The 61,136-nt window shown below is 39.2% G+C and overlaps 1 protein-coding gene across 1 annotated transcript; it reads right to left on the reverse strand.

The window, feature by feature from the left end:
- Positions 1 to 46,006: 46,006 nt before the first annotated feature.
- Positions 46,007 to 60,654, reverse strand: LOC125384366 (glutamate receptor ionotropic, kainate 3-like). The gene is made up of 7 exons (XM_048403392.1): positions 60,612 to 60,654; positions 57,343 to 57,477; positions 56,662 to 56,801; positions 50,393 to 50,717; positions 49,668 to 49,888; positions 48,646 to 48,893; positions 46,007 to 46,238 (listed from the first exon to the last, which is right to left on the reverse strand). The coding sequence occupies exons 1-7, from the start codon at positions 60,652 to 60,654 to the stop codon at positions 46,007 to 46,009; spliced, it is 1,344 nt and encodes a 447-aa protein (XP_048259349.1).
- Positions 60,655 to 61,136: the final 482 nt, after the last annotated feature.

Below are 61,136 nucleotides of genomic sequence, written 5' to 3' on the forward strand. Positions count from 1 at the left end.
GAACCAAGATGTGTCTGTCAACCAGCACCCAATCAACTCACAATCTTTGTGATAATGGAGAGTCCAAAATCATGTCTACATTTTTACACACATTTTGTGTGCGACTCTTATCCCAGAATACATTACATAGGTTTCATCATTTGGGATATTACATTCAAAATTGCAACTGCAATGGTGGATCTATTTATGAATATCCAGTGGCCCTCGATAGATCACCAATGGGACGGGTTGGATTGCCACGTATGACATCAGGAGCCATAGACACCGCAACAGCTGGCACATGCACTACACCGGTTCGCCAAGGTGCTATACTATTGTTTTGTCCATAGAAAGAAGATGCGAGACAGTACTTGACGATCATGGTGAACACACGTGATATCGAGTTCTCAATACCTTGATCATTGTCATTTTTCCGTACAGTTTCTTAGTATTGGTCACATGTCCACAGTGCAGAAAATGTGTGTAAAATCCCACATAAAACATCTGCTTGTGTGTTTCTTATCTTGAGGACTGTCAACACCGTTTATCATTGTTTAACTGCTGCAACAAAATTAGTTTCCAAAATTCTAGGCTAGGACATCACTCTCCTGTGGAAAATACAAACGTCAACGCCAGAGAATGACCAGTCTCGATTATCCGCGGAAACAGATTCCAGAATAGAAATAGCGGTAAAAAATTATATGTATAAATCATTGAAAATCAGTGATGACACCAGGTTTTCGCGAAAGTTATGATTTGAACCACTGTATATTTTGCAATCGCATTACAGCTGTTGGACAGTTTGCTTTTGTCAATCTGAAACTTTATTAATAGATTTAAAATATGAAAATGAAGAGTTTGACTGACCTCTTACATTACTAGTTTAGGTGTGTAATCAGTTTAAGAGATTGACTAGTTGACCATTATTCAGATCAGCAGATCATTGATATATCTTAAGATTAAGTTAACGTCTTGGCTAAGTTTTGATTTTTGTCAATCGAGTAGAACCTCTGACTCGTATGCATATAGCAACAGATCAGCAAGAAGGGGGAGGGGGCACAATTGTAACTCATATCGGTGACTACTTCTTACCTAAATGTCCTATCCCCAATTCTACAGACATGTAGATGTTCTCTACGAGGAGGCCCAGTATTTCATGTACTGTTTTCGCAGTAAACTTCAGATGGCATTTGCTTTCAAATTTGACAAATTGTCATGAACATTCAAAGATAGAGATGCAGCTATATCTATGGCCACCTCGATCAGTGACAAATACCCCACAGGGTTGTCCTGTGTGTACTAAGTTGAAAAATGAAATGCTTTGACACAAATTAAACTTGGTTCTTTTTCGAGATGGCAAAAATTCAAACAATTCATTTGAGTTTTTGAGAATACACGTGGTATTATTTCCACTTGACTTAAATACTTTCTGTAAAAATAATGACAACCCTTCCTTGATACTATTAAGGATTTTGCTTAATCTTTGAGACAAGTATTTGGTTGTACATTTGCAGGAATATGCAGGGTTTACATTAACGTTAATTGCCCTTCCATGACCGTACAATCAATGTCTCCACTTAAATTGCCATGATGGCTGTGCCATCAATAACATAATTTGAGTGTGTATCTAACGCCTGATCAGTCAAACTGATTTGATCTGATGGTATTATATCAAGATTTCAAATTTTGGCTTCTATCACACAAATTCTGTATGGTTCGGTTTGATTGTTCACGTGTTCTCAGTATATGAAGGTTGTCATGACAACTCAGTTGCAAAATTGCTTCTACGAGGAGACTCAGTGACCTGAATGAGTGCATACCATCGTATACAGGCGGTTTGGGACTCTCCCATGATGATACTTAAAAGAACGGCGTTAAACCCAATTAACTCGCAAAGTTCCTCAAAATGATTAATTCAACAAAATGACTAGCTGTGGTTTAACAACATGTGGTCAGTGTTAAATCGCTACATGTTATACCTAAAGACCCAGGATTTAAAATGGCTAGTATTTATTATATTTGTGATATATTGTCGAAATCACAGTCCTTTGTGACATATCGTTGTCTTGTGTAAGTGTTCTCGTCACAATATGGCTAAGATACTGACGATGATACGTTAAGTTTGACTCAGTCACTAACTCGTTTAAAGGTACTTCCTACCAGATACTGGCCTTAGATAGTGAGCACACAGATATGAATGAATACCTGAATGGTCAACTCGCTCATAGTCCCCTCTGTCAACATCCTACTGATTAGCAGTCTAGATCTCTCCAAATGGCACGCTACTTCCCCTTTTAATGCCATATATTTACATTTAGTACTAACTGCTAAATGACTTTATCGCGCGTATCCAAACCATTGGCTAATTACGCCCGTAACCCAATCATCCCTTGTAACTCAATCACACCCGGGTCACCATCCTGCACCGTGCCCGGGGCAATAATCCCGCGCAAGCATCATCCCGCCTTTGTTATAGTCCATCATTCGCGCACCGTCTCTCAAGTACACACGTGTTTCGCTGTATCTAATCGCTTGCCACGTATATGGGCCCGGCGGCGGAAGTCGTCTTGTCAAGCGGTAGCTGACAGTTGGGTCAGCGGCGGTAGTCGCACAATGGTTTTGCTAATGGGGCCAGGCAGTGGGATCTGCTTTGGCCGGCTACCTGGGGCCGGGCAGCGGTAGTCTGACTTAGGCCAGAAGCGGTAGCTGCTTTTGGCAGCGTGGTAGTTGCCAAGCAATTGTAGCATTTAAATATGCTACCGTTGGGGCCGGACAGCGGTAGCAGTCTCAGGCCAGCAGCGCTAGCTGCGAATCGCCGTTGGCCACGCTAGTGGCCATGGCAAAGGTAGCATTTTGGTATACACAACTAGCAGCTTAGTAGCCCACACACACCCTCGGCCATTTAACCCAATCTCATCTTATGTTTTTATTATAGGCACGGGCATCCACGGCTCGGTGGCCCGTGCCTCTCCTTGGCATATCGCGGGATAATACCCATGATAGTAAGTCCCAAGTATACCACCTAATAGCCCCTTAACATACACGGATTTTCCCTACGAGTCCTTACGGATCGCCAACTCGTAGTCAATCGCAAGCATCCGTAAATAACTCGCTGGTATCCGTAAATAACTCGTCACTACTCGCAACAACTCGCACACACTCTTAAGGATCCGTGGAAGGAGAGGCAAATTTACGATTGTCCACGGATTGATTGTTTCGTAAATAACTCGTAAGTATCGTAAACCGCTCGCAACAACACGTAACCATCCGTAAACTGCTCGCAAGAATCCGTAAATGACACCTAACAAATATTTTACGATTTGTTACGATTTGTTTAGGATTTGTTTACGGATTATTTACGGATTATTTACGGATTATTTACGGATTATTACGAGTGCTTACGTGTTGTTTACGATTTCATGCGGGTCGTATTACGATGGCTTTACGGATTGTTACGAGTAAATATTACGAGCACTTTACGTGTAGTAACGAGTTCTTTACGAATAGATACGTATACTTTACGTAGTCTTACGTATTGTTTACGATTTGGGAAAAGGTATAAAAGCTGCAAAATCGAACACTTCATTTTCAGTTGTTATTAAGAAGTCATAGAAGTCACATTTCTGCATATCTGCTCTACAATATCCACAAGCATGGCTCCAAAGAAGGGGGCAGTCAACAAGAAGTCTCCTGCTCTTCGAAAATCTCCGCGGAAAAAGAGGACACGCTCGCCTTCCCCTGGACCACCACCGCAGCTGGACCCTGTTGATGTAGAAGATACTGAAGACACTGAGATTGTCTCTCTGGATGTCAGTTGTCGAATGATGATACATTGAGATTTGCAGGATTTATATATTTGTTGACAAAAATCGTAAGGGCTCGTAAATACTAATTCGTAACTATTCGTAACAACACATAAACAGGTCGTAACTAACACGAAAAAGCTTCGATGAATAGTAACATTCCGTAATATACTCGTAACAATCCGTAAAAAGCTCGTGAAATGCCGGTAAGTTGCTCGTAGTTATCCGTGACAACTCGTAACAAATCGTCGAATTTTGCCATAAATACATCGTAATAACTCGTAATAATCCGTATTAAACCGTAAATAGCTCGTAATAACTCGTAACAACTCTTAAATCGGTCGTAAAAGTGGCCAAATCGTAAGGATCCGTGAATTTGTGCGATCCGTAAGGACTCGTAAGAAAAATCCGTGTACGTGAAGGGGGCATAAGAGCCGCAAGTCTGCCTGACTTTGTCGATAATGTTTAATCGTACGTAGATGACGTGTGACATTGGTCATAACATCAACCACAGTTTTGTCTGGATAATTTACAGACCGCCATGATATAGCTGCATTGTTGCTGACTGATATGAAAACAGCAAACACACACGTGCGCGCGCAAGCAGATACACTCAGAAAGCGAACTGATGAGGATTCTTTACACGGTCGTTGACGAAATATTGACGAAACTGAGTTCTAGTTTTAGAAGCTTCGCCGTTTCATAACCTTATTTCGTGTTAATAAGCAGGAACCTATGGGACATTTCCGTATGTGTATTGACACCGGTCAATGTATTTGCTATTTGATTGGATCAGTGGAAGTTAATATTTATTTATTATGTTCAGATCGAACTATCAACGACAAGCGCTTAATACAGTATCGTTTTTCAATGTGTTGGATGTGTGTTTTCATTGATTTATGTTCCTTTATTATTTCGTTTCATTGGACATTCATGGGAAGCTTCCACGTTTAATCACACGCATGCAAACACCGAAGCCTCACTTATATTTGTTTGTTAACAATTACTTACTCATTGTAGAACGTCTTTTTCATTTCTAGATCTACGGATAAAGATTCAAAGTGACAAACATAACACCCAAGAAAGCTTGACAAGCACATCTTCACCGTTACAATAGTCAACGTCCCCTTTATGTCCAGCAATATGCCAGCAGCTCCACTCTTTCGTGTCAACATTCCAACTTTGAGGTACAATCGAGCACGACAACAAATTAAGAGCGTCATACGTATCTTGTCCAAACGTAGACATGTGAAGTGCAAATTATAATGAATGACAACGGGTGCAAACGTTCAAATCCAAATTACAGAACAACTGCACATTTCAATCATTTATTTGAAAAATCTGGTGAACATTCTCAGCACCCTCTGGTTGCCTTTATTTACCTTGTGAACTTTCGACAGAATTGCTTGATTGGTGGAATGAGGAAAAGTTACACTTTGAGAATGCTGTCACCAACAGTTTATTTTATTTTATGGACAGCTCTCTTGGGTCACCTATATGCTTCATCGGTGGTACCATCAGCGAAGGACATGCTCAGTTGTTACTTTACAATCCGTGGATGTAGGTTATATTTAATGCGTGAACTTGTCGCTTCCGTTTTGGCTTCAGCTCTGTTCCCCTCCATGTGACAGATATAAAGTATGACACCAAGGCACTGACTTTAGATGACAAGTGAGTGAGTTAGTGAGTATGGTTTTACGCCGCTTTTAGCAATATTCCAGCAATATCACGGCGCTTTAACCACTAGGCTACCCGACCGCCCCTTTAAATGACAAGACCCAAGTGAGTTAATGATATGAAGCATTGTCTATCCGTCGCGTGACCTGCTCAATAATTATTATTAGTCAGTATATTCTTTGTACCTTTGTTTGTTTGTAGTTTAACGCCACACTGAGCAATATTCCAGCTACATGACGATGGTCTGTAAATATTCGAGTCTGGAGCAGACAACCCAGTGATTGACATTATGAGCATCGATCTACGCAATTGGGATACGATGACATGCATGAACCAAGTCATTGAGCCTGACCCCACGATCCCGTTTGTCGCCTCTCACGACAAGCATTTGGTTGATGAAGACCAATTCTAACCCGGAATCTTCACGGGGCTTCTTTGTACCGAATGAATGGATGAACATTGAACTATTAAGGGGAATTTAGCTTGTATATTGTTCATTGCATTGAAATCAAGTGTTTCTCTTATGGTCGGTAAATATGGGTAAAAATTCAAACTTGTTAAAAATGTTAAAAATGTGTTCTCTGAAGCATACGTCACAGAGCTAACAGCTGAGAGACGAATAAAAGCACACCGAGCTTGTTATTCTGTGTAATAAGTAATTATAATAAAAGCCTTTCCACGGCCACGGGAAATTTCGGCTAACAGCATATATCATGAGCATGTGTTTATGAATCACGATCAAATAGTGATGAATCCAGGTGTTCGCGAAAAGGTGAGCGTATCCTGCCCCACTGGTAGCACCCGTCACATACACACGCTAAGGCAAGGCAATCAATGTTCTTAGAAACATCTTGGGATGGTGTTACATCTGTGGATGATTGTTGTATCTGGAGTTGATTGTTACACCTGGGGATGATTGTTGTATCTGGGGTTGATGGTTATATCTGGGGATGTTGTTACATCTGTGAATGATTGTTGTATCTGGGGATGATGGTTATATCTGGGGATGATGGGTATATCTGGGGATGATGGTTATATCTGGGGATGATGGTTATATCTGGGGATGTTGTTACAAATGTGGATGATTGTTGTATCTGGGGTTGATGGTTATATCTGGGGATGTTGTTACATCTGTGAATGATTGTTGTATCTGGGGATGATGGTTATATCTGGGGATGATGGGTATATCTGGGGATGATGGTTATATCTGGGGATGATGGTTATATCTGGGGATGTTGTTACAAATGTGGATGGTTGTTGTATCTGGGGATGATGGTGATATATGGGGATGTTGTAACATCTGTGGATGGTTGTTGTATCTGGGGATGTTGTTACATCTATGGATAGTTGATGTATCTGGGGATGATGGTGATATATGGGGATGTTGTTACATCTGTGAATGATTGTTGTATCTGGGGATGATGGTTATATCTGGGGATGATGGGTATATCTGGGGATGATGGTTATATCTGGGGATGATGGTTATATCTGGGGATGTTGTTACAAATGTGGATGGTTGTTGTATCTGGGGTTGATGGTTATATCTGGGGATGTTGTTACATCTGTGAATGATTGTTGTATCTGGGGATGATGGTTATATCTGGGGATGATGGGTATATCTGGGGATGATGGTTATATCTGGGGATGATGGTTATATCTGGGGATGTTGTTACAAATGTGGATGATTGTTGTATCTGGGGTTGATGGTTATATCTGGGGATGTTGTTACATCTGTGAATGATTGTTGTATCTGGGGATGATGGTTATATCTGGGGATGATGGGTATATCTGGGGATGATGGTTATATCTGGGGATGATGGTTATATCTGGGGATGTTGTTACAAATGTGGATGGTTGTTGTATCTGGGGTTGATGGTTATATCTGGGGATGTTGTTACATCTGTGAATGATTGTTGTATCTGGGGATGATGGTTATATCTGGGGATGATGGGTATATCTGGGGATGATGGTTATATCTGGGGATGATGGTTATATCTGGGGATGTTGTTACAAATGTGGATGGTTGTTGTATCTGGGGATGATGGTGATATATGGGGATGTTGTTACATCTATGAATGATTGTTGTATCTGGGGATGATGGGTATATCTGGGGATGATGGTTATATCTGGGGATGATGGTTATATCTGGGGATGTTGTTACATCTATGGATAGTTGATGTATCTGGGGATGATGGTGATATATGGGGATGTTGTTACATCTATGGATAGTTGATGTATCTGGGGATGATGGTGATATATGGGGATGTTGTTACATCTATGAATGATTGTTGTATCTGGGGATGATGGGTATATCTGGGGATGATGGTTATATCTGGGGATGATGGTTATATCTGGGGATGTTGTTACAAATGTGGATGGTTGTTGTATCTGGGGATGATGGTGATATATGGGGATGTTGTTACATCTATGAATGATTGTTGTATCTGGGGATGATGGGTATATCTGGGGATGATGGTTATATCTGGGGATGATGGTTATATCTGGGGATGTTGTTACATCTATGGATAGTTGATGTATCTGGGGATGATGGTGATATATGGGGATGTTGTAACATCTGTGGATGGTTGTTGTATCTGGGGATGTTGTTACATCTATGGATAGTTGATGTATCTGGGGATGATGGTGATATATGGGGATGTTGTTACATCTATGGATAGTTGATGTATCTGGGGATGATGGTGATATATGGAGATGTTGTTACATCTGTGGATGGTTGTTGTATCTGGGGATGATGGTGATATATGGGGATGTTGTAACATCTGTGGATGATGGTTATATATGGGGATGGTACAGAAATACTGTCCGAAACGTCATGGAACTTGAAACTTATCAGAAAGTAAAGGATGACCTGGAGTTTAAACGTATATATACGTGTACATAGTTGGTATTGTGAAACATACAGTGTCAGCTCCTCGGTCTCGCCTTGGCAGGGTCACCAAAACTCTGCATGAGTCGTAAAAAATCGCATTTGAGGGCACTATTTTAAATCTACCCAGTGTTCATAATTCAGTGGGTGCACTGTGACAAGTCAAACACAATGTCTGTGGTTCTTCCACGGTTGTCTGGAAGGGATGTGAAGATAGGCTTGGTCTATTTATTTTTCGTTACTTCGATCCATAATAAAATATCTTTAATCATTATAAACGTTTTTCCATATAAAAAAGATCATATTACACTTAAAAGAACGACCCATTTCTAAATATATATATTTTTTATCCGGTTTGACGCTTTGAAATAGAAATAAATCTTGCTGGTCAGCGTACATAAGGTTAGTGCTGGGTCGCAAGATTTCAAATGAACGATATTTTTGTTTCAACGTGGACCAGCTTTTTATAAAGCTGTAAGATCATAGTAATGACAATGGTGGTTCGTTATTGCTTTTTTTTCCCTGAGTTACTGCTGGGTCAGAAACCTCTGGCCTCGAGTAGCCATAGTCTAACCTTGTCATATTAATTAAATAAAATGTCAGTGCAAGAGAATAACCTCGATGTGTGTTACCATAAACTCGATGTGTGATGTCATATCTTGTGTGTTACCATGACCTGAATAATCTCGATGTGCATTTCCAAACCCTGTTCCTCTTCCTGAGATAACACAGACTCAGGTCGGGATGCTGTTCCCTCAAGCTTGTTTTGCCGCTTGTGCGATCGATCAGGTGGAAGAAGGTACACAGGTTCCTGATGAGTTTTCAATTGACACTCCCTGTCCAACAAGTGTTTCATAGGTAGTATTGTAAGCCTCAGAAGACAGTCGTCTATAATCAGACGATTCCCATGCTTGATGGCCACTTGAGCGAGAAAATAGATATGTAGGCCAATCTACTTGAACTAAGATCTATCAACATATAAGGTGGGTTGTAAATGAAAGTACATATTGGCTATCATCCGCCATTCTTTCATTTGAGACCGCCTCCCTGATCTAGTGGTAGAGCGTCCGCCCGGGGTTCAATCCCCGGCCGCGCCATACCGGAAGACGTTAAAAGATGGTACTTGTTGTTACCCTGTCTGGCGCTCGGCATTAAGGGGCTAAAACAAGGACTGGTCGGCTCGGAGTCAGTAAACTGTGTCTGAGTGGGGTGTTCATGTTAAACTGCGGCATGGTATCTCAGTGGGCTAGCACCATAAATCGGCAACAGTCCGGACTAGCACAAGCAGCCACACACACACACACACACACACACACACACACACACACACACACACACACACACACACACATGTGCATGCACGTCGCTACATAAGTGCAATAATCTGGAACGCGACGTTAAACCCCATTTCACCTCACCTCTTTCATATGAACTAAAATTTCATATTGCCTGGAATGTGTCATGAGAGATGACTCCACATCCCTTTTATAGTTTAATTTCAACGAGCCCATCACGTATTTTGACAAATACAGCAGACAATGGTTTGTTGGCGATTTATACAATGTATTAATAGGCATTTAATAGGTTTATACTTTCGAATTAGTGTAGCTGCATATTGTGTGCGTGTTTTTAAAAATAAAATGTCAATGCTAGGAAACAACCATACTTGATTATCCGCCGAAACAGATTCCATGAAACTGTAACTAAATCCGGGGAACTTGACTCGTAGCATTTTGTCAACTTCTTTGCTTACAATCGGGCTGCTGATGACGTCATTCCACGCAATGTATCGCGAAAATTACAGCAGGAACATTTGTCTATTCCAACAAGTTGTTACGCGTCGTTCCCAAATTGAAAGTGAAATGTGTACGTTAAAGAATTTAGTGTGAAACCAACAAACAACCAACAAATATTTACAGATCAATACAAACTACTGCACAGCAAATACAATGGCAGTTCACAATAGAGTGATAGTACAATATTCAATGGCAATCAATATATAATATGATGGCAGTGGTCAGTATCAAACAAAAATACAGTGATAATAATACATATTCACCCAACGGTGACAGTGGCCAAGCTTCCGAGATGTTCTAGGCAGGGAATCGAGGATGATGAGCGATCCTCAGATGAAAGCGGGTTCAAAGCAATGAAAGTGCGTGAGAGATATGTAAACACGGTCTTGTCCCCTTATTTAGTCTAACCAGATAGTGAAAAGTTCTGTACAGTGCCCTCGCCAGTAAAGCAGCACAAGAACATAACAGAAATTTCCAGACCTAAAGTTTACACACCACACTAGCATCCAAAAATCTAGCAATCTAAACACAATTAAAAAATCTAGCAATCTAAACACAATTCAATGAGCGTCTTCAGAATCTCAATAGAAACAACGTGACACAGTAACAATCATTGTTAGACAATAAAAAAACACTTCAATGTGCTGACAAGATATTTACATACCAGTGAATCCAGCACGTCTACTTTAATATCAATAACAATTTTATTTCCCTTAATTCTCTATTATTGACAATAACAATCTTCGTCAGTTATTCAAACATGGACGGAAATATCGTTAGCAGCCTCGTATCAATTGGGATCATACCTGTAAAATCATTATGATGATGTCGAAGCAAATGCCAATAAGTGAGCCAAAAAGACGAAGAACCTGTTGAATGTCTTTCAGAGTGGATTAAGTCAGTGCCTGTGTAATTGGTGGAATGCACAAACTGAAACAGAGGAAACAGAAATGGAACAAACCTATTCTGTCCCAGCCAGCTGTCATCCTATGTGTGGCTGCCCCTACATGAAGATGTTGTAGTTGTTCCCACTGACAAGGCCTCAAACTACATAACCAAAGTATGTAAGCATCACTACACTAATTGTCATAGCAAAGAAGTTGGTATTAGTGATATATCAAATAATGTTGTTGTTGTTGTTGTTGGTTTGTTGTTTAACGCCGCACTCAGCAATATTCCAGCTATATGACGGCGGTCTGTAAATAATCGAGTCTGGACCAGACGACCCAGAGATTGATATCATGAGCATCGATCCACGCAATTGGATCAACCAAGTCAGCGAGCCTGACCACCCGATCCCGTTAGTCGCCTTTTACGACAAGCATAGTGACCTTTAACGGCAAGCATGGGTTTCTGAAGACCTATTCTACCCCGGAATCTTCACGGGTCTATCAAATAATGCCACATAATGCCACGAGTATGTTAACTGAGGAAGAAATTTGCCCCAACCATGCATCAGTACTATCAACTTTTGACTAGACTCCAAAACCTGGAGACATGTCCATTCTTTTATTTGAACTGGATATATTGCTGGGTCCAGCAAATGTACCACAAAATCCCTGCTTCAAAGATTAACCACAATCCTTAATACAACCAAACAAGAAAATTCTTTATATTCACAGAAAGTATTTAAGACAAGTGGGTTAACACAATGTGGAATTTTTTTTCTTTGTACCCCACTATGTAACATGACAAACTTGAGGAAAATCTTCATTCCTTGATCCATCGGGCTTTTGTTACGAAACGCGGTGACAAGTTCAGGAAAATTTGTCAGAAATAAAAGCAAATGACGTTTACTGAGTAAACAATATGTGAAATGAAATGCTGGACTTCCTCACTGATAACATCTATGTATGATTTTTTGGGGGTAAGACATGTAAGCAAAAAGTAGCCAACCCCATGACCACTAATTGCGCTTCTCTTCTTGCTGTTCTGTTTCTTTATGCACATGAATCGGAATTTCTGCTCGGATTGGCAAAGTCAAAACATCAATTTGGCCAAGAAGTTCCAGGTATATCGATGATCTGATATCTTTCAATAACGATCAAATAGCCAATTCCCTTCCACTGATTTACCCACCTGAACTAGAATTTAACGAGTGTGAGTGAGAACACTTCATCTGTTGCATAAAGATTCAGCGTGACAAAACACTCCCCACAAGACTGTATGAAAAGAGGGATGACTTTTACTTTCTAATAGGCAACTTTCCCTTTATTTCGAGCAATATTCAAGCAGCTCCAGCCTTTGGTGTCTACATTTCACAATGTTTGAGCGTCATACAACTCTTGCTCAGAAGTTTTAGGTCAAGGTTATGACATCCAAGGACTCACTAAAGCTTTCAAAAAGTTTTATTGTAGACATAACGTAGAGAACATTTCAAATTTGACGCATCAGTGACAAAAAATATGTCCGATGCAATTCCCTAGTTTGACTTGTACCATATGTTCCCGTGTTTGGTCAGGTGATTGATTGATTTGTCTCTGCATGTGTTTGTGACACGGCGGAGCAGGATACGCTCGCCTTTTCGCGAAAGCCTGGTATTTTCATGTGAACAATTGACTTGCCTTTGCATGCATTTGTGATGGTGCCCCGGTGGAGCAGGATACGTTCAACCTTTTCGCGAACACCTGGTATCATCCCTATTTGATCGTGATTCATATACACATGCTCATGATAGAATCGACTACTATAGTTGCGGCTACTAATACTAGACAGAAGTGGTTCAAAGAAAATACTTGCAACCAGGTATTTCAGTGAGATTGATGACGGTGCTGGTGCTAGTTTTACCATGAAGCTATACATGAAACTGCTGTTGAACCTTGTTGCAAGTTCACACAACGAAAACGTGACGATCACTTCCTCAAGATGTTGATATAGGTATGTAGCGCTGGGAGTAATTGGATTGAACTCACTTACAAATGATTTTTTGTGAATAGACCTTCAGCAGGTTTGGCAGCGTATATAGGATTGAACTGTATAATAGAGGCATACATCTCCTCTACTTCGATTTAGATAGTGTCATTGATCGGATGACCAAGTGGAACATCTTCTCACAAATGTAACGAGAACACAACCGACAAGAAGTTGTTTGCTCCAGTCTTTCCGGAGACTACATTAACAATGTATGTGATAGAGGGAATGTCCCTTGTGCTAACGTTCATGTCCACGATCTACCATACAGGTACGTTCACGTGTCACTTATGCTTTTCATTGTTGGATGATAAAATATTCTATATATCAGTTCACCTTTTTTAAATTATAGCAAAGTTCCAATTATTGAAAGTGTTTAGCATTTACATTATTTTATTTCTGAAATAACAAGCTCACAGAGATTATACAGGACCTGTAGCATCCCAATGGAAAAATCATTTAAATGTGATCTATGTATCTGTTTTTCTTGAAAATGAAAATCATATATAACATTACTTTTTGGGTCTAGATGGTTATGCTTTTTAAATGTCAGTTTGCATAAGCATCAGCTGCACCTAATGTTTGCCACTCTTGGTGATGTTACAGGGGACTAGGCTTATTTGTCCTTTGATCAAAAACTGGTGCTGCTGCAATATTATTTATTTTGAAGGAGGAATAATCGATACTGGTGGATGTTCAAACGGCGTTACGCAGGCGCGTTCAGGACCCACGACATTCATCGCAGAAATAATCAGATCTCTTCGATGGACGTCAGTGGTTATTTTGTTTGACACCTCATCAGGTATGAATCTCTTTTTAATTTTCAAATCTTGAAAAGGTCACCACGTAGCGTTAAAGGGATATTCCACTGATAACAGTGCGACCTAGCATCTTATTCGCAACACTTCGTGCTGGTACACACGGTATCATAAAACAATTGCAGCTCGTCATTTATTTGCCCCAAATGCCGTACGAGAGCGAAAGGTCGCGAGATAACAACGAATGCAACACACCACAAAAATATATATAATGAGAATACGTTTATGCTATACTATCGATTTAATTATTGTCACACATACCGTCTTCAGCGGATTTGTTTGTTTGTTGTTTAACGCCGCACTCACAATATTCCAACTACATGGCGGCGCTCAGTAAATAATCGAGTTTGGACCAGACAATCCAGTGATTGACATCATGAGCATCGATCCAGGCAATTGGGATAGGATTACACGCATCTACCAAGTCAGCGAGTCTGACCACCCGATCCCGTTAGTCGCCTCTTACGACCAGTATAGTCGTCTTTTACGGCAAGTTGCTGGTCTTCAGTGGAAAATTGTTGTACAAAGGTCATCCCTGATAATGGTGACTTCAAAACAAGTGATTAAATAAGAATCCCATTAAAACGTTCCTTTGAATTTTTTATGCTTTGTGATGAGCATAGCAAAACAGTCTAGCAAAGCAGTGCTCATTGGGATTCTCTCATCACAAATGGGTGCACACAGATACATGTAGATCCGAACCTTTCAATAAACTCTCAAGTGTATATCTAGTATGAGACTATCTATAGCCACAAATGTCACTTAATATCTACGTGAGGAAAACCACGCATGAACGCTAACTCTATCATAGCTCCACGCTCTCTCTAATGGTGTCTGGAGTGTTTTTGGTGTAGGGATGACTACACATTTCACAATCCCTTCCTTAACAGCATGGTGTGCTTTATTTGTCATATAAATTGTCAGTGCAAAGGAATAACCAGTCCAGATCACCTGCCGAAACAAAATCTGTGCAAAATGAGAATAGTTGCTTTTTATACATATGGTTCGTGTACCTTTTTAACGTTTATTCAATAATTTTTATTTTGAGTCCTTCAAGAACAGGTGAGACGTCACAATAATTTCATATGGACAAATCATTTTCGCGATGAGGATGTAGATACAGACAAATGACTGTTACGTTATGGAGTAGCATTGTGATGTTGTGATGTTCAATTTGTTTACGCCGATGAATCACCGTTCAGCTGTTCTTTGTGATGACATATGTTTCTGGGTTTTTTTCACTACAAACATTGATACAATGATAAATATAGTTTTTCGTCTCTACTGTGTTGTAATTCTTTCACGAACACCCGAAGCGTAGAATAAAAAATGACGTTGGCACCATTCAGTCGTCAACATATCAAACATTCATCAAATACAAGGGCAATGAACAGAATGTTCAAGTGTGGTATCGTAATAAGTGATGAACATAAATCTGAAATGCCCACCATCATTTACTTTCAGAACCTACAGCATCCTCCCTGCACAGTGTGATGGCGTCCGAGGCACCTTCCTGTCAAGCAGTGTTGTTCAATATTGACATTACAGATATGAACAAACTCCTTAAAACAGTTCACTCGCTCATGTTTCCCTCTGTCAACGTCGTATTGCTGTGCAGTCCACGGAGATCCAATTTCGTCCTTCAAATGGTAAGTTTTTATCCTATGATATAAGGGGGATCAGCTGGCTCAGTCGTCGGAGGCGCCGCAATTCGCTGTGCAGAGTTGCGTACCTTAGGCACGCCTGTGATTGTGGGCTCCAATCCCGGTACGCCTCGACTATGTTTCTGGGTTTGTCCGCACCATACCCGTGCTCTTTGGTTTCACCTAAGTGGTAAACGTCGGAGACCTGTATCACTTCGGCTTTCCTACCACACTAAGCTGACATGCAGTGATATTACTGGAAAACTGTTAAAAAGCGGCTGTAAACCCAACTCACACACTCCTGTATTATCTACTCTTTCTAGAACTTTCTTTCTCGTACACAATATTTCCTTAATTTGTTTCAGTTAAAGCAACGTTTGTTTCAGTTAAAGCAACGTTTGTGTCTGTTACTCTCAGGTTCAAACACTAAGTTTGAAGGTAGCGCAAACTTCAAAACAAATAAGTTATAGGCTACTATTGTTTTTAGAAGACATCTATATATGTACTACTTTCCTTTTTTTATACCACAGTAGTCCTTCTAGTTCGTTTCAGTAAGAGCAATCTTTCAGGATTGTTCCCCAAGTTCAACGCACAGACGATCGGGCTAAACGAAACACAGAAGTCTGTGGCTTTACTTAATGGTCTACTATTTACGTCAACAATTAACCTCAAGTACAATTAACGAGCTGAAGAACAACATTAATAACATAATGCCATCTTTCTCTTCAGGCAAATGCTTATGACCGCACGTCAAACAGAACAAGTGACTACAGACACCTCTCAAAGTGGATAGTCCATGCCGAGATAAGTTCACTGCAAAACATCGCAATAAAGGCTCTGGAGTTAGAAAATGTCCTTGTTGTATCACCGCAGTTGATAAAGGCAAGTACATTGGATTGATAAAAGATGCATTTGTACAATGTGTTTGCTTTTGTATACTTGCCGTAAAAGGCGACTAACGGGATCGGGTGGTCAGGCTCGCTGACTTGGTTGATACAGGTCATCGATCCCAATTGCGTGGATGGATGCTCATGATGTCATTCACTGGATTGTCTGGTCCAGACTCGATTTTTTTACAGACCGCCGTCATATAGCTGGAATATTGCTGAGTGCGGCGTTAAACAACAAGCAAACAAACAAAACAAACAGCTTTTGTATATCGCTTTTCTCACATCATTGGTCGCCAGGGGCATTTAGAAACAAGTTAATTTCAAATGCCCACAGCGGCTTGCATATTGACATATACTTACAATGACGAGTTTCTTGTAATAATCTTGAAACTAGAAACCCCTGGCGTTGTTTGTTTTGTTTGTTTGTTATAAGAATTAGGGCAGTGGTAATGTACTTAAACTGATTTAGTTGCCGTAAATATATGTTTTGGTGATTATCTGGTTCTCCAAGATACCCCAAAACACACACACACACACACACACACACACACACACACACACACACACACAGAGCCTCGCTATCCCATTTGCCTGTTTGTTCAATTATTCAGGGCTGCTAGCATCAATATAACACTGCCGATCGCTGGGTTACTTGTAATAATCTTGAACCTCGAAACCCCTAGCTTTAACAGAAGGGACTAAGACTTTTATAAGTGATCACGACCTATTGTGTAAGGCCTTTGGATGAAAAGACAAATATTGCGACTGATGCCCATATTGTCAAGGATAATAAAAAAGATCTACAGTTGTTGAAAATAGTTTGATAGGGATTCATAATTTCGCCTTTTACGCCCAATTGAATCTGTTTCGAAATTGGTTATTGTTGACGTTTTATGTTTACCCCTGTAGACCTTGGGAATAACGACCATGATAACATTTATTCCACCAGGAGACAGAAGACATGTCGGTTTTCACCTTGCAAGGAACAGGAATGGCAAGAAGATTTGAACAAATTACTTCATTTGCGATGACAGATATCTTCCCAAACATGAAGTACGGCTATAACAACCGAACACTCCTGGTTGCAGCATTGAAGAAGGTGAACATCCTTGTGTTTAGAATTGTTGAATGTTTACCTTTGAATATTGTGACGTTGTAGGAGTGTGAAATCCTTCCCGATTTTTATTGAACATAATCAATCTTCATATATTTATAATCCTCTAATACTTTAGATGAATCTTGTCAAAACCGAAATTAAGGTAGCTTTGAGCTGTAATGTTCTGTTCACAGGATCGGGTGGTCAGGCTCGCTGACTTGGTTTATTCATGTCATCGTAACCCATATGCGTGGATCGATGTTCATGACATCAATCACGCGATTGTCTGGTCCAGACTCGATTATTTACAGACGGCCGTCATATAGCTGGAATATTGCTGAGTGGGGCGTTAAACATCAAACAAACAAACAAACAAACACCCATCACCAATGTAAATGTTTTAATGTTTTGGCAAGACCTAGATGATGAGCAGGGAAATGTTGATGTACTTTTGGGTTTCCGTGTTCTTACCCTGCCAGGTATTAGCCGGATAAAAATCGGAAATATTCTGAATACCTTACTGTTACGAAATACACACTGAGTTCAGTTATTGTAACATTATCAACAGACTAACAATCCTTGCCTTCAGAATATTAACTAACATATATTCCTAAAAATAATCATGATCCATAACTTATTCGGTCAGTTTACATTACTCTAGACATACGCTGTTGTATTCGGTGCTGTAATACATAATATGTATCCATTTTGTTTTGGAAGTGGAAATGACCACTTGTATTTTATCATGTAATATCTTCGTATATTTCTCCTCATAAATGATAACATGTTACAATAACCAGTACCTGCATTTTAACTTTTGCATGAATTGTTATTGTTTTTCATATCAATGCAACACTCAAAGAATACAAGCATGTACGATGTGTCAATGAAGTTACTTCATGCCATGGCTCAACGTTTGAACTTCAGGTGCGTGTTGCCCTTTACAATGCGTCATCATAAAATGTATTGTTTTAAAAAGGCTTCTGTAGTTTTAATGTGTTACATTCCGTCAAGGTGAGTTGTTTGTTGTCATTAATGTTGCTCTACTACGATTATTGGTAAGAATACCATTACTAAAAAATATTTTAAGATGCATACAGTAGACGTGTACTTGCTTGAGAGTTCATTAATGTGTTCTGTATGTCAGCCGTATAGTGACCAGATTATTGGGTAAGTTTCCAAAGTAGACACATTTTATGGATAACAACTTCTTCAATATATTATCATAGCGACGTTTCGGTATGGATCCTTATACCCTTCGAATTCAGTCTAGACAACGGACCGTGGTAGAGCGTCCGCCTTGGGATGGGAAGGTCTGAGGCTCGATCCCCGTCCGCGTAATACAAAAGACGTTAAAAGATAGTACTTGTTGTTATCCTGCCTGGCGCTCATCATTAAGGGGCTAAAACAAGGACTGTATACTTTGTCTGAGTGGGGTATTCATGTTAAACTGCGGATGGAATATCAGTGGGCTATGAAATCGGTATTAGTCCGGACTAGGACAAACACACATACACACACACACACACACACACACACACACACACACACACACACACACACACACACACACACACCTGCATGCATGTCGCTATGTAAGTGCAATAATCTTGTACGCGACGTTGAACCCAATTTCAACTCACCTTCACAACGGCATAAGGGTCCATACCGAAACGTCGCTATACTATTTTAAAGAAGTTGTTATCCACAATACGTGTCTACATTTTCATCCGTCAACTTCTAAGAAATGCCTATCAAATAACAGTTTAAGTCGTTGTTTAGCGCCTCACTGAGCACTATTCAAGCCATATGACGGTAGCCTGTAAATACTCGTGCCTCTTACGACCAGCATAGGTTGCACAGCATCGATCCTAAACCGGAATCCACACGGGTCTTGATAGCTTAATTAAAACAACATAACATGTTTTAATCTGAGATATGTGATATTAGGGATACATTTTTAGCTTTCAGTTCATTGAACCAGCAGATAAACAATGGGGTGTTACAGTCAACGGAACATGGAATGGCATGGTAAAACAGTTAAAAGACAGGGTACGTATGATGATTTATGTATGTTGAAAAAGATAGAATAAAATAATCCTGCAAGGTAATACAGACAACATATTAGATCTTCCAGGAACATTAAGTAGAAACGTTTTTTATTTTTCTTCATGTTTGATGTGGTCTGAAAACAGCAGTAGTTGGTGTCATAATTAATTTTCTGACTAACTTTGTTAAATTAGTATGATGTAGATTATACGGAATGACATTCCTGAAGCCTGTTTGTTTCGTAATGATGATACCAAGGTGTCTGACGGCTCATGGTGTTTTCGTGTCAAAATTAGGATTAAAGTACAAAACCAAAGCTCTTTTTTAAGATGAGTTGAAAAGGGGTCCAATGAGTCAAGTGAAACGTTCTCAAACCTTCTGGTGATAAAGTGTGTTCCACTTTCATTTTCAACAAAGGTTTCTGCAATTATTGCAAGTTGTGTTTGGGTAAATATTATCATGTGAAATAAAATGGAATTTTGTTAAATAAAAAAATGTCATTCATTGAATGATTCTATGTCACTTAAGATGAATGATATCCCCCATCTAACATCTTCGCGTTTGATTTGGAGTTGAGTATGCAAGGGCCATCGATATGTATTTGATTTACCCCAATGTTTATCAATTTCAAATGTCTTGTAGTTTTCCATCTGCGAAAGTTTCTTAGAAACACTTACGTTTTAGGCAAATTGTGTGAAAGGCGGGTGCTACCGGTAGAGCAGGGCATGCTTACTCATTTACCCTTGTCAATTTCAGTGAGTCGTTCATATGATTTTCCACACTATTTTGCGTTTACTCCCAAATGAAATCTGTTTCTCTGGCCTTGATGTTTTTTTATATTAACTTTAGGAAACGTGAACGTTTATTTAGTTCATAAATTGAAAGTAGACTTTTTTAAAATTTCAAAACGTTAGAACATACATACTAGATATCATTATACAAGTCTTATGAGGATTATTCTTACGTAATACTTATCAACAATATCATATGCATAGTTTGCGAACGTTATACGTGTGCATAAATTTACTGAACGGTTTGAAGCTACAATACCATGTGATTTCCAAGATTTGAAATGTTCTAAAATTACAGCCGTTTCAAACGTTTCGAAGTTTAGAAAGAATTAATTTTCTTCCAGTGTTGGATCTAGTAACAGCGTACGTTGCTTTGCCAAAATATCTCAATGACCATGAGAGTGGGTGTTGTTTTTTGCAACACTCAGCAAATATTACAGTTACTTTATTTAATGATGTCCGGTATGCACTCAGGGTACATCCTAACCCCCTAACCTCACAATTATAGTCCAAAACAGGTTTAGGTTGTTGCATGTTTGCTCATGTGTTCAGCATGTAATAAATATTCGTATTGGTTCCCTAACTTTAACCAATGTCGCATGAATGAAGGAATACTTTTTCTTTTGCCAGGATGTGGATATGGCTGCGATGTATTTGTCAATATCTAAATCAAGAGCAACTGTGATGGAATACCTACTGCCCGCATTTATTACCTCCTCTATAGATGTGCTGTACAGGAAAGAGGATCTCGACGATAGCATGTGGCTTTTGCTACTTCAGCCTTTTAAACCAACGGTATTTTTGATGTTCCTGGTAGCTGTAATAGCTGCTCTTCTACTTTTTGGAGTTATCGAACTCCACGAAAGACATTACATGGAAAAACAGAAAACCCAAAGGAAAGCAGCAATCTTTCTGGATATATTTTGTTTCATTCTGGGATCATCTCTAAGACAAGGTACTATATTTTATAAAAATAATCTCTCACTTTATTTACTGGTGATGCAACATAGTGGTCAAAATGTTCAATAATGACCCGTGAAGATCCGGGGTAGAATAGGTCTTCACCAACCCATGTTTCCTGTATAAAGGACTATGCCTGCCGTAAGAGGCGACTAACGGGATCGGGTCGTCAGGTTCGCTGACTTGGTTGATACATGTCGTCGTATCCAAATTGTGTGCTGATGATGTCAATTACTGGATTGCCTGGTCCAGACTCGATTATTTACAGGCCGCCGTCATATAGCTACAAATATTGCTGAGTGCGGCGTTAAACAACAAACAACAAATAATGCAGTGTTTGAATGATAACAGTTTATGTATATGGGCATTATATAAAACATCTTTTCAATCAGATTTTGCAAAAGACTCTTCTTGATTTTACTTCTTCGGGCGATATCATTCAAGATGTTAATCTTGAGCATTTAGAGCTCTAATTTCCTTTTTTTTTCTTTGCTATAGTTATGAATTGTAAATGAACCATATATTTTAGTTACATATGATTCATCGAACTTCTAATGAAATTGAATGGAACTCATTGTATAAGGGATAAAATATTTTTGGTTTAACAATGACACTGCTTTGATTTCATCCGAAATTACCCCACACGTTGTTTTTTCTTCTTCTTTTTCATTTAAATACAGGCGGCAGTATTCACAAATTCACCTGTGGATCTAGCAAAGTGCTTTTAAGTTTCTGGTGGATGTTTGTCATTGTAATCACATCTGTCTACACTGCAAAACTCGTTGCCTTCCTTTCTGTGAAGATGTCCAAAGAACCACCATTCTCAAACTTACTAGAGCTCTCTGAAAGTCTGGACTACGGTATGGGCTTTGTTCCAGAAGGCCACATTCGAGAATATTTCAAGGTAGACAACCAGCCGTGTGTTGGCATTATTTGGTAATGGGAATACAAGAGTGGTTTTGACAAACTGTGCCATTATTTAGCGTATTGATTACCGCTTCTAAAATTCAGTCTATATTCGGATATGTTTAGATATTTCATTACATTGACATAACCATAACAGAAAAAATAATTTGTTCAGTGAATGTTTCAGTTACGGTGATTTGAAATTATACTAAATCCTTTCTTATAAAGGAAAATGCACATACACTTCCTGAAGCTAAGTCTAAGTCTAAAGCTAAGGTGTATTCTTATTAATATGCATATCTATTCGACCGAAATTATATACTATATGGTATGTTTCCTATGAGTGAACAGATTGTATTGAGGAGGTACACATTTTTATGTTTCAGATTTGCAGGTGCTTTTGAATATTAAAAGCCAAGGAATTTCAAAGATTTCTCGCTTGAATGATCCTCAATATCAAATTTACCTTTAAATATATTCAGAACCACATTGACTCGTTTTCGGCTTAGTTCTCACAATTTAGAAATTGAACGTGGACTACATTATAATATTCCTCGTGAATTTAGAAAATGTAAAGTTTGTAACTTAAACCATATCGAAAATGAATATCACTTTTTGTTAATTTGTCCACCTTATAGCCATCTTAGGCAAAGCTACATAAAATCTACATTTTACATCTTTCTAAATATTCTGAAGTTTAATACACTACTGTCATCGCAAGACCCTATTATCAATATGAATACAGCAAAGTACTTGTTTTATTCCAATGCTGTAAGAACACAAATACTCCAACATGTATAATGTTATGTTAAAACTGCTTTTGTTAAAAAACAAAAAATTGTGTATTATATCTGATACTGTTTGCACCTTAATTGTATTTCGTCTGTACAAAAAGGCCCGTGGCCTACACGTACTGAATAAAGTGAAGAAGAAGTATCACCTTTACATCTGATAGCACGTATCTAACCACATAGTTCTTAGTCATGAGACCAACTTCGTATCGCAATAGTTTTTGACGTCATGAATTGTTAGGTCTAACGCTGTTTTGAACAATATTTAAGTTATACCCAGAGTGACGGTCGTGTATTACTTACCACTTACCACATAAGCATAGCTATGGTGCTGACAAAGCAAGAATCACGATCGTTGTTCATCTATGATTCAAACCCAAGATCATACGATTTTGCCCAAGGGACGCAACACTGTACAGAAAATCGTGGTTAATAGGCCATCCATGACGTCATCATAACAGTGGATCACCGTATATGCTTTCATGACGACTGAACTACCTGCGATCCAGAATGTACAAAGTATTCAACTAAAATGAAGTTGTTGTGATCGATAACAAGACCCATTATCTATTCCAAACAATAACCTTGTCGCATTGCCAAATACCACGTATTTCAAAGGAACGATAAGATTTAGTCCATGGGTACTTATATAAAATAATCTCGTTATCGTACATAAATAACATGCTGTATTGTCTATAAAATTTTAGTTTTGTCAAGTTCAAATCTGGTTTTGATATTTGCTCTTTTAATGCTTCGGAATTCAGCGGAAGAGTTATTTGGCCTTGCCTAAACTATGCCAACTTGTTTATTTGCGAGTCTGGTAAGAGGGAAAAGAAAAAGAAAGTTCCTTGTAATCTTGTCCTTAATATCATGGCCTTATCAAGCAAATCTCCCATGTAACACCGTTCTATAACCAACCAATCCTCGACACACATTCCCATCGTTGTAGGATTAAGTATTTAGACTAATTAGTTTACATTTCCACCGTTGTAGGATTAAGTATTTAGACTAATTAGTTTACATTTCCACCGTTGTAGGATTAAGTATTTAGACTAATTAGTGTGAGGGAATGATATGGATACAGACCTGTTTCCAATCAGAAACATGTTTGGAGACACAGTTTTGCGGGTTTGTGAGGGTTACTTGATAGAAGCAGGTAACAACGTGTCCCAGCATTAACTTCTCTGTGTCATCAGTAGGGCATTTTTCATGAATCTCATACATCAACACAAACTGCTGGGCACAGCTGTGATTAAACTGAATTGTTCACATATGGAAATTCTTAGTAATGACAAAGGTATTTTTACACATTCATTTGAATGACAAACAATAGTATTACTTCATCAACCTCTTATGCTCGTCTATGTCTTCAAAGCTCAGAAATGTCAATGTCCTGACACACTGTGATATAAATGAAATGCAGTTGAAAACAACATTAGTCCTCACGTTTATGACAAGGGGTGACTGTAATTTTACATGAAATTCAATATAATGTGTCCCCATTGTGATCCAGCAAAATAATCTTTCTTCAGGTGAAGATTTACAGTAAATGCTTGTTAATTTCAGAATTCCAAGATGAATGGCATGCCTCAAGTATGGAAAAGAGTTACTGACCTAAACAGGACTGATCCACGAGTTTTCCTCGTTGATTATCCCTACCATTTAAGGGAAGTTAAAAAGGGAAAATACGCAGTCATCTTGTTTGACTTTCATTCTGACATCTATAAAGCCAATGATTGTAAACTGACCACGCTTGGAGAGAAGTTGTTGTTTGACCAGATGGCCTTCGGACTTCCTAAAGCCTCACCTCTAAAGCCTGAGTTTGAACCTGTGTATGTGTCTTCAGCTATTTGGGGCGGTGGGGTAGCCTAGTTGTTAAAGAGTTCACTCGTCGCGCTATGATGATTGACTGATTCAACTAAAACTTGACATGTTGTTTGGGTTAACTGCCAAATCAGTACCGCAAATCTCAAAATCCGACAGAGAACAAACTATTTTAATTGTGTTGGCTATTATTCATCTGGAGCGTTGTAGGAGCTCTTGGAGAGGTACATCTCGTTATTGACTTCACTTAAAAACACCAATTGGCACTGTCGATAGTGGGGCATGTAATCAATGTTACCAATTTGATATTTTAATTTTAATTTTGTATACAGCATGCATCACTAAGTACACTAAGTGCATAATTACATAACTCGGTTACATTTTTGCACGTGCTCTGTACCCAACAAAGACTTTAAATACGTCAGCAAATGCGGCAGTTTTCCAGCTTTATCAAGACCAGGAATTCCAGTCACTGACAGTGTGAATTCGGACCATGATGGCATTACAATGATCTATTCAACGAAATAATGTCATTAGTCTGTTCTGTAAAAGGCTGTTTTATTTGTTATGGTAAATGTTGTATTGGATTCAAACATGGAATTTTTTTTGCTTTTACGTTCTGACTAGGATGCAGATGATGGTCGCTTCCGGACTGACACAAAGATGGATACGTGAAAGCAGAGGGGTGATCGACGGATCTGGATGTGGTTCCGTGCAGCCGACGAAGTCATTAACTCTGGAGGAAGTTGGCAGTGGCGTGGCTGCAAGTGTGGCACTGGCATTTCTTACACTACTTTTAGAGTGTTTCTATTATCGCCTCATCAGATCAAAGAATATCAATGAACGCTAGCGTAATGTCGTTGCCTTTCCGGATGGAGTAATTGTATCGGCACAGACTTACAAGCGACTGATTGAGGGAGTTGATGACGGAGTTGGTGACAATATCGGAGTTGTAGCACTCATGCCTGTAACTCTAAAATACTTTAAACAGTAAATAGTATAAACGGATATCCCCGTCGCCTCTTGTCATGATACATGTTGTCGACTTTTATTATGACAAATATGGGATACTGTGGACCAACGTTTCGCAGGAGAACCAATAAGACAAAACTGCCTTTGTATTGAAATGTACCTCAGTAAAAGAACACTATATTGCACATGTCACATGATTAATACCTGTTTGACTGTTTACTCTCTACATCAGTGAATTACTGAATCAACAGAACGATTCTTTTTATGGATTTGATTTTCCATGTCCCTGCAGATGACAACTTTATTGAGCAGCAGTTCCATGGAAACTGCAGAAATAACTACATGTCATTGAAACATATGCAAAACGATCGCAGTTGACATACAATGGAAGCACAAGTGCATTTGGATGTGCGAGAAGGCTAACAGCCTCTTCAAACCAATGTCAAGGTGAAATAGAATGCCTAGTAAATATAGTGATATTGTGTTGTAATAACTGTACATATTATATATGTTGTAATTTTCATATTATGGAGGAAATAAAGACTATGTATCTGAAGAAACAACGATTTATGGTGGTTATTTCTATGTTTTGTTTGTTTGTTACGTATAGCCGTATTCAGCAATATTCCTGCTGTATGACGGTGGTCTGTAAATAGTCAAGTCTGGACTAGACAATAATTGAAATCATGATTATCGGTCTTCTTAGGGTAAGTAATCCCGTACAAAGAGAACATGTACTCACTGTCCTCGGACCCCGATCCTAGGTAATAACCAACAACCAACCCTAATGAATCAATTACAGGTTCTAGGAATCAATAACAGTATCCAACAAAGCCAATCTCATTAAAATCAGATCTTAGTTCTCGCCAACGCGAAGCAAAGATCTGAGGACATCCATTAGGGGTCACGTCAGAACGACCTTTCATCCGACCAATCAGCGCATAGCTTACCAGATTATGAAAGTGACGGTCAGAATGTGATTTCTAATCATGCAACCTCGACAACTTTAACTCCGAACGATAGTTACGGGTTTTTAACGACTGAATCCATACAATCTAGACTATCTATAAGCCATTCCAGAATTGTCATTTGTTCAGGTTTCAAATTTGTAATCGAGAATTTGTCAAAATATGTTTCGAAGCGTAGTCGCCAATTTGAAATTAGTGCCGTAAAGCACGAGAAAGCTGCCTTCTGATTGGTCATTCCATTGGTCGGTCAAAGTTCGCGCAAGGTCGGTCTGGCCCATAATAGGATGTCCTCAGATCTTTGTTTAGCGGTAGCGAGAACTAAGACCTGATTTTAATGAGATTGAGGAAAACAGCTAAGTACACTGCCGATGAATGTACCTGCCTTCCGTATTATATTACTATTTTAAAGGGGAACATACTTCCTGGAAATGAAACTATAGAATAAAAGTGACTCCGCAATCGCTTCCATAAGAACATAAGTTTCAAAGCAAACATATATAATTTCGATATTATATTAAATCGTGGTATGTTCAAATGAGCATGAAACACATTATATATTGCACGATTTTCATTAGTATCTGAATAAACTGTTAACTGGTGACCAGGAAAATGTTTTAGGGGCAGAGCTTGTACAATCCCAGTATGGAAGGGGTTTTGTAGCTTATATTTGCATCCAGACATGGGTTTGATAGTAGATATAGTCTAGGTCATGCGAAAGCACTTTCATCTCAATATGAATATTAACCGCATCGGGTTCATCTTGTCATGCCATCAAACCTGATTTGGGTATCTATTTGTCATTTCTGCAAGTTGAACTAGACGAAAGCCGTGTACTATCCATTTGTTCTCGTCATCACCAACTTTTTCTAAATAATTATACTAAGTTCAGAGGGCATACAAGGTATAACGTGTCACGTCTGCAAATTGAATTACATGTTTCTTAAAGATATTTCTCACGATAATTCAATTGGAGTTTCAACCTTACGTATTATATTCTATATATGTGACATATCTACCTTTGGAAGATTCACGAAATCAATTCATATCTGGCTTCATTACCTACGAGGGTAAACATATCGGGGTTTCATAAAATGTGCCCTTGGGTCATATCAGGTAACGAAACAACAGTGTATTGTTTCCGTCATCCGGACGGCATTGTTGACGTCATTTGAATCTTATTGTGGCGTGAGATCGGTATGACGTCACACTAAAAACTACGTCACAGCTGTTGACAAATTGTGGTTCCGCTGCTGTTGGGTCTTGCTGTCCTGATAGGTAGACACTAAAATGAGTCTCTGTATGAAGACATCTTCTTCGGTGATATATAGAACAATATATTCGTGTTTAAGTCATACTATGTTTACGACACTCTCGCTCGGGAAATACCTGAATTAAGACACTCGTGTAGTAAACATAGTAATAACCTCATATAATATCCTCTATATATATTTTTCGGAAACCTGTTTGAATCATATGACCTTGTCCATACCTATTTAGTTGGCTATGGCCATTCCATTGTGCCACTGTTACTGCCAGTCTATGAACCACTGGGTTAAACTATACCTGCCTACTATCCGGTAAACTTATAAACTTATGCACTCCGTTATGTTATATGGTATTTAAATTTTGCACTTTTACGGACACTTCGTATTGAAAAGAACGCGTTATTTGCAATAAGTCAATAAGTTTCACGAATATCCTGTTTAGTATGGGAACATATCCTTGACCGAATTCAGAACCATAATTAGATCGGAGGTGTCGATAAATTGACAGAACACACTTTGATGTCTTATTTGGTCATCATGGTGTTGGTATTGATGTCCTAATTATTTTAGTTTACACACGTTTGATCAATGTAAAACCGATCAACATGATTGTACAACGGGCAAGTAGCGCACCTGCAAATAGCCCTTTCATATGTTTAAACATTACGGATGTTCCATGCTAAACTGAATTCAGTTTCGATCAATAAGAGAACTGAACCTCCGTTCCTACTTCATTAGGTGATTTTACACTCTGTCAAACAACATGGAAGCCAAAGTTCTGAATCACTCATTGTCGAACATTGGTCATTCAGTGCTCATATCACTCATTGTCTTGAACAGCATCTGCACAACAGGTACGTTCAGAAAACATCTTAATTTCTTTGCTCACAGTTTGATAATATAAAAAATTGTTCATTACAACCAAAATAGTTAATATTTAATAATGTTATTGCATGTTGAGCGCTGTCTACCAATTATCTACGTGAAATGAGGTAATGTGTATTTTACATATTATAGGTACATTTCTTATTTTACTATGTCTATCACGGCAATTGTCTTTACATGTGTTCACTTTGAAGTGGTTTTTTTTTTTTTTAAATCGGTTATGTTCGTTCATGGAATATGGATAATGCGACCTTCAGTCACGCTACCCGTGAAGATCCGGGGTAGAATAGATCTTCAGCAACCCATGATTTCTGTAACAGGCGACTATGCTTGTCGTAAGAGGCGACTAAAGGGATCGGGTGGTCAGGCTTGCTGACTTGGTTGATGCATATCATCGTATTGCAATTGTGTGGAACGATGTTCATGATGTCAGTCACTCGATTATTTACAGACCGCCGTCATATAGCTGGAATATTGCTGAGTACGGCGTTAAACCACAAACCAACCAACCAATCTTAGGCACGCGACAGGTATAACCGATCGCGATCACTACCCTCGACGAAGGCTCGCATAATATAAATCTTATTCCTAATATATGAAATTTACGATACGGAAACACATGTGTGTATCAATTTCGTCGTCATATCATGCCATTCGAAATGTAATTGACGTGTAAGACGTTTAAGATTTCATGTTTCTTGAGTATATTTCAAACGATACAAAATTTGGATTATCAGAGGCACGCATAATGTAGCTTTTGTCTCTAACATATGATATTTACCATGCGGAAAAGACAAGGGTGTTATTTTAAAAATGTTTAAGAAGTATTTGCACTCAAAGAAGTAACTTTAGAAACCGCGTGAATGTTTGCGTGAACATTTATCATATACATGTAGTCACAAATTATTTGCAGCAATTGTTTTCTACAAAAAACACCCACACATAGGGAAACCCTATCTAAACCTATCATTTGTCAATGATGTAGAGATTGAGCAGATTTTGTATCGCTGTATTGGGCTTAAAAGTAGTTCCTGCTTGATGACCTCATTTGCATATTTATCAGATTGTGATACCAAATTTATTGGATTAGTTATCGCATCAATTATGCTGTCCATTACAAGATAAACATGTATAATCAAATTACACGAGTGTGCTCTTGACCATGATTTATAATGGTAGTGCACTTCCCACCCAAGTAGCATCAGTCTTGATCGGATATAAAAGGCAGTCATTAGTTGGCCCGAGGTGAGATGAGGTGAAATGGGGTTTAACGTCGCGTCCAAGATTGTTGCACTTATAGCGCGACGTGTGCGTGCGTGCGTGCGTGCGTGCGTGCGTGCGTGCGTGCGAGTAGTCCGGACTGATGCCGATTTTATAGTGCTAGCTCACTGAGATACCATCCCGCAGTTTAACATGAGTACCCCACTCAGACACAGTATACAGAGACCGAACCGACCAGTCCTAGTTTTAGCCCCTTAATGCCGAGTGCCAGACAGGGTAACAACAAGTGCCTTCTTTTAACGTCTTTTTGTATGACGCGACCTGCGATCGAGCCCCGGACGTTCCGCTCTTCACGCGTACGCTCTTCCACGAAACCACGGAGGCGGTCCAAGTTGGCCCGAAAATGTATGATTGTGTTCTATCTGGCGTGAATATTTAACAAAAGCTAAGTTATGCGGGTATTCCCAAATATCATTTGCCTTTGACATGATAGTCAAGGTGAACAGCACATTCGACCTTAAACATGTGTTTCCTATCATCACAATAAGCCAGATAATAGATGGAGCACAACTGATAGTTAAAATGATGTTAGACCACTGCCCCCGAAAATATTCAATTTGTCATGCGAAGCAGAACTTCACGACTTCTCTCGCTTACTTTAATCGGACTATCTAAAGATCACATCACATGTCTGTGCAACACAGATTTTATACGCGGTGTCCTATCGGAATATGAATTTATCATATAGTGTGTGTTGTCGATGCGATAATCCAATCCGACAAGCTTGGTATCACGATGCAATGTCTGCTTACCAAGAAATTATTGGCTAACGTCCCCAATAAGCTTAGATAGGTGTTCCCCAATGTGTGGGTGCTTCTGTGAACACACGTGGCTGCAACTTGTTATCACCATGTGATAAATGGGGCTGTTCACTCGAATACTGTATTCATACGTGATTTCCAAAGTTACTTCATTGCGTTGACATACATTTTAAACATTTGCTTCGTGAACACTTGGTTTCATCACTGATTTTCAGTGGTCCATTCATATTAATTTCACTGCTATTTTGCCCTTTGGACCAAATTTTAGTCTGTTTCGGTGGATAATCTAGACTGGTTATTCTCTTGCATTGGCAATTTAAGTTTATAATATGATAAGGAGATGATTAACCTCGTGTGTTTCCGCATCGTAAATATCATATATAAAATGTATTGTATATGCATTTGTATTCCTAATATTTGAGATGCGGAAACAATCGACTAATGATCTCTATGTACTGCACATGGTATCGAAAATGGCGATATCTAATTATACAAGGACTTCCAGCTGTGACTGATGTTTGCCTGATCAGCTGGCAGCAATATTTTCAGCTTAAGATCTTTGAGTTAATGCTGCTGCTCTAAAGACAAAAGTTCTATTATTACGTTCCTTCATTTTGCTAAAATAAGACATTTAAGATGGTTCAGTAGGTTTCAGGAGATCACTGTCACTGTCAACTAGTATAGTTAGTGAGTTTTAATGACCAAAATATTAAAAAGAAGTAAGAGTGTGATATTGTGAAGAACACAGTTGGAATTGTCAGTTCAAGAACAACAATAAAGCCATTTCCAATTTTGTTTCGTTAATGTAGAAGGAAGAATCCTTGATCTTGATGCATTTGCCAAAACGTTTCCACTTGCACTCTCAAGGCGCACCACATTCATCGCTGAGTTAGCTAGATCCTTCAACTGGACGTCAGTCGGCATCCTGCATGACACAGCGTCAGGTAGCATTCGTAGATATCATTCTGGCATCTTGATGTTTCTAAAGCTATCCATGGGGCATCATTACGTTGTGTCAATATAATTGTGGTGTCGGTACGTTCTGTAGGTATCATTTCGGCGTCATAATCTTCTGAAGTTATGCATAGTTAGATGGTCACTTAAAGTTCAAACAAAGACGTATTTTACTCATTTGTAGTTATACTATTGAACTAAACCACGTCTTAAGTAAAGTCAGTCATTTGAATATTATTTGTTTCTTATGTTTCTAAGTTTCTTCCACCTTTAAACATTGGATAAATGCTTTTGATCGATCTGATTTGCAATGCGAGTTCTGCAACAATTGGTTTGTATAACCATCGGTGATGTTGTAAACCACAAACTCTACAACCCCGCCGAATTATACTTACAGAACCTATGGTATCATCCTTGCATGAAGATATAACACAGAAGACACCTTCCACTAAAATTCTTGATTTCAATATTGACATTAAAAATGTGGGAGAAATCCTGAGAACAACACACCGCGTCATGTTTCCATTTATCAACATTGTACTGATGTGCGTCTCTTTAAACAGTCAATCTATCCTGGAAATGGTGAGTATTTGAAATATATCGTACTGCTTCCTTATCCTGTTCATGTGTGCTAAGATAGCACTTAAAATAGAAAATATTAATGTCACCCCCATTCATCATCAAGCTTGCCCATTTTGGTTAGATTTATGTAAAACACATTCGTCTACTTCATAATGTCTCAGCTATCAGGATTTATTGTTCAAACACTCAGTTCAGAACACTTGTATTGACAATATTAAAATTGTATGACCGTCACTTACTCTTCAGGCAAATGACTATGACAGCGTTTCTAACAGAACAAGTGACTTCAGACACCTCTCCAAGTGGATAGTCCTTATCGACAGGAGTTCACGGATATTGCAGGATATCAAGCATTTAGCTCTGGATTTGGAAAATGTCCTATTTATAACAATACCTTTACATTTTGACGAGGTAAGTACATTGACGCCACACAAGACAGTACTTGTTTGATCAGGAAATGACAGAATAAGACGGATGGCAATGGTGAAAATATCAAATATGCTCTTAGCGTTAGCTCATATATTCTGAAGCATACATTCATTGTAGTCATTTTCATTTCATTTTTTATCATAATCGGGTGTATTACTAGTGTCGATGTAGTCGAATTAACGCTGTCAGCATATAATGCCGCACACAGCGATATTCCAGCTTAGTATCCAACGTTGTGAGTGAGTGAGTAATAATCCAGCACTATCGCCGTGGGGAACACCAGAAATTGACTTCACACATTGTACCCATGTGGGGAATCGAACCCCGGTCTTCAGCGTGACGAGCGAACGCTTTAACCACTATGCTACCCCACAGCCCCAGTATTCAAAGTAACAAGTGTGAGTTAGTGAATGTTTTATTGCATCGCAGTCACTTATATTCATGTCATGCCTGTAAATAATCCAGTTTGGAATTAACTCAACTGAGAATGTTATAGTATAACCTCAAATACCTTCTATGTCAGGACACCGAGAGCGTGAATGTTTTCACTTTGCATGGGACTGGAACAGCAGGTACACTGGCCCGAGTGACGTCATTTGATTTAAAAGATGTCTTCCCAAATGTGAAATACGGCTACAACAACAGACAACTCCTGGTTTCGACCATGAAGAGGGTGAATATCTTGACTTTGTTATCATCGTAAACAGCCTGGACTCGGAACATTGTCATATTTCCCAGTTGATTTCCCATAATGAATCAAAAACAGTAGGCTCAAACCAACCATATAGGCTGCATTTCTTTAAATGATATGTAGTTTTTGTGAGTAAATTAGTAAATGCATATGGACGTCCTGTGACGGCGATTCCCTGGTGTATTCACTCACCCATGGTTTGAAAACTTAAGGGATACACAGGCAATGTGTTAGTGTCACTTAGATATGTATACATTAATTTATTTTTAAAAAGTGAATTATACGGGTCTAATCTAATGATAACTTTCAGCCTGACGTTTCAGTTGGCTCTCTCGTCATATTCTCTGGTTTTATCGCCTTTGACATTTACAAATATTCGTTGTAAACGTACGTATATTTACCTCGACTGTTGTTTTTTCTCAATCCGCAATACCAAATGAAGACGAGCTTGTATCACATTTCAATGGATATACTGGATGCAATGGCTTATCATTTGAATTTCAGGTACGTCATGTTTAGAATCCATTTCTCATATTTCAATAACAGTAACAGAGAAGTCTTTGAGAGACATTTAGAAGTTGGAAGAACATGACTACATGAAACTTTTAATGGATTGCAACCTCTTGAAATCAGTTGTAAATCATTTAATATTGAAAGTGCTATCCATAAAAAAAGTGTCATGTAATCCTGTGTTACTGTTCAGATGACAATTTTATGGATAGCAACTTCTTGAAATCAGGTGTAAAACTATTGACATCACGTGTAAATAATTTAATATGGAAGTTGATATCCATAAAAAGTGTCATGTAAAAGGTAACACAGGATTAGCTTTATTGTAGACAGAATCAATCAATGGTTTATCAGCTATTTCTAATGATTATGGAAATAGATTTGCCGCTTTTACCTGGCAGAAAGTTCAGAAACAAGCAAATCAATCATGCACTCATCATTAATTTGACAAGACTGATTTACTCAGCAGTAGAATTATGTCAGTGCATTTGACAAGACTGATTTACTTAGCAGTAGAATTATGTCAGTGCATTTGACAAGACTGGAATTGCAATAGTAGTAAAATAGTGCAATCTGTATAAATAATTTAATATTACCTCAGACTATGAATACCCCAGAAGCTAAACGACTGAAAGTGGTATAAATGATAGGAGCAATGGGTGTCCCTATAAGGATAATATTCAACGTGCTCCGAATATTTTTCAGCCTATATTTTTTTTAGCTTTCAGATCATAGAACCACCGGATAAAGAATGGGGTTTTAACAAAAATGGGACATGGACTGGTATGGTGAAACAGTTACAAGAAAGGGTAATGTTAAGTTCATATGTGAGAGAGTTTGTGAGAGAAACAAGAGATTGAAACAAGATTTCGGGGTAGAATAGGTCTTCCGCAATCCATTCTTGCCGTAAAAGCCGACTATGCTTGTTGAAAGAGACGACTAACTGAGTGTGGTGTTAACCAACAAACAAACAAACAAAGCATAACCTGATGATATAATGTAGACATCATTGATATCACCCTATTTCGACCTGTGGGGAGACCTTTTTCCGTGTATGGTTGCATATCTATCCACACCATGCATTCTCAAGTTTGATAAAGGTATACTTATTCGGTCGCTCCCTGGTGGTGCATTCCGGGTCAGAATATTTCCCCAGCACATCATGTTTGTCATTAAGAGTCAACTACAATGGGAATCGGACTCCTATGACTTGTCTGACTTGCATGGGTCTTGCGAATGTCGTTGCTAACTGAAAACACATGTAAAATGTTTTTCTAGGTTCGAAGGAGTTTGATTGTGATTCGTCACTACATGCAGACAGTATATGGTATTTATAATACAACCAACTTATATGTTAATCTTTCCAGGAGGTGGATTTGGTTGCGGTTGCTTTGACAATGTCTGATGACAGGGCAGCTGTACTGGACTACCTGTTGCCCCCATTTATAACAACATATATCGATGTGCTTTACAGGAAAGGGGATGTCGAAGATTAAAGTTGGTTCATGCTACTAGAACCTTTTCAGCCAAGGGTATTACTGATGTTAGCAGTATGCATAACAGTTGTGCTACTCCTTTATGGAGTTTTAGAACTGCACCAAAGACATTCTGGAGGCACAAGGAAGACGAAGGCAACTCCCTTGTGGTTTATTGTGGGATCAATTCTAAAACAAGGTACTGTCATAACTGGCTTATTTGTAGAATACGTATCTATGCTATTGTTCCAGTTTCTACTGAATTTGAACTGTGAAGCCACTCCCAAACATTAATGAACGTTGCTCATATATCAAACAAGCATTTGAATTGAACCTTTTCATATGTAATTGTTGGACTTTGTAAGATTAACCGAAAGTTATAGAATCGTAACCATAAGAAATTGCGTGATTACGACTATATGTGTTTATGGATCAATATGAAATAGTGAAACACACTCTATTAGCAGTTTACAAAATTATGAACTAATATCTTCTCACAATAATGGAATCCAATAACGAAACAAATAATTATGACAATGATTTAACAGCTCCTCAGGTAAACCGATGTATTGTGCATGAAAGACTATGTCAATGAAAATTGTCTATTACAGCCAGTACTCATACATATTCCAATGCATCTGGTAAAATTCTTACAAGTTTCTGGTGGATTTTTCTCATTGTCATCTCCTCTATCTACACCGCAAAACTTGTCGCATTGCTTTCTGCGAAGAAGTCCAAACCGCCGCCATTCACAAACCTCCTCGAATTATCTCAGAGACAGGACTACACTATAGGCTTTCCTGTGAAAGGCTATCCTGCAACATTCGTCCAGGTAAACCCTGTCATAAACCCTTTTATTTCTTATCGCTATTATGATGTTGATATAAAAAAAAGTGGTCTTTTGGAAGTCTTTGGTAGTTCCAAGGTAGGACTAATGTACAAAGATGACAACATAAATGAGTTAATATGGTTTTACGATGCTTTTAGCAATATTCCAGCAATATGCGGCGGGGGACAGGAGAAATGGGCTACACACATTGTACACTAGGCTACCCGACCGCCAATATAATGACGAAGCCAATGATATCAACAGGTGAGAAGCCAATTGAAGGTGTTGTGATTTGGCTGGGTGTAATAACAGGGAGCTGACTGTGGTAACATTATCAGTAAGGCAATCAAGATGGTCATTTGTGGTTGGTGATATGAAAGCACAGTGGAGTACATGCTGGGTAGTTGGGTAGATGCCATAGTCTCTTTTAATGCCTTGCTTGTTTCTATGGCTTTTCTCTTCTTTCTGTGACTAATGTTAGTATGGAGAATCTTGGTTTGTTGCCAGGAAATATGGTGATCAGGATTTCATGTTTATTCATTATTCACCTGATGAAGGGACACGAGGTATCTCTGAAACGTCGTTTAAAAAAATAAAAGAAGTTGTTATCCATAAAAATGTCAATTGTTCATGGTCGTTTCTTTACTGATCACTACACCAAAATAGCGGACAACCGATAATAAAATAGTATCTATGGGTGGCATATTTCGCCTGACAGAAGATTTTGAAAGCACAGACAATTATTCATTTTTTAGATTTTTTTCTTTAGCTTATCTTTTTTGCAGAGAATGTTTGCACACTAAATGGTACAGTTTGTGCTATCAAATGACACCGGTACAATTAGCTGTGTTGTTTAAATATTATAACAATTCTTCTCAAAATGATTGTTTGTTGTAAGATATAAACGGATGTTAATCTGTTTGTAATAAAATGTTGCAATGGGAAACGTTGATTTTGGAAAACAATATATTGAGGAGAAGACCATCATATTTATCCATTTCTGGTGTGGTTTAACATGTTTAAATAACTTTTAGATTACCTAAATGTGAGTCTCACTGGGCGCAAAGTTAGTTGCTGTCTGAAGGGGTGTGAGAAGAGGCATTGTCATGACATACACGCTAATAGACAAAAAGAACAAGGGTGTCTCATGATCCTTCCATCCCAGGGGAATAACTGAAGCTACATTAAAAAGGGGGACTGGGACCTTAATCCGATCATGTCATGGACTATTGAGTACATTAATTGTGTCAGGTTTGGTTTTTGACCCACGTGTTTCAGAGAAACGGTAATTGAACTGGTTAATTTGCTTATAGTATAGAATGGTTGCTGATTTGGGGACAACCTTCAGCTGTCATGATTTGTTATTTTGTTCATTTTGTAGATGACCGAGGATATTGTTAATATATAACATAAATGTATCTTTCTTTGAATTGTCATGATCCTTTTAACCTGTTCATTTTAAGAATTCCAAGAGAGAAGACATGCGGGAGATATGGAAAAGAATAACTGAACGAAATATGACTGATCCACGAGTTTTCTCCCTTGACTTCAACTATCATATAAATCAAATTAAAAGTGGCAAGTATGCAGCCATCATGCCAGCCTTTGTTTCGCGCTTCTATATGGCCGAAGACTGCGACCTTGCCCTGCTCGGAGACAAGTTCCTATATGAACAGATGACGTTTGGCCTTCCAACATCCTCACCTTTGAAACCGGAGTTTGAACGTGTGTATGTAACGATAACCAGTTCATTGGTGACTTTTGAAATAATCCATAGCTCTATTACCGTAGAAATATAACAACATGAAATATATCATTAAATAGCAATAATGTTCGATTTTTAACAGTAGGCATCAGAAAAAAGGAACCAGTACCAAGACAAGTAGTGACAAATCTAAAACTAATATGTGAAATAATGATTATAGGTTTATTTGAGTTGACTGTGTTATGGTGCAAACTGATTTTTCTACTAACAAAACGCACACAAAGAAACCGCTGTCATATGTTTCATTGTTTCCAATATGGTGGATGTGGCGACCATAACGGTTAAGGATCCTGCACCGAAATCACAGAGGTCAGCGGCCTTAACATTCTTGAGGGGCGGTCGGGTAGTCTAGTGGTTAAAGCATTCGCTCGTCACGCCGAAGACCCGGGTTCGTTTCCCTACATGGGTACAATGTGTGAAGCCCATTTCTGGTGTCCCCCGCCGTGATATTGCTGGAATATTGCTAAAAGCGGCATAAAATCATACTCACTCACTCACTCACATTCTTGAACATAATATTTGACACATTTCTTACAGTTTCTAAAGAGATACGTACAGACAATAACATAGTAAGCAAACAAGCTTATTCCGTGAGTCCTGAGTCGCCTGGCCACATATGTTATAATATTGTGTGGCTCAGGTGCACTCACACAAACTGATCACTTATTCTCAGCTCCGCATAAACTGACGGCCAAAAGAATCTTTACCATAGTTATAATTCATTCTAATTTAAAACCCACCAAAGATAGATGCATAAAGTAAAATGTATTGAAATTATCATAATTTCAACGAAATCAACATTTAAAGTGACAGTCATACAGCATCCAATATCGGCATGACAGTTGCCTGATGGAATAGGAAAAAAACAGGCTTTCAACATAATGAAATGATGAATGATGAATGATGCTACGAGACACCAGAAACTCTCCGGCGCACAGGAAAAGGCAGTCGTCTGATGACGTTACGTGGGATATGTCGCAGTTCTTCTTAGAGGGCCTGGATGAGTTCTTGTGGGTTGGCTGGAGGATGTGATCGCAGTCGAGCACGACGATCCACGACACCCCAGACATTTCTATGGGGGACATGTCTGGAGAGCGTGCAGGCCACGGTAACGAAGTTGTTGGCTGCAAGAACGCTCTGTATGATTCGGGCTGTATTGGGTCTGGCGTTGTCAGCCTGATACAGGACCGGTTTTTACCAGTAAAGACGACCCTCTGCCAGTCCCGGGCCCATTTTAATCTCAGACGACGATGTTACGCTGCCAATTACTGTCCTCTGTAAGGTCAGAAAGCCCGAATTCCGTGAGTCCCGAGTCGTCTGGCCACTGTCTTTCGACTAATCATATGCTCTAAGGCAATGGTCGCTGACCACGGTCTCTCGACTAATCATATGCCCTGAGGCAATGGTCGCTGACCACGGTCTCTCGACTAATCATATGCCCTAAGGCAATGGTCGCTGATGACGTAACTGTCAGGGATCGATACCGGGGATGCAAAGTACGGAAGTACCGATCTTGATTGGGCGTACTTTTCCTAGGTCTGCCTGTTCCTGGCTTGTCTGATGTCTGCCCGGTCTGTCTGTAACGTTGCATCAACGCGGCAGCAACCAAACGTTCTAGTAACGTGAGCATAGGTGTCACCCATCTGTATCATACCGAAGGCCCGCGCCCGATGTTCGGGTGTCAGTCGTGGCATTTCTTTAGTGTGTTCGATGTGAGTGTCTGGCATGCAGTCCGTGTAATGTCTGCGGAGAGCATTGTTCTGTTGTGTTTTTAAAAAAAATAATTTTTTTTTTTTTTTTTTTTTTTTTTTATTTGTGTTTTTAAATTTTTGCAATTTTATTTTTAAAATGGTAAAGTATCTCTTGGCAGCCAGTATATTTGACGAGTGACTGATTGTGGCAATATGATACAATAGTCGGTAGTTAATACAATTTTATTTCTTGACTAGGATGCAGATTCTGGTTGATTCAGGATTGACAGACGAATGGATTCGTGAAAGGAGTAGCTGGTCCGACGGATCTGAATGTATCTCTGAGAAGTTGGTGAAATCAGTCACGCTTGAAGACGTTGCCGGAGGCATAGCAGCAGTCGCAGCAGGTGCAGGACTAGCACTTCTTACCCTGACTGTTGAATACCTTCATCATCTTTACATCAGATCACAGCATTAACATGAAACCTGAGATACTAATGTAACATTTGGTTGATACTGGATGCTGATAATTGAATACTAAGAGGTTGTTTTTGTATACGAGAACTGAATTTGAAAATGCTGGCAATTGGGCAAATGATGTTAAACAGTATTGGTTACAGTGATATTTGCTTGAAACGAGAATTGCATAAATGTCAGTTTTATTGAGCAGCGAATATTTTACCAAGGTTTTCAAGTTATTATGTGTATTCTCCATTTGAAACTTGTAACATATACCTATTTATTACTTTAAACCCTAAGCAACATGTCTGTGCGAGGGGACATTATTGTTTTTTTCAACAGTATATCGAGGTTAAGGGAAATAAAGAATTGAATTGAAATTGAGGGTGTTCTCCATGTTAAACAGCACAGTATATCAGTGGGTCACACGCACACGCACGCACACACACACCGAAACACACACACACACACACACACACACACACACACACACACACACACACACACACACACCGAAACACACACACACACACACACACACACACACATGGATTCATTATTATTTACCGGAAATAAACGACTCGTGGTCGTTGTTCATCTGCGCCCCTCATTGTTTATTCCCCCTGCAGTGTTTTATCGCACGATAAACAACTCCCACCCGTCGTTTATTTCTTGAATATAAGATACCTACGCGATAAATCATTGTACGCGAAGAACGAAGCGTGGTTTATTTCATGATAAAACATTGTTCTATAATAACGTCATTTCTGGGGATTTGAACATTCGCTCGCAACTTCATGACGTCGTATATTGGACGGCGTTAGACTTTGAGAGGGGAGTGTCTAGTGAGTTGTTCCCCGTAGCTGGGCAACGCAGGTAAACGCGATGGCAGAAGATCGCATCCAAAAGCGAGAGAGAAATGACAATCGGCACAGGTTATTGACGTGAAGATTGTGAGAATATGCGGGAAATACACACATGTGCATAAAATAAATGAAGTAAACGCCGAGATCGGATTCTATTCAGGGAGTCATCATTATTTATGTCAAGGTAAACAAGGTATACTCAACAACAAAAGGTCCTGTGACACCAATATTTTAGTGTATTTTTCAAACAAGTAAAGTTTGGTTTTCAATATTTTAGTACATGTATGGCATCAAGTCACAAAAACGCAACTGCTACAGAAAAGCATGCATTCCATGCAAAAGTTGACTTTTATGCAAGCCCCATGCATTTCACTACCCAAGAATGGATATAAAACATGTGCGTTAACGGGATTCCATATGCATTGTTTAGCATCGTGCTGACAACAACCACTCAGAAAAACAACAAAATTACGCAATTATTCAACATTACAAAATGCCACGCCAGTCCGAAAATGAGCGTCTGCGAGCCATTGGTATGCTTGAAGCAGGATCGAGTCAACGCGATGTTGCAAGACAATTTAACGTCCACAGAAACACCATTTGGTGTTTATGGCAACGTTGGCAACAGACGAATGCAGTCAGAGACCATCCTCGGAGTGGCAGGCCACGCGTAACCAATAATCGACAAGACAACTGGATTCGAACAACACACCTACGAAATCGATTCCAGCCAGCAACAGTGACTACAAGAAGCATCCCTGGCCTTCGACGAATATCTTCACAAACCGGACGTCGTTGCCTCAGATGTGCAGGGATTGTCGCCAGAAGACCCGCCAGACGTCCCATTTTGACAAGAAACCACCGTCAAGCACGTCTACTGTGGTGCAGACATCGTCTACGCTGGACGGCCAGCAGAGGGGACAAGTTCTATTCACTGACGAGACTCGTTTTCACCCCAGCCACAGCGATGGACGGATTCGAGTGTACCGACGTCGAGGTGAACGTCACGTCAATCATTGTGTCATGGAAGAAGATCGGTTCGGGGGCGGCAGTGTTATGGTATGGGGTGGTATTGCAGCAAGACAGAGGACCCGTTTGATAGTGGTAGAAGGAAATCTCAATGGACAGCGTTACCGCGTTTTTACCGTTGTTTTACCGTTTTTTTGCCTCGTAATGGCCCAGGCATTACCTTTCAACATGTCAACGCCCGGCCTCACATTGCCCGACTTGTTCAGATTCTCTTCAACAAAACAACGTGAATGTCATCCCCTGGCCGTCTCGCTCCCCTGATCTCTCACCAATCGAGCACATGTGGGATGAGATGGATCGGTTCCCTCGACGTCACCCACGTGGTCCACAAACACTCGAGGAACTTCGAAACATGCTCCAGCAGATATGGACAGATATCCCACAAGACTTTGTGCGACACCTGGTCCATTCCATGAGACGAAGATGTGTTGTTTGCATCGCAACCAGAGGTGGATACACACGCTATTGATTTGTAAATTGACATTTTGGCATGTTCATGTTTTTTTTTATGAAATCACGCATTTTCTGAAGTCAGTATGGCAAATTAAACCATTTGAATACTTACAGGAGTCTTTTTTCTGTTGCAAACCGAAATTGTTTCAGATTTGGTAAAAAAACATAACTTTGCATTAAATCTTATACAATGTCACAGGAACGTTTGTCGTTCAGTAAATATATATATAGCTTCAGTTTAATCACATGACTGGAAACATTACACAAGTGTGTCGTTGGTAATTTTGACTTGAAGTGTTTTCTGTCGTAACTGCAACAGTTTATTTTACTGCAACTGCCAGCTATGAAACAGTGTGCTTACCGAGTTTGTTGCCCTGTAGCCATGAAACCGGAATCGTTGGCCTGTGGCGTGATATATGGCGTCGCCGTGTGAGGAACATGGCGAAAGAAAAGCGATAGTGGTCGTTTTGTTTGATTGCAGTATGTTGCTATGGTTATTCCCAGGGCACCAACGCCCGCCTTTGTGGCAGATTTGGCACTGACACAGAGGTTTGAATATAGTTGGGAAAACCCTGCGGTATGCGAAGTGATTGACATCCTCTTTCCATATTTCTTCCCATTTAATAACATTCAAATATTCGACAAGTTTAAAGAAACCATTTCACCGATAACTGACAGTAATGACAGTCATGAAAGAACGATGTTACCAAGGATACGTTAGTGCACGGGGAGCTACTTAAAATACCATCATGAAGTCAGTCGAATCTGACGAAACTCAAACAGTGTACTTTAGTTATCGCAGGATGACGTGCAGTCGGCACCTTTGATCTTTTAGCGAAGCATCTTAGAAACTGAATTAATCTCATGGCAGTCAAACAATTGCAGGCGGCCTTGCGCGATCTCGTGGCACATGTTTCCAAGTGGGAACGTGACTGAAGGTATCTGGATCATAACTGTTTTGTTCGCCTACCCATAATGTTGTTCTTCGCAGCTTCGCATATGATTATCTAGATCAATCCATAATCGAACGTACACAGGACGTTTCTTTGGGGCTAGCCTTATGACTAGCATGTCAAACGCAAAGGATATTTGGGAATACCCGCATAATGACTGAAGGTCAAGGTATTGTTTGAACTTTGCTTGTTATATATTCACGCCAGATAGAACTCAATCATACACTTTCGGGCCAACTAGGACCGCCTCCGTGGTCTAGTGGAATGGCGTATGCATGGAGAGCGGAACGTCCGGGGTTCGATCGCCGGTCGCATCATACCAAATGACGTTAAAAGAAGGGTACTTGTTGTTACCCTGTCTGGTGCTCGCCATTAAGGGTATAAAACAAGGACTGGTCGGTTCGGAGTCAGTATGTTAAACAGTGGGCTGGCACTATACATCGGCATCAGTCCGGACTATTACAAGAAGCCACACACACACGTGCATGCACGTCGCTATATAAGTGCAATAATCTTGGACGCGACGTTAAACCCTATTTCACTTCACCTTTCACCTTACCTCGTGGTTAAACTGTTTTCTCGCGATCGTCACGCCGAAAGCCCTTGTTCGAATCCCCCCATGGGTACAAAACGTAAAGGTCATCTACTCGCCGTCGTATATGTGCAATTTTGCTTACATCAGTGTACAATCTTACTCACTTACTCGATGTCTTAATGATAAGGAACTATCACTTACTTTGGTTACGGGACATGTGCTCACAAATACAATGGGATGTGATTCGCAAACCAGAATTCTTGCTCTCATCTTTTGAGATGCGTAAGTTTCTGACCAAATACTGTAGTTCCAGGGATATCATATTCATGCATATGGTTAAAGGTTCGCGCTGACTGCTCTTTTCACATGCAACATTGCGGTGGCACGTGGACCAATGTTCAGCGGTGAGGTCTCAAATCAGGTGAAGGTGAGCAACGTTGGGTGACCTCGTTCGGCAGCTTGACTCCATGTGAGTATCGTGGCCCTTCCCCATACTGAAGCGCATGTAGCACATTTGATGTCTGCTTAGGCAAGTGACTTTGTTCGAACTGTGCCTATGTTTACCCAGCAGTGAATGAGATAGTATTGTGACTGTTACCTTCTGGCGCCTCTCTTGCAGATCCCCAGGAAGCTTGGAATAATAAGCGAGTGCACACTGCTCCATTGATCGGGGTAATAATGTAGCGCTCTAGGCATGCTTTAGGGTTTAGATTTATCACATTATAAATATGTACATTATCACATGTACAGATTAAAATATAAATGCAACAAGGAGGGTTTGGGTGATCCTTGCACAGTCAGGCTGGTAAGGCTCATCATCAGCTCAGGGCCCTTGCCCCCTCTACACGCAGCCCAGACAGCGAATGGCACTTCTCCCGGGAAACGCTGCCTAGTCAAACCCACCCAGAACGTTTCGACGAATGTGAAGAACCCCCATCTCTGCAGCCTTCTGCATTACCCAGATTGTCAGAAGTGCTGTATTCCTGGTAGCATACCCGGGTACTCTCTCAATGTCAGTCAGCCAGTGTCAGATTGGGAGGTACAAAACCTGAGGCACCGAGAACAATGGGGAATCGGATAACTTGGTACTTGGGATGCAAGCGTGACATTTCGAAAGAAAGGTCCGCAAATTTGCCATGCTTTTCCTCAATCTTGTCAATCACATTAGTGTCAAAAGGGTCAGAAAATTCAATGATATAAATTATTTCATTGGATTTATCAAAAAGGACAAGATCAGGTATGTTGGCCTGGATATGTCTGAGGCTGTATACGGGCCTATTCCAAAGAATTTTGTATTTAACCACAAGTATTGCGAGACGGTAATAAACGGTTCGAGCCATAGTATCATGTCGCCTAAGATACTGTGTTTGTGCCAATGCATATTATTGTTATTTTTTATTATCATATAAACACAAGGTCCAGGCGGCTGTGTAAATCTCGAAAAACATGCGTCGTGAGTAGTATTGTTTCTAAAGTTTATTTGTAGGAGTATATTAAACAGTAATAAGTGTACCATAGGTGACCCATAAGACGAACACCAATTACCATCTCTGATTTAGTGATGCCTTGTTTGGAAATTTGGTACACATTGAAATTATTAATCCGAGAAAGTTTATGTATGCAACTTATTTAATTGGCGAATTTTAAAGTCAAGTGTACATCAGTTCATTCACATAAATATAATAAGATGAAGAACATAATAAAATTAAGGATGAGACGAAATGTCATGTTTATGTTTTAATAGCGTATCTCAAAATGCCATACCTACAATATAATTAATGGCCACGTGTTTTGTTCGTCCTGTACCTGGATTTGCATTCTCTACACCACTACTTAGGTTTCATTTCCATACTGTGACCCTATGCAATAATGATAGAGACATTCTAGAGCCAGTGTCAGAAGTCCCAAGCCCACACCGGCTGCTACTGCTGTTCCGACTCCGCCAACCTCGTCAAGTGTCACTGGCGTCACAAGCTTCTCAGAGTCACATCCAGTTTTGTCAACCAGCCAGCCAAATTCATCCATCCATTTTCCTGGCCACCCAGTGTCCACCAGCATGTGCATCCTGGAATAAACATAAACTAGAATTTAAAATAGCTGAATTTCCACATATTAACGCGGGTCTTAAATACAACAACATTTTAGTCACTATGAACACATATTACATAGGTGTCTTAATATGGTCATCGTTTTCCTGTATTTTCTGGCGTGTGAAATGAGCATAAATATTGTGCATATATGTCACGGATGTCAATACCCTTGACATCACATACTTATCTTCACAATGCACTGTCACTTGGGCGTTTTTATTCATTATAACAGTCTCGAAAGAATAAGAGATAGCTCGATTACAAGTCTGAACGAAATCTATCTACCTAACAAGTGCTACTTTGCTGAATGGGCTAACGACTGCATTCTTATGATGAATTAGAGTAGAAAGTCACCAGTTGGGAAATGCGCAACCTGTTCTCGGTGAAGGAAATGCATTCCCTGTCTGTCCATATATTTGTTTAACGGTCCAGTGATATAGCTAATTACGTTACTGAAGCCATGACCGACCATGGCTTGGAGGCAAATGTCCGGGTGACTTGTATGTTCTGCCTCTGCTTGATGCACGTTTAATATGATCGTTGGCACTAGATTTATAACGCGTGATGCATGGTTCCTTGAACAGGCATGTTGATCGAGAATTTGATCAATCTGCTTCAAACTTGAAGAAATTATAGAGAGAAACCCTGATCATAATAATGTTTTTTCTATGTACACGTGAAACATACTTAGAACATAACAGAAGTTAGTCCGAGATAATGCTCTGCGCTGTTCAGCAACTTTTAAGCTCAATGTTCTTTTCACGTCTATTGCAGTATTAGTGAATAACAGAGATAACTTCTCTTTCTAGAAACAATAACTGTGTTTGCTTGTCTGGTGTTAAACACCGCAGTGTGTAATAAAATTGAATCTGGACCCTCTCTGTGACATCTTGAGTTGATAGCTGATTTCAATTCTCAAGTAATGACAACTTTATGGTATGCATGATACTACATTACGCATGCCTTTAACAACAGAGATTACAACGATATGTGTGTGGGTGTGTGGGTGTGGGTGTGGGTGTGTGTGTGTGTGTGGGGGGGGGGGGGGGGGGGGGCGAGATATGTACAAGATGTTAAGGTTTTGATATTTGTCGGTTGTGGGATCTTAAAACACTCTCTAGCTCATGAACAAACTATTGGCTGAAGAACCGAGTGAAGGGAGGTGATTAAAAGTGTGAAAAGTTGTCGTATAGTGTTTTGCTTTGTCAGACCCTTGTTGTAAGGTTAGTGAAGTAATATGAGCATTGATGGCAAAGGTTATCAGCATAAGTGAAAATTGTTTTGGTTATTGTTTAACGCCGGACATAGCAATATTCCAGCTATGTGGCAGCAGCTTGTTAATAATCGAGGCTAGACCAGACTTTCTAGTGAGCAACGATATCCACGCCGTCGGGGCACGCTGACACGCAATCACCGAGCCTGGCAACCCGATCTTCTTTTACGATCATGTAGAAACTATTCAAATACTTACGTTTGTTGTTTGAAATGATACGTATCCTTCTTAGACACTGTTTCTTTGCTCAAGGAAATATTTATATTTTAAACTCTTCAAATATTTAATGGAGTATCGACTTCGGAATTCTTGCATGGATATTGCTGAAAATCCGGTCATAACACTTGACAATGGTGCTTGTGCATACATCAATAAACAATGGTCGTATGTTTCAAAGGTGCAGCTTCATATGCAATAACGTCGCAATCTAGTTCGTATCGAAAATCATAAGAAAATTTGGTCATTGCATGTATTCTACTTTGTTTTTGCGTTTTTGTCAAAGGACTAAAAGTCGGATTTTCGTTCTGTGTTAAGAGTTAATGCAGTTCAGGTTTCAATTATTTATTTTTAAGTCCTGTCCCAGTTTCAATAGAAGGCATTGGAGGAAATCATTGTAATTACAAGAAATGTGTCTAGATCTCCCATCATAAAGAACCACTAAATCTTTTTTTCAATAATCATAATAATAAAAAGCAGGTATCACCTGATAGATGATAAATGGTATGATCGCGTTTATGATAAATTTTGCACACATACAAACAGACTGAATGGTAAAGTCAAATGTTATGTTGAAAATATATTACTCAAAACACAACTGGCAAAACTAGCATTTGTTACGGTATCATACATTTGAGAGAATACATAGTATTTCTGTTTTTTTATGATAAACTAAACATAAACTGATGGTTTTGGAAATCATCTGGGTATGTAGTGAAAAGCTTGTAATGTCAACGAGGGCAGTTAACTGATTACCATGATGCAACTTTGTTCTGCAAGGTACCTTCACTACTGATCTGTTTAGGAATCCCTGGGATATTTTGAAGTAAAAAGTTATATATTTCAGTGGTCGGAGAGAATATCAAATCACATACACACGTTCCAACTCTGACTTCAAGGGCGAGGATTTAGGGACTCCAAAAGCCATCTGTTCATACAAGGCCCAGTCCCTGAGGTAGGCGAGTTTGCAGTTCTTGGCCATTAAGACATCGGAGATGATAGTGAATACAATGGCGGCATATTTTCCTTTCTTCATTTCATTGACATGGTAGTTGTAGTCAGTCGAGAAAACTCGAGGATCAGTCACGTGTTGTTGTTGGACCATTTTCCATAATTGTTTTATGTCCTCCCTCTTGGAATTCTGAAATTAATATGAATATATTGATTGATATCACTTTCATGAGAAAAAAGTATTTTATAAGCAAATCATGGACAGAAATAAAGATCGGGGTGTTGATGTTTGTGAGAGAGGAGATCCTTTCTACATTTGTCGTATCCGATTCATTCGCACGTTTATATGTCGCCATATTGCTGAAGTAATGCCGATGCGACTTTAAATTTTAACTCACTCATTCGATTATTGTATATTATCGGTTGTTCTTTCCGTCACTACCGAGGTCCTGATACCGAAAACCCGACAGTCCCTTTGAAATTGCTACCTCCTTCTATTTATTGTTCAATACTGAGTGAAAGGAATCAATAAATGAAAAGTATTTGCATAGTATTATGTATATAGATCATTAAAGTACACATAATTATTTTCGATTTAACTGAGATGTTGAAGTGAGATGCAGGACCTTTGAAAATTATCAAACACATATCTTTTTAAGTACATTGTGTGAATTGTGGGTGCTACCGTAGGCGTAGGACATGTTTACCCATTTTGCGAACACATGGTGTCATCACTGATTTCCATGCATATGATTGTTACCGCTTTTATATTTCATACCCAGTGGAATCTATTTCGTCGGACAATCGAGCCTGGTTATGCTCTGACGTTGACGTTTTGTATTCATATTGTCCAGGTTATACGATAACTATAGGGCTGCTGTGTTAATGCACTGATATTGCCCCAAACACACTGAACAAACACAACAAAAACTTAATTTATACCATGAGAACCTAACGTGTGTACCTGGAAATATGTTCGAGCAAAACCTTCAGTCGGGAATCCTATCGTGTAGTCAAGTCTTTCAGAGAGTTCCTGGAGATTGCTGAATGGTGGAGGTTCGGACTTCTTCACAGACAGGAAGGCGACAAGTTTTCCAGTGTAGACAGACGTGATGACAATGAGAAAGATCCACCGGAAAAATGTTAGAACCCGACCAGATACACCGGTGAATGTGTAGGTACTACCTGTAATCAATCAGCAAAGTATTAATCTAGATATACACAGATTGGGAGTGAGTTGGATTTCACTCTTCTTTGAACAAAGGGTATTTCAGTTACTTCACGGCATGTCAGCTTAATTTGGAGGAGATCCATATCATACGCCTCTGCGTCTGTGAAGGGGACGTGTTTTCAATGATTATAGTCCTCGTCACTTGAAACAGAATCACGAAATATCGCGATAATGAATTCACGAAGAGTGTTATGTGTGTGTTAAAACTTATAAAGTGAAAACAACCCATTCCGCCGTGACGGAATACCAATTACAGTAATGACAGAAATTGCTAAGTGCGCTGTTCAAATATCCACGCTGCACACGCTGCGAAATTTAGCCTACATATTGTCACCTGACTGCCGAACATTACCCGGATTGTTACCACGTGTTCAAAACTCAATGATAATGTTATTCATGGAAAACAAAACAATAAAAAAATGGCATACATCACTAAAGACAGACAATGAGGACAATACCTTGTTTCAGCATTGATCCAAGAATAAACCATGACATGTTCGACAGGATTTCTTTTTTCGTTTTTAATGTATCTCCAGGAGTTCCATGTCTTAGATGCAATTCTGTAACTCCATAAATTAGAAGAACACAAACCACGCACACCCCGAACACCACGAACACCATTTGTTTGAAAGGTTTCAACAGCAACAGCCATCTGTACTGGTCGACGTCCGGTTCCCTGTACATGACACGCGTGTAGGCGGTGATAAATGGGGGAAGAAGGTAATCCATCACAGCTGCTCTGTCATCAGAAATCGTTAAACCAGATGCAACCATATCCACCTCCTACAAAAGATATCAATGATGCTGAATTAACAACAAAAGAAATAGATAGAAGATAGAGATAGAAAAACTGCCCCCACTTTTTTCCAAAACGAACATATTTCTCAAACGTTTTCATTTACTTATAAGCAGCAGAATCTTTGCTCCATCGTGTCACTGTATTTTCTGGTCCATCATTTGATTGTATCTGGTTTGTGTACAGGCCGCAGTCGCCTGGGGTAGGGGTACTGCAGTGTATAGCGTCAGGTAACAAACAAACAGTTACCTTTTTAGTAAATTGTGTGAGTGTCGGGTGGTACCGTTAGGGCAGGACATGCTTACGCTTTTCACGGACACTTGGTGTCATTACTAGTTTTGAGTGATCCATTCATATCATTTTCACCCGCTATTCCACCTTTACCTGTGTAATTCTGTTTCGGCTGATAATCGAGACTGGTTATCCTCTGGCGTTGACGTGTTTTTATTTCCAATTCAGTACCACAAGCGCATGCGTAAGTAAATATGTATATTTCTTTCATAAACAAAGATATGGATGTGGGTTGCTTGAAAAATCTTACCATTTACAGACACAATTCTGTTACTATTTCGTCACATGGGCATAGAATCCTAGAAGGGACACTGTCATGTTGTTGCATTACAAAACCAAGCAAAGAATTACAAAATACAATGATTTACCATATTAATCATGTGACATAATCAGATTCTCGGGTTGTCGCGCATGATTAATATATTGAAAACATGGAATAAAGAATATAAGCGAGGCAATGCAACAACGCCACATTAATTTGACTACTTGTTTTAATATTTTCGTCTTAGAACCATGATGAAAACAAGGCATTCCACAGTCTTCTTAAACAAGCCAGGGATGTTGGACATAATCGCAATGTCAATGTTGATTTTATTGATGGTTGTTGTACTGCTGAATGGTACAAAAATGAGTGTCAACCAAGCGAACTCCCTGAACTACCACTGCATCGAGTTTATGTAGTGTGTTCCAGATTCCTTCGATTGCAATTGACCAGTCACCAGGACCAGTCACCTCCCACTCGAAACGGTTTATGTGTGATTTTGCATCGAAATATGAACACTTTTTAAGTAGATGGCCAGCTTTGGCACAGTTTCTTAACCGAGATGATGGTGTAGCTAGGTCCATTTAATACTGGCTTCGCCATGCTGTTGGCTTCGACACAGAGGTCCATGCATGGCACGACCCAGAATATACAGTTGCCATAATGGAATAGGCCCGTATACAGCCTCAGACATATGCAGGCCAACAAATCTCACTTTGTCTGTTTTGATAAATCCAATGAAACCATTTATGTCACCGAAGTCTCTGTTCCTTTTGACACTAATGTGATTGACAAGATTCAGGAAAAACAAAGCAAAATATGCGGACCTCGCTCTCGAAATGTCCCGCATGCATCCCAAGTACCAAGTTGTCAGACCCCCCATTGTTCTTGGTGCCTTAGGTTTGGTACCTCCCAATCTGATGACATTGTGAGAGTACCCAGTCCTTCTGACACCCTGGGTTATGCAGCAGGCTGTAATGTTTGGGAGTCTTCACTTTCTACGAAAGGTTTTCGGTGGGTTCGACTAGGCACCGCTTGAAGAATATCTGATTCTGGACAAATGGAGTAGAACCACTTTAGATACTGATTAGGATCAGCGATATCTGGAATACACTATCAGAACTATATGACGGTCCCTTCAAACACTGATTTAGCCACCGATTTGTTTACGGTGCCTTGACTTAGATGTGAACAGATCACACCTCTTTGAATTAATATAGATCGCATGCATTTCTAGATTCGAACTATCTGTAACTGTACTAAAATAAAGGAAACAAGGATATACAATGAATATGTTGAGGATAATTTTAATGAACATATTCAGTGCAAAGACATTTCGTGAACTTTGTGCCCTTAATCTCATCAAACTTCAGTTCGGGTTATTAAAATAAAAGCCTCAAAACCCTTTCCATATTCATTGATTGTACGAAACCGACTATATCATCAGCATGTATTTGTGAATCGCTCTCAGATAGTGATGGTACCAGGTGTTCGCGAAAAGGAACAATAAATATTTGTTACAATAATTTCAAAATTATATCTGAATGTGATGGGTCCGACGACTCAATACCATATCAGTTTGGTGTACAGTGAATCGCGACGCCTAAGACTACTGGCACAACCGTGCAACCTCATCGTTTTGATAGCTTGTTGGGAACCGAAATAAAAAGAAATTTCATATGATATCATTAAAGCACTTTTCGAATCATTTTTGTTATATATGTCAAGCTTGTGTGTGCTTTTGAGAATATTAAAGTTAAAACGAGCTTAATAAGCTCAATTCTTGTGGTCGCCATGATGTATTAGGACCATGTCATTTTACCATCTAACGAGGAAGTTGTGTTAACGAGACATACTGTTTCGCGATAACGCATATGATGAATATGTAGTTTGGTCTGACAACGAAGCAGTTCAACGTCTCTGCATTTGGTGCGTCTATCATGTTCTCCGTGGAACCTATGTGTTTATCGACTGACTGACTGACTGACTGACGGGACACGTTGTAAGGCATACCATAATCGCTATGCCTTTCCACTACAATAGTGTGTATTACGAGAGCGTTTAACCGGGCCTGATTTTATGTTTTATCAATTTTATTATATTCGAAAACGCTACTTTAAGACTGAACACTGAGTATTCAATTCTTTTATTATCCACCGTTCACAAACAACCAAATTGTTGCAGTACCCTTCTTTGTAATTGTCCTATCAGACCATTCCAAGTACAATTGTCTTCATTTCCCCATGCTTTATCAGGCGGTTCTATGACCTTAATGCTGAAAAAAATGAAGGAACGTATAATTCTCTTAAGTTTGTTCACTCACATCTGATTACACATCATCCAAGCAACCATCTATTTATGTCTTAGGTATTACAATAGAGAAGTAATGCAAAAGCGCTTAAAGTAATTTAAAAAAGTTACAATTAGAGTGGCAAGTTCATTTCAAATGTATTCTCCTGATTCATATACAAATACAATGAGCATGCATTTATAACCTGACTATATAAATGGTATTGTCCTGAAACCCTTGTTGAAATCACTTCAAATCCTTCTCTCCTATGAGCTCGACCACTGTGATATGATATATATACTGTCAACAGTGGCGGTATACCGAACAAACGCACTCTAAATGTTCAAACTTACCTGAAGTTCAACTTTTGAGCCATTACATTGGCCATAGTCATCAAGACATCATTCAAGTGCGCCTTCATGGTGATTTTGTTGGGATTGCAAAAACAAAATAATAAACGATGATTCATAGGCAATAATTATGTTCCATGAACTAATAGCAGTGCAAGGCACATGCAGACTGTAATCGTCACAAATGAATCAGGCATGATTTTAGAGAATATTTAATATCTGATTTGTTTCAAACTTAAATATTTTTAACCAATTGTTTGCCTTTTACGCCCAATGAAATCCGTTTCAGCAGATAATCGAGACTTATTATCGTCTGGCGATACATAAGAAGAGACTGGAATATTGCTGAGTGCGGCGTTCAACAACAAACAAAGTCAACTTAACCTGCTAAGTTGTATCAGACAATGTACCAACATTGGTATCAGCAATGTATCAATGTCATAAGGCTATACGCGACATATAATAACAACTCACCCCTTTCATCATCGATACTAACAGTGTTCTGTTGTTATAGCCGTACTTCATATTTGGGAAGGCTTCCGTCATCCGAAATGACGTGACAGGAACGAGTCTTCCTGCAGTCCCAGTCCCTTGCAATGTTGAAACAACCACTCCTTCTTTATCCTATTACAACATAGTTGAATATCATTGTTCTGAATGAACATGTTAATAACATGTTCAGCTATGGACAAAAACACTAAACGGTAATTTCTAAGAATGACTCTGTCCTTTGAAATGTCTCCAATACTGCAGGAGTGTTAAACATTTCCTCCACAACAAAATGTTCAGTAACTTTTTTAATGTTTGTACTAAAATTTTGACAATATCAGACTCCTGATTGGTTGTGCCTCATGTTCATTGGGATTAAGAATTATATAGCAGTGTATTATATTGTTTAATGGTGATCGTGGCTGTTTGGCTTTGTTTCTATAGGGAGTCGGTAGACGCTCATTGCATTGTGCTTGGACAGTGATGAGTTATCAGGAAGTTACTATATTTAGATGCTAGTGTGGTACGTAAACTTCCTGTCCGGTATACCGCGGACGGTGTTAATGTGTTACGGTGTTGATGTTATGGAAATGTTCTAGGACACTGTGTTGAACATTCCACTGGCTGGGTAGGTTGTATTCTAGGGCACAATAGCGTGTTTGCGTATCTCTCACGCATTTCATCGCTTCGGTACCAGCTTTCATGTGAGGATCGACCATCATCCCTGATTCCCTGCCCAGCCCATCTCGGAAGCTTGGCCATTATCGCCACTGGGCCGGGTGAATATGTATTTTTATCAGTGACTGTAATTTTGTATCTGATACTGACCACTGCCATCATATTATATACTGTCATTGAATATTGTAGTATCACTCTATTGTGTACTGAAACAAATAAACAGCATTTACTTCCAAACTGTGATCTTGTTTTACTCACAAGTACTTCTGTGGTGTGACTTAATAAATCAAGCGATTTGTAAATTGACATACTGAGTGTACCTTAATGTTTGGCCAGGAAGTATAAAAAAGTGACCAATTGTTTTGTCACAAATCAAACTTAATAACAACAATTCCTGGGTCAGATAAAGTGATTTCTGTTTAAGGTCTTGTTCAAGGTTACCAGAAGACCATGTGGTCCATTAATTCAAGCAAGGTATTATGTCTTACATGACACACAGCTGCACTTGGTATTTGTAATAAAGTCTTAAATGCCCCTGGCGACCAATGATGCAAGAAATGCGAAAGAAAACCAGGAACAATACATCCTTAACTATTGTTTTGTACTTTCCCTTCTCACCTGTGGACGTGGTGATACGAAAATGACATTTTCCAAGTCCAGAGCCAATTGATGGATATCAAGCAATGTACGTCTCTCGGTAAGGACTATCCACTTGGAGAGGTGTCTGTAGTCAGTTGTTCTGTTCGAAGAGCTGTCATAAATATTTGCCTGACGAGAAAAGTTTCAGAGTACTTCAGTAACACTGTAACACAGCTCAAACATGTTGCAGACGAAGAGAGGTAAAGAGTATTCGAACAGATTTGCATTTTTTTAAATACCCTCAACAGAACAATATTTCAAAACTCAAATTTAACAGAAATATTCTACTGCTGAAAAGCAGACGTTCTTAGATGCCGGTTCACTCATTGCATCACGTGCATGGTGCAAACATTTGCATTTAGCTGTATCTGTGATTCATAGGTCAACATCAATATGTCAATATCATTCATATATATATATATCCAAGATATGTCCAATATATATGAAGGTCTAATGTACCAGTAACGAGTTATTAGTCAATAAAGGCTTCTAAATAGCATGGAAACAAATATCTACGATCGTAAATTGGCAAACGTCAGTGGGTAAATGAGTTGTATTTAACAGTATTTTGTCATATCACGGCATACCAGGTAAATGTACGCGGGAAGCAACGTTTACACATTTTGGGAAAGCCACGTGCCTTGGTGTTAACAAACAAAGAATCATCATCAGGATGAACTTGGACTTTAAATCTACAACCTTAGAATCATGAAATGCCTAATGGGCCCAATTCTTGACGGTAATATTACATTGATGTCCAACAATTGGTTTCATGCATTGTACCTATGTAGCTAATACATCCAAGGTCTTCGATATGACAATCAAATACTTGAATGACGAGGTAAGTCATTACAGGAGCACCAGATGATGCCTTGCTTTTCACGAACCATTTTGAGAGTATATAAAGCACCACGGGGTTTGCAGACCAGTACTATGTTGATGGATGGAGACATGATGACGTTCACTGTCTTCAGGACGTCATTCACATCTGTTTCGTCAATGTTGAAGTCCAGGATTTTACAGGAAGTTGTCTTTGACGCCATGGCAGAGTGCAGCGATGCTACTGTATATCCTACAAGTAATAGAAAAGAGTGTAGATTTGGCTCTGGAATTAATCTACATTTAAATATTCGGATATTACAAACTTTAAGAAAGATTGTTGTGGTAACGTAAGATAAATACGATTGCAGTATCTAAAACACATAACCCAGAATTCCTCCTAAGCATTATTGATGTAACATTATGACTGAATAATTTACAATGTGACAAACCCTGATTAACACGTATACCTCGAGCTCTACAGCATCCTTAAGGAGCATTGTGACGTATCCATACACATAAGCATCTATTTACGATTGCGCCATCCCCAGTTACACATGAGGATGACCCAGCCGTCTAAGGCGCCATACCCGTGCTCGTGGTAAACGTCTGAGACCCCTCATCACTTCGGGACTTTCCTCCCACATTAAGCTGACATGCCGTGATATATCAGGAATACTGTTCAAAGTGGCGTTAAACGCAACTCACCTCAGCATTCATATATTCCATTGACCATATTCATGTTTCATTCGTGTTTATCGCTAGGAGATGAATCAGGATTATTACGATGTTACCTGACGAAGTGTCATGCAGGATGCAGAGTGATGTCCAGTTGAAGGATCTAATGACATCGGCGATGAACATGGCAGGTTCCGATTGTACCGGTGAAACTTCTTTGGATATTGCATTCACGTTAAGTAATCTTCCTTCTGAGTGAACAAAACGTATATCATCACAAGTTCACAAACTTAAATGTTTATCATCAGCGAACTAATCGAGACATATTATATTTTGACTACACATTGCTTTTCAATATGCTTTCAAAGAAGATGATTTAGGCAGTTGTAATGTTTAAATATTTTAATGCAACACAATGTTTTAACAAAAAAAAAGGTATTTTCTAAAGCCATGCCTGATTCAGTTGAAACGATTCCCGTGTGTGTGTTTCTTGCACCTTTAAAAGATCTTGGTGAAATTACATGTATTGTCTTTAACAGATAGATTGGACAGGCAGCCAACCTTATAATTCTGGCAATATCATTGAAGCTCTGTGGTCTCTGTAGAGCGAGTGTCCGTTATCTTTGTTCTCGTTCTCACAAAATCCCCGTCTCAAAGATTAACCATAATGCTTAATACAACCAAGGAAGGACTTTCTTTCTTCTCACATAATGTAATTAAGACAAGTGGAATTAATACCATGTGGATTCTCAAAGGATTCCCTTGATGTCTCACAGTCTCAGAAAAGAACCAAGTTCAAGTCTGTCAAACATTTCAACTTTGTACAGGACTACGCCACATGACAAACTTAAGGTCCCCAACTGTGGTCCCCTTCTTGCTGAACCGTTTCCTCCTGTATATGAATCGGAATTTCTGCTAGGATTGCCTGGGTGTATCGACGATCTGATATCGTTCAATAAACATCAAATAGCCACTCTCCTTCCACCGATTTACCCACCTGAACTCGAAATAGAGGAGATCTGTGAGACCGCTTCATCTCTTTTTTATCTGATCCATGCATAAAGATTCAGAGTGACAAAACACTTTCCACAAAACTGTGTAACAAGAGGGATGTCTTCAACTTTCCAATAGTCAGCTTTCCCTTTATGTTGAGTAGTATTCCTGTAGCTCCAGCCTTTGGTGTCTCGTTTCACTACTTTTAAGGGACAATCGACCATGTTATTGTACCAAGATTTCAAAGAGCGCCATACGACTGTTGCTCAAAATTTATGTGATCAAGGTTACAACACTCAAGGCCTCAGCAAAGCTTTCAAATGTTTTATGGTATCAGTAACACATCAGTGACAAAAAGGATGTCCGATGCAATTCCATACTTTGACTTGTACCATACTTTCCGGTGCTTTTTCAGGTAAATAATTGACTTGCCTTTGCATGTGTGTTTGTGACGAGTGCAACCGGGGGGTCTTGATAAGCTCACCTTTTCGCGAACACCTGGTATCATCACTATCTGACAGTGAATCATAAACACATGATCATGATATAGTCGGAATCGTACAATCGACGATGTTTTGGGCAGAGATTTCTTATTGGTATGGAAAGGGTTTGTCGCTTTTATTCACAATGATACTATCCAAGACGGAGTAAAAACATTTGCTTAACACTGTATATTGTGTTTGACATTGCACAGTTTACCTAGGAGTAAGAGGGTTTGTAGATCGTTTTATCCTGGTAGGGATGTTATCCCAATTGCATTTCTCACAATTGCATTTGGCGTACACTTATTAAAGCCTTGGGATTTTTTGCAGAAGTAAGGCAGAACAATATCTAGCATTTCATATTCTTTAAGGGACAATTTGCTCCAAACAGTACATCCGTATAGATCACAAGGTCAAATCACATCCACGAACCACCAGATGATTCAAACCGCCACAGTAGAGATCAGGGTTATGGTTCATATTTGTCATTTTTTCGTAGCTTTTCACGAACAATATTTGGTTAATGTTTAAAGCAGGGATCAGTTGGTACATTTGCTTGAGCCAGCAATATTTCTCTCTTTGTACTGATTTAGAGCTTTTGCCATTCAGTAAAAAATCGAAATGGGCATGTCTTCAGGTTTTACAGTCAAGAAAAAAGTTAAAAGTACTGATGCATGGTTTGGGCAGATTTCTTCCTCAATTAACATATGGGCCTTCCATGGCCTTATTTCATATGTCATACTAAGTTCTTTGATAAAAGCTTAATGAAGTGAAGCTTAATTAAAGTCTGGAAGGTTATTTAAGGTACCGACGTTTACTACAATATCTGAAAAACTATCGGACATACTCCAGTCAAAGTTGGTATGAGATTATTAAACAGTCATACATAACTGGATATTACATTTCAAGACAATCGGTGCATGAATAAAAAAACTGTCTATTTATCTATCACTATATTTCATCAACAACCAGACCTGTTCGTCACAGGTGGAACGAGCATTCATTGAAACAGCCATCTGCATAATGCTACCCCTGCGTCACAGGGCCATATGACACAGTTGAACCAATCAACTCAACTCGAAAGGGTGCACGGGAATCACGCACGCACGAATACGGTGTTAGCGTTGGGCGTCTCAACGTGCGTGCGTGGTTGTTGATGAAATATAGTGATAGCTAAACAGATTTTTTATTCATGCACTGATTGTCTTTAAATGTAATATCCAGTTATGTATGCCAACTTTGACTGGAGTAAGTCCGATAGTTTTTCAGATATTGTAGTAAACGTCGGTACCTTAAATTACCTTCCAGACTATACATATAATGGTTAGTAGAAACAACTACGAGCCTTTAATGTTAGGAAGCCGGGCTTTGGATGACAGTTGACGGGGACAGAATGGGTCCATTCCAATTCTGCTTCCGCTTTTTTAACTTAAACTCCATTTTGAACCACGACAATTATAAAACATATTTAAGATTTGATTACTTTTCCTAGCTTTATGTTCTTTATAAATATCAAGACTTCGATTCAGATCAAAAGTATCTATCTTAAGCAGTCAGTATTGCCAACAATTTATATGATGACATCTTTCCATTAGGCGATAGGCCTAAATGTTTTTAGCTTAAAGCATTAACCTAAGGATACTTCTTAACATATAGATATCGTTTATTAACCTTAAAATCTGAGGACGAATAGTAACACCAAGGTAATCGCGACCCTCACGTAGAACCATTCCGTCACGCACTCTCCTCGTTGAGGCCATGTAGCAGGTCTCCAGGAACCAATGCTTGGTGTAAGGGTCGACTAGAATGGATCGATGGCCAGGCTCTCGGATTTTGGTGACTACTATCTTTTTGTGTTTTTAATTGTTTTCGGTAACAATTTACGTATGTTACCTACCTTAAAAACTTACCTGCAAAGTAGATGGTGTGTAAGATGGTGAGTAGTATGACCATTTCTCTGTGGTTTATTTTACGTCCAGTGGAATCTGTTTTGGCAGATACTCGAGACTAACGTTTGGCGTTGACGTTTCGAATCTGGTTCCTTTCACAAGTGTGACAAAATCTTTTCAGTGTGACATTTGTGTCACAGTTTCAGCAGAATACCACGAAGATGTGCGCAGTATTGTCGACTGTGCTTTACTGTTATTGTAATCAATCAATCAAACACATATCCTGACAATAGTGAATGAAACGATGTGTACATGAAGCTGTTAATTAGGTATGCGTCAAAAAATCTATAAATTGCTAAGCAAATAATTTTTGCCAGCGTTATCAAAATTACGTACTTCGTCATCAATCCGACTGTCGAAGTCTGTGAGACATTGCAACAGAACTGAAAGGGACATGATGAGAAATATAATCATGCGGTTATATCTAAAAGTAAAACACGATGCCACGAATCATTACATAAATTTTGTCAACATATTGCTATGTAG

This window comes from Haliotis rufescens, unplaced genomic scaffold, assembly GCF_023055435.1.
Source record: "Haliotis rufescens isolate VD_foot unplaced genomic scaffold, xgHalRufe1.0.p SCAF_3, whole genome shotgun sequence".
Taxonomy (NCBI): domain Eukaryota; kingdom Metazoa; phylum Mollusca; class Gastropoda; order Lepetellida; family Haliotidae; genus Haliotis; species Haliotis rufescens.

Excerpts from the sequence above, each read along its gene's own strand:
- LOC125384366 (XM_048403392.1), bottom strand. The coding sequence starts at position 60,654 with ATGGTCATACTACTCACCATCTTACACACCATCTACTTTGCAG. Across the intron at positions 49,889-50,392 it reads TGGATCAATGCTGAAACAAG|GTAGTACCTACACATTCACC; the intron begins GTATTGTCCTCA and ends GATTGATTACAG. Across the intron at positions 46,239-48,645 it reads CCTAAATCCTCGCCCTTGAA|GATGCACATGCTGGTGGACA; the intron begins GTCAGAGTTGGA and ends TGTTTATTCCAG.